Source organism: Tasmannia lanceolata, unplaced genomic scaffold, assembly GCF_043159265.1.
Source record: "Tasmannia lanceolata isolate RefF3 unplaced genomic scaffold, GAP_Taslan_0.1 ptg000037l, whole genome shotgun sequence".
Classification (NCBI taxonomy): domain Eukaryota; kingdom Viridiplantae; phylum Streptophyta; class Magnoliopsida; order Canellales; family Winteraceae; genus Tasmannia; species Tasmannia lanceolata.
Window position 1 is genome coordinate 23,076,043 of NW_027518714.1, and position 72,089 is coordinate 23,148,131.

Here is a 72,089-nt window from a genome sequence, read left to right on the forward strand (position 1 = left end):
AAATCGGTAACAGATACGGCAGTGACGTAAGAGCTGAGCTAGATGACCCGAGGAGCCGAAGTGAAGCAGCTATGTCCTGCGTAAGAGCAAACGAGGCCAGAAGACCAACCCGGAGTCGTACTCCGGACAGGCCCTTCGACACTCAAGTCAGTATGAGCAGGAGTGCAGAGCGAGTTTAAGAGTGGTGGGTGAGAAGTTATTACCCTCCGGTTTGAGCTATGAAAGCCCTTTTATAGACGGAAACCTGGGGTGGTTGGATTACCTACCCCAGGACAGGTGTCGGCCTGTTATATGTTTGGGGTTACCTACTCTGAGGTAATTACCATATTGCCCCTGTGCAGTAGTTAGGCTTGTGGTGGGCCATCCTGGGGCCACGTGTCGGCAGCTAATTGGCTGCTGTTTTTATACCCCATTAGTTGCCCCCCAGTTCTCCAAGTCATTGTAATGATTTGGGGAAGTGTGATGAGTTAGATTCCTGATCGGGGGGAGTCTGTCCGGCGAAGCCGTTTGTCCGGCTTGCGGAACTAGTCCGGAAATTTTGTCTGTCCGGCCTGGGAATCAGTCCGGAGATTTTGTTTGCCCGGCCTGCAAATCAGTCCGGCAATTCTGTCTGTCCGGCCTGGAAATCAGTCCGGAGATTTTGTTTGTCCGGCCTGGGAATCAGTCCGGAAATTCTGTTTGTCCGGCCAGGAAATCAGTCCGGAGATTTTGTCTATCCGGTCTGGGAATCAGTCCGGAGATTTTGTCTGTCCGGCCTGGGAATCAGTCCGGAAATTCTGTTTGTCCGGCCTGGAAATCAGTCCGGAGATTTTGTCTGTCTGGCCTGGGAATCAGTCTGGAAATTCTGTCTGTCCGGCTTGGAAATCGGTCCGAAGACTTTGTCTCTCCGGCCTGGGAATCAGTCCGGAGATTTTGTCTGTCCGGCCTGAAAATCAGTCCGGAGATTTTGTCTGTCCTGCCTGGGAATCAGTCCGAAAATTCTGTCTGTCCGGCCTGAAAATCAGTCGTGAGATTCTGTCTCTCCGGCTTGGGAATCAGTCCGGAGATTTTGTCTGTCCGGCCTAGGAATCAGTCCGGAAATTTTGTCAGTCCGGCTTGGGCTGGATAGATTTTTGTCGCATAGCGAATGCGCCATATTCTGTCGTTTAGCGATAGCACCATATTCTGTCTGGCTTGGGCCGGAATGATTTTTGTCACGTAGCGTATTCTGTCCGGCTTAGGCCGGACAGATTTTTGTCGTTTAGCGATTTGCGTCATATTCTGTCCGGGTTGGGCCAGACTGATTTTTGTCGTGTAGCGAATGCGCCATATCCTGTCCGGCTTGGGCCAGACTGATTTTTGTCGCGTAGCGAATGCGCCATATTCTGGCCGGCTTGAGCCGGACTGATTTTTGTCGTCTAGCGAATGCGCCATATTCTGACCGGCTTGGGCCGGACAGATTTTTGTCGCGTAGCGGATGCGTCATATCCTGTCCGGCGGCTTAGGCCGGACAAATCTTTTTTTACGGGCACAATCGCTTGAGTTAATCTGTACATGAGCACCTTACGGATGTCCCTTAGCCCCTTGGAGATACGCACGTATTTGCTCACGCCCTTGCCTTGAAGTGTGTGTCCGTCATTAATGAAAGACACGTGGCACCATAAAGGGCCCTCGAAGTGTGTGCCTTCCATAAATGCGAACCGCCTTAAGCCAAGGCCTATAAAAAGAGGTTTTCACCCTTCATTTCTTACTTTTATCTTTTCACTTTCGCCTTCTCCTTTCTGCTTTTTTGCTCTGCCTCTTCGGCTCGTGTAACTTGAGGTTGTGATCGTCCGCGGATTTAGGAGCTCTTCTCTGTTCGGTCTGGTAATTTTCTTGAGCGCGTCTTTTATTCATTTCTTTTCCTGCGTTAATGTCCTGTAGTAACTCTAGCTCTGAGTCCGGTTCGGAGTCCTGTTCAGGGGAGTCCTCTTCCAGTAGCTCAGGGTCTAGTTCGTCAGGGAGGACCCAAAATAATCCGACCAGGACTCCCGGGCCAAATATGGCAAGTCCCGATGTTAGTGTAGAAATCGTAGATAGTGAGGACGGGGTGATTTTGGATCTGAACACCACCTTGCTTCCAACGGATAGTTATCTCCGAGCAGAGGCGAGTGTTGGTAGTGATGCCGCCGAGGCGTCCACAACATTCCTCCCGGGCCAGGCCGTTGAGGTCGTAGCTAGGGCCCGGATGGACCCCAATCCCCAGTACAACATCCAGGCTCTTTACGATGAGATCCTTGATGAGTCCAGGCTGGGAGACATTAGGGATAGGTACATTATTCCCCCAAGGTTTGGGCTGAGGGCGGCGATAGAGGGAGATAGGGCTTGCAACGAGAGCTCCGACGTCTGTATATACGATGAGTCGTTAAGGGCCGGGCTCAGGTTTCCTCTGCACCCATTCTTCGCCGCGGTCCTTCAATATTACGGGCTGGCTCCGGCTCAGGTTGCGTCGAACTCCTGGAGGACGCTGATCGGGTTCATGTACCTCGTCCAGGGCCAGCTTCAAAGGAATTTGTCTGTGCCGTTATTTCGTGCGTGTGCGCACTTGAAGAGGCATAAGGGCGGGGGTTGGATCTACATTAGCCAGCGTCCGGAGGTGAAAATGATCACTGTCATTCCCTCTTCCATACACTTATGGAAGAATAGGTTCTTCTACGTCGAGGACAGGGAGTCCACCGAGCCCTGGCCAGTTCCTCTAAAGTGGGACATCCCAGATACAATTGCGATGAGCCGCAAGCCGCTCTTTGAGGGCGAGGATATGAGAACGTTCGCCCTAGTCCGTGAGGAGCTGGACCGTGAGGGCCTCATTCACTTTGCAGAATTCACTGGGGAAGCGGTTCTGGTCGGGCTTGGCCTTAGTACTGCGACCCCGGCACGTATGTGGCTAGTCCTGCTTTCAGACTCATTTTCCTCTTTTTTTGCTTCTGACTGGTTTTGTTCGTCTATGTTGTCTTTCAGAGATGCAGAAACAGTCAAAGATAGAGAAAGTGAGGCTGAGCCTTTGGAAGGGCCCAGCAGGGCCAGAAAAGGAAGGCCGCAGAGATTTCGAGCCCTGCTCCGCCCCGGGACACGCCGCCTCCCAAAAGCAAGACTACAGTGAAGCTGGTCGTCGCCTACGGCCGGGGAGCAGGGTCCTCCAAGTCGGGTGGAACATCCACTGGAGCCCTTCCTCCCCCGGTGAGGTCTGGGGATAACGTTTTTCGGCCCAATTGGGCCGTTCAGAAAAATGACTCCGGCCTTGGTGAGAGCAGGGTAGCAGCGGAGCTCCTCAGCAAGATTCTCCTAGGCAAGGACAAGCTCCAGGTTCTAAACGAACCTCTAGCTGTGGCGGACGAGGCCATATTTTCCTCCCTTTACCAGGTAAGATGACCCGTGTGTCTGCTTGTTTTGTCTTTTGTTTTGCTTCATCGTGCTAACACTTGTTCGCCTGCAGATTGGATTGTACTACAACGATCTTCGGGAGAAGAGCAAGAAGTTCTCCGAGGCAATACTAAGTCCGAGGAGGAGAGCGGCCAGCTGATGAAGGAAGCAGAGGAGCTCCAAAGGTCCATCAGAGAGAGGGACGCGGAGAATCAGTGGCTCAAGGAGGAGTTGGCCGCCCAGAAGCAAAAGGCCGCCGAGGCCCTCAACGCACAGAGGGAAAGAGCCCGGGAGAGACAGATAGCGGCCATCGAAGCGGCCGTTGAGGAGGCTGTACAGAAGAAAGAGGACGAACTTATCAGTTTGTCCAGCGAATCCTATAAGTTGGGATTCTTTGATTGCCTTGATCAAGTCAAGGGGTCCAACCCTGCTGTGATCCTGACAGGCTTAGTTCTCCCTGACCCATTGGCGCCTGACGACGAGGAACCGGGCACCACCACTGCTGCAGAGGTCCCGGTGGCAGACCCATCACGGGGTGGTAGCCACGGGGTGTCTTGAGCCTTCCATCTTTCCTTTCTGGGTACTGTCCTCTGATTCTTTTTGTATTGGCCCTTAGAGGTCCTATTTTTGTAATGGCCCTTAGAGGCCCAACTTTTGTAATGGTCCTTCGAGGCCCAACTTTTGCATGAATAGAAATTGCATTTTGTCGTCTATTCTCTACTTGCCTGCCCCCTGCTAATACTGTTTGATTCTAGCACTGTGGGTCAAGAAATCTCTGGGCAGACGTTCGAGTTGAACTAACCAGCGAGTACCCAAGTTTTAGTGAACTGGGTTTCCAAGACGGTTTGGTTTTTCTGTCCGGGCCCGTTCCTGACCAGGAGTGCGCTCCCTTTCTTTGCGGAGACGAGCCGTGGCGAACCAAGCGGTGAGTACCCTAGTTTTAGTAAACTGGGTTTCCATGTAGCTTTGACTTTTGCTGTCCGGGCTTGTTCCGGACCAGGAGTGCGCTCCCGGTCTTTGCGGAGACGAGCCGTGGCGGACCAAGCAACAAGTTCCCTAGTTTTAGTGAACTAGGTTTCCAAGTGGCTTTGGTTTTTGCTGTCCGGGCTTGTTCCGGACCAGGAGTGTGCTCCCGGTCTTTGCGGAGACTAGCCGTGGCGAACCAAGCAGCGAGTACCCTAGTTTTAGTGAACTGGGTTTCCAAGTAGCTTTGGTTTTTGTTGTCTGGGCTTGTTCCGGACCAGAAGTGCGCTCCCGGTCATTGCGGAGACGAGCCGTGGCAGACCAAGCAGCGAGTACCCTAGTTTTAGTGAACTGGGTTTCCAAATAGCTTTGGTTTTTGCTGTCCGGGCTTGTTCCGGACCAGGAGTGCGCTCCCGGTCTTTGCAGAAACGAGCCGTGGTGAACTAAGCAGCGAGTACCCTAGTTTTAGTGAACTGGGTTTCCAAGTGGCTTTGGTTTTTACTGTCCGGGCTTGTTCCGGACTAGGAGTGCGCTCCCGGTCTTTGCGGAGACGAGCCGTGGCGAACCAAGAAGCAGTACCCTAGTTTTAGTGAGCTGGGTTTCCAAGTGGCTTTGGTTTTTGCTGTCCGGGCTTGTTCCGGACCAGGAGTGCGCTCCCAGTCTTTGCGGATACGAGCCGTGGCGAACCAAGCAGCGAGTACCCTAGTTTTAGTGAACTGGGTTTCCAAGTTTTTTACTTTTTTGATGTCCGGGCTTGTTCCGGACCAGGACTGCGCTCCCGGTCTTTGTGGAGACGAGCCGTGGCGAACCAAGCAGCGAGTACTCTAGTTTTAGTGAACTGGGTTTCCAAGTAGCTTTGGCTTTTGCTGTCCGGACTTGTTCCTGACCAGGAGTGCGCTCCCGGTCTTTACGGAGATGAGCCGTGGCGGACCAAGCAGCGAGTACCCTAATTTTAGTGAACTGGGTTTCCAAGTAGTGTGAGGAGATTTGCAAAAGGGCTTCTATCATTCACATTCAATATATATTTACAAAGTCATTTTCACGCCGGGTGGTCTACTACTGATAGTATTTTCGGAGGTTCTTTGAGTTCCAAGCATGGGGTAATAGGTGCTCCTCCAGCGTCTGCAGCTTATAACTCCCCGGGCGAATCACCTCTTTTACTCGGTACGGGCCCTCCCAGGTCGGGGAGAGTTTTCCAACCTTCTTTAGTTGGGAGATGGCAGCTTTTCTTAGGACTAGATCCCCTGCTCGGAATTCTCTGGGGCGTATCTTCAAATCATGATAGTTGGACACTTTCTGCTTGTAGGCGGCGACCCTGATTCGGGATTCTTCCCGGGCTTCTTCCAACAAGTCGAGATTTGCACGGAGCCCATCTCCATTAAGTTGCTCATTGAAGTTGGTGACTCTAGGAAACGGGGCGCCCACATCGACGGGTATTACGGCCTCCGTCCCAAAGGACAAGTTGAATGGTGACTCCCCCGTTGATGTGCGCGGGGTGGTACGATACGCCCACAGGACATGATAAAGTTCATCTGCCCATCGGCCAGCCTTTTCGTCCAGCCTCTTTTTAATTCCCTGGAGCAGGATTCTGTTCGTTACTTCCGTCTGCCCATTCTTCTGAGGGTGCGCCACTGAAGTAAATCTCTACTCGATCTTCAAGTCAGAGCAGAATTTTTGAAAGTTCCGGCAGTCGAATTGTCTACCGTTGTCTGTTATCAAGACGCGTGGGATCCCGAATCTGCAAACAACCGACTTCCAAAAAACGTTATGCACGTTTTGCTCTGTGATCTGGGCTAGAGGTTTGGCCTCTACCCACTTGGTGAAATAGTCAATGGCCACCACTACAAACGCGAGTCTTCCGGAGGCCGGTGGAAAGGGGCCCAAGATGTCCATCCCCCATACTGCGAAGGGGAGTGGGCTGATGATTGGGGCCATAGACACAGCAGGTTGGTGGATGGTGGGGGAGAATTTCTGGCATCTCTCGCACCTTCTGACCAGATCCAGTGCGTCTTGCCTTAAGGTTGGCCAGTACAGGCCTCTCAGTAGCACTTTGATTGCCAGGGCCTTGCCCCCTAGGTGTTCTCCACAAATCCCTTTGTGCGTCTCTTGGAGGGCGTATGCAGCATTGCTGGGCCGGAGGCACTTTAGGTATGGGAGGGTGTACGACCTTTTGTAAAGGCACTCACCATCGAGGGAAAACCAGGCTGCTCTCTGTGTCACTTTGCGGGCTTCCTTCTTGGCTTCGGGAAGTTTTCCACTACGTAGGTATTCAATAATTTCGTCCATCCAGCAGGACTCGTGTTCCACCTGCCTTACTTCAGCGGCCTCATTTTCGATACTGGATTTCTGTAGAAACTCCATACATATACTCCCGAGAGTGGTGTATCCGGATGCGGCCAGCTTGGACAGCACATCCGCTTTTGTGTTTTTTGTTCTGGGGATTCTGATGACCTCAAAACTTTTGAACTTGCTAGATAACTGGCGGACCTTGGAGAGGTATTTGATCATACGCTCGTCGCGGGCCTCATAGACCCCTTGAATCTGATTTGCAACCAGCTGGGAGTCACAGTATGCTTTCAGCCTTTGGGCGCTGGTCTGGACTGCGAGATTCATTCCGGCGAGGAGGGCTTCATACTCAACCTCCTTGCTGGATGCGCGGAATCCAAACCTCAGGGCGTAATCTAAAGTGAAGTTGTCAGGCCCGGTGAGAATCAAACCGGCTCCACAGCCACCCTTGTTCGAAGATCCGTCCACGTACACTTCCCAGAGAGGTTTGGTGGTCGATGGATCCTGTTCTGCTGGTACGGGGACGATTTCTGTTTCAGTCCTATCTTCTGTTCGCTCTTCGGTTGTTGTTTCCTTCTCCACAGCCGGGGTTTGGGCAATTTCAAGTTCAATGCTCTGCTGGGGGATGGTGCTTCAGCCACGAAATCTGCCAGCACTTGAGCCTTGATTGCTGGTCTAGGTATGTACTGGATATCGAATTCGCTCAGCTCCACGGCCCATTTCACGAGTCGTCCTAAGGTGTCCGGCTTATGGAGAACTTGCTTGATCGGCTGATCGGTCAGGACCTTTATTGTGTGGGCTTGAAAATACGGTCTCAACTTCCTGGCCGCCATGATCAGGGCGTAGGCCAATTTCTCAACCCGCTGGTACCTGATCTCGGCATCATGCAGAACCTTGCTGACATAGTAGACCGATTTTTGTTGGCTGTGTTCTTCACGAACTAGGACGGCTGCTAGAGCCATGGGGCTCACGGACAGGTACAGGAGCAGCTCTTCCCCCGGTTCCGGCTTTGTCAACAGCGGTGGAGAGGACAAGTACTGCTTCAACTCTTCGAATGCGGTCTGGCATTCAGCTGTCCAAGGTGCAGTCTTGATTCCTTTAACGGTGTTGAAGAAAGGCAGGCACCTCTCTGCGGACTTTGAGATGAAGCGCCCCAGTGCGGCCACCATTCCTGTTAGCCGCTGCACTTCTTTGATGGTTTTCGGTGGAGTGTGCTCCACCATGGCCTTGATCTTCTCTAGATTGGCTTCTATCCCTCTTCGGCTTACCATAAACCCTAAGAACTTTCCCGAGTTGACGCCGAAAGTGCACTTGGTGGGGTTGAGCTTCATGCTGTGCTCTTGAAGGACTTGGAATGTTTCTCTTAGATCAGACACATGATCTTGTGCACTTTGGCTTTTGACCAGCATATCGTCGACATAGACTTCCATGTTACGGCCGATCTGATTCTGGAAGAGTTTGTTCACGAGCCTCTGATACGTGGCCCCGGTGTTTTTTAGGCCGAAGGGAATGACACGGTAACAGTACGTCCCCTGATCCGTTATAAAGGAAGTCTTTGGTATGTCTGACTCATACATTATGATCTGGTTGTATCCGGAAAAGGCGTCCATGAAGCTCAGTAATTCGTGACATGCGGTGGCGTCAATGAGTTGATCGATTTTTGGGAGCGGATAGCTGTCCTTGGGACAGGCTTTGTTCAGATCAGTGAAATCAACGCAGGTCCTCCACTTTCCATTTGTCTTTTTCACCAGGACTACGTTTGCCAACCAGTCCGGGTATTGGATTTCTCGAATGAAGTCAGCCCTTAAGGGCCTCTCCACTTCTTCTTTTATCGCCTGTCGCCTTTCGAGGGCGAAGTGTCTTCTTTTCTGTTTCACCGGCCTGCAGGCTGGGTCAACACCAAGTCTGTGCGTGTTGACCTCTGGGTCTATGCCGGGCATGTCAACGGGAGCCCATGCAAAGACGTCTGCATTGTCTTGAAGAAACTGGGTGAGGCTGTGGCGGGTGCTGCTGCTTAGAGATGAGCTGATCTGAACGACTTTCTCATTATCACCTTCGTACAAAGGGATGGAGATGAGGTCTTCGGCGGGCTGAGTCCCCTGGGCTTCATCCCTCAGATCGAGCAGCTCAATCGGCAGCGATTCAACCGCATTTTTGCCCTTGAGTGCCATTGCATAGCACTCCCTGGACTGTGGTTGGTCTCCCCGGACTTCTCCCACGCCGTTTGGCGTTCTGAACTTCATCTTCTGGTGATACGCTGAAGCGACGGCGCGGATCAAGTTCTGGCCTGGTCGTCCCAAGATATCGTTATAGACCGAAGTGGCCCTCACTACCAGGAAATTGACCATCGCGAAGGCCTGACAGGGCGACTCTCCGACGAGGACTGGGAGTTCAATCTGTCCTACCACTTTCACGACCTCCCCTGAGAAACTGAACAGATCAGAATTTGCCGGCCTCAAACGGTCATCTCCGATCATCATTCTCTCGAAAGCATGATAGTAAAGGATATCGGCTGAGCTCTCATTGTCGACAAGGATTTTCTTCAGCTCCCAGTTCGCAACGAGCATTGTCAGGACTAGGGCGTCGTCGTGTGGCAATATCAAGTTGTCGAGATCTGCATCTGAGAAGGAGATCTCATTCTCCGTCTTCATCTTTTTGCTGCAGGTGTGCACGGCGTTGACTCGGCGTGCATATGCTTTTCGAGCAGCAGATGATGTGCCCCCAGCGGCCGGTCTGCCCATAATTGTGCCGATGACTCACCTTGGCTGGGATCGGTGTGCCTCTGGTTGTGAACTGGATGGCACGAGAGATTGGTTCCTCGCAGGGGGCGGCTGTGACCGTCGAGGGCTCTGGCCCTGGGGGTTCTCCTCTCCGCGCTCTCTCATGTGGCCGTCACTTCGGACATACTTTTTCAAATAGCCCCGGCCAATCAGCAGCTCGATTTCTTCCTTGAGCTGCTAGCACTCGTCTGTGTCATGACCATGGTCCCTGTGGAACCGACAGTACTTCGACTTGTCTCTCTTATTTCCCTTGGAGATCATTCTGGTCGGCCACCTTACGAACTCTTCTCCTCTGATTGCAGCCAGTATGTGTCTCCGGGAGGTGTTGAGAGGAGTAAAGTTCTCTTCCCTCCTCTGGGGGGACTTCTCCCTTCTGGGGGCCTTATCTTCCCTACGTTGCTTGGTAGGGTTCTTGTCCTCAGAGGTTCTCCTCCGATTTGAATCAAGGGCTGCCAGCATTTCTTCTACAGCTATATATTCCTCAGCTCCGGCCATCAGATCTGCCAGTGAGTGTGGATTTTGGCGAGCCACTGACCGGCGAAAATCGTTGGATCTAGCGCCTGGGAGGAGCGAGTTCATGGCGGCTGAGGGATCCAAATTCGGCACTTGGAGTGCTTCCCTGTTGAAACGGCTGCCGAACACCTTCAGAGGTTTGTTGTCCTCCTGCCGCAAGGCCATCAAGGATGCTGTTGTTTTCCTTGGCCTGCGGTTGCTCATGAAATGGCGGACCTATTCGTCCCCAAAGTCCTCAAAGTTGCTGATGGAGTTCGGTTTGATCCTTGAGTACCAGTCACGGACCGCACCAGTAATTGTGGTCGGGAATGCTCTGCAGAGGACGCCATCGGACGCGCTGTGGAGGAGCATCATCGTTCTGAACGTTTCCAGATGGTCCACAGGGTCAGAGGTCCCGTCATATTGCGGGACGGTTGGCATTTTAAACCCCCTGGGCGCTGGGGCGCTCATAACATCATCGGTGAACGGCATTCTGCTAGAGAACGCCCGCGGGGCAGGCCGGCTCTGATCTTTTGCCAGCTCTTCTATGCGGTCGTCCATTTCCTCTATCCTTCTTAGCATCGGATCAGCTTTACGGTCTGGTCGGTCCAGCGACCTGTTTCTCTCCACTGACGAGCTCGCCGCAGAGCCGGACTGACTTTCTGGGCTCCTTCGACGAGGCCGAGATTTTTCTTGCGGTGCGTGGTCTTCATGGGCTCGGTGCTTCCGCGCAGAGCGGGACCGCGACCTCCGGCGGTGGTGAGGCTCTGTATGGGCATGCCTGGTTCTGGAGTGATGGACTCGCCTGGTGGAGTGGTGAGTCCGGTCTTCACCGTGGCGCGCTGACTCTCCCCTGTGGATATTCGACCTTTCCTGTACAGGTTGTGGAGCTTCTGGAGGATGTTGGGGAGGCGCTTGTAGTAGCTACTAGTATTGGCCAACAAGAGTCGTCATTTGTTGAAAGAGAGCTTGAACTTGATCCGGAGTGGGCGTCGGATTGAGGTGTTCCGAACGAGGTGGGCTCTGTTCTGCTGTAGCAGAAGTAGCCACCACCTGTGAGGCGATTCGCTCACTACGGATCCTGCGAGGTAGCACGGCTCGGGTAGTCCGTGCGGTTGGTACCCGACCATTCCTACGTCCTGCCATTTTGTAAGGGGATTTGAATAGCTTTTAGTTCGCGGTCCCATGGATGGCGCCAATCTGTTAGGTCTAAAATCGGTAACAGATACGGCAGTGACGTAAGAGCTGAGCTAGATGACCCGAGGAGCCTAAGTGAAGAAGCTATGTCTTGCGCAAGAGCAAACGAGGTCAGAAGACCAACCCGGAGTCATACTCCGGACAGGCCCTTCGACACTCAAGTCAGTATGAGCAGGAGTGCATAGCGAGTTTAAGAGTAGTGGGTGAGAAGTTATTACCCTCCGGTTTGAGCTATGAAAGCCCTTTTATAGAGGGAAACCTGGGGTGGTTGGATTACCTACCCCAGGACAGGTGTCGGCCTGTTATAGGTTTCGGGTTACCTACTCTGAGGTAATTACCATATTGCCCCTGTGCAGTAGTTGGGCTTGTGGAAGGCCATCCTGGGGCCACGTGTTGGCAGCTAATTGGCTGCTGTTTTTATACCCCATCAGTACCCATTATTTCCGTCGGCGCATTATTCCCCTCTCTATAACCATTATTTCCATCGGCGTACCCATTATTTCCGTCGGCGCATTATTCCCCTCTCTGTAACCATTACTTCCATCAGCGTACCCATTATTTCCGCCGGCGTACCCATTATTCCCCTCTCTGTAACCATTATTTCCATCGGCGTACCCTCACTGTAACAATTATTTTCATTGGCGTACCCATTATTTCCACCTGCGTACCCATTATTTTCCTCTCTGTAACCATTATTTCTATCGGCGTACCCATTATTTCCACCGGCGTACCCATTATGTACGTCAGCGTATCTTATTATTTCCGCCGGCGTACCCAATATCGCCGGAGGGAAAAGATTCTAAGCCAAAAGATAAGTGAGAAAAGATAACGTCTCCCGTTCTAAGCCAAAAGATAAGTGAGAAAAGATAACGTCTACCGTCCATCCGTCTCTAGTTATTTCCGACGGCCAAGATAGAAACGAACCCAAGGTTCTCCCGGTTCAAATACACATTTAAATGAACCAAAAGAAGCCTCGTGAATCGGGCCAATTTAAGAGACAGTAATGAAAAAGGAGGACTCTGTCGATGTCAGAAGGGTATCGGGGTCTTTTGACAACCCGATTTTGAAGTTTAGCCCTTTTTTGGTTCTTGTTTTAAAAAGTGCCCGTCATCCTTATTTTCACTAAACATCGGCACCCATTCCATACTTTTTCTCAAAACTTTAGTCTTTTTTAATGCAAATATCTCCCTTCCATTTCTTTTATAAAGTATTTTTTAATGGAGAATAGATTGGAGTCCTTTTCACTAAAGGTCGGCAACTAAGTATGAACTTGAAAAAGATACACGAAAAATGCCTATGGCGATTGACGCCAGCAAATCCCTAGTTATAGTCATCAAAAGGTATCATGTTTGCATCCCCCTTACTTTGATGGATACACCCGTCTATTGATTCCAATAACAAAAACTTAGTTACACACATGGTTTGAAATTTCAGTTTCGATACCGGTTTCAGACTCATGAAATTTTGAAATTTTGGCCAAAATCCGGTACAACAAATAAATGACTATTTTATTCAATATTAAATTTCGGCCAAAATTTCGGTGAATATTAAATTGATCTAAAAACAAAACAGGTATTTTGGGTTAAATTTCGGAAAAAACGAAATTTCACCCGAAATTCGGAAATTTCGACCAAAATAAAATACCATTTCGGATAATGTTGATTTCGGTGTCGGTCAATTCGGATTTCGGTCGAAATTTAAAACCATGGTTACACAAGCTTATACACCCCTTCTCAATGAAAGACATTTAAAGGAGAGAAAGGGGTGTATTTATCAATCGTCAGGATTCATAATATGAGAAGCATTAGGCTAACCACTTGTTGGGGTATCTTTCCAACCAATATTATTCGTTATAATTTTTTATTAGCTTGTAGTCTTGTACAACTTCATAAATAGGTTATAAATATGATTTATTTCAAGAATAACATTTGGACTACATTCATTTGATAATTGAGAAAACGGTTCCTACACATGTGTAGATAAGTTATCTACACACTAGCTTAAAATACAATGGGGGCCACATTATTTGGGTGATCGAAACCATTCATTTTTAAGGCCCTCACATAGATAGGGTGTCCACAAAAAATCAGATCCATAGGATCATCCTAACCATTTGAACTGTGGAGGCAAAAAATGGACTAATTTGTGAAGGTTTAAAGACATCCATTTTACCTCCACAAATCGTAGGGTTGGGATGATCCTATGGATCTGATTTTTTGTAGACACCCTATCTATATGAGGGCCTTTAAAATGGATGACTTGGATCACCCAAACAATGTGGGCCTCCACTGTATTTTAAGCTAGTGTGTAGAGAACTCTCTACACATATGTGTAGGAACCGTTTTCTCTTGATAATTTTAACCCACCATTAATTTTAATCATCTAATAAGATCAGATTGTGATCCAGGACCCATCCATATCATGTCTTGTATATTGACCTGGGTCCCACGATAATTGGATGATTCTAGACCGTTAATCAAGCAAGATAATAAAAGACATTCTTTAATGTGTGTTTAAGCGGTTGATGTTTTTTGGGTACCCACAGCTGACCACTGGGAGTCTGGGACCTTCGTTATTCCAAATAAGACCCATATTTAGGTCACTTAAATAAATCCTCGACTTCAGGAGACTCTCCCTCCTCAATTATTGCTGTGAGCTGATCGAAAATATCAAGTGATGCTCTGAATTTACCTTTTTAATCCTCCAGCCTTATCTTTGAGGAGACAAGCTCATCCACTCATTCTTCTGTTCTTCGTACACCCAGAAACTTTACTCTTTTTGAAGTCATTTCTTTTATAAAGATCATTTGAAAAAGCAACCTTAAGATCTTTCATCTCTCTCTCTCTCTCTCTCTCTCTCTCTCATTGCATTTGTTAACCAGGACAATCGGGTATGTTGTTTGAGTTCATATTGTATGTTGTTTGAATTCTTATTTCTGAATTTCAGTTTTGTATCTCACTTAATTATCCTTTTCATGTAATGAAGTGTTTGTGTGTTCTCACAATCATCTAATCTTGATCCTTTCAAGAGTAATGGATTCTTATTGTATATTTGTCTATTGTTCTAACCCAAGAACACCTGGGTGGTTTTTCCCATATAATGAGATTGAATTTAGTCTTTTCATCACCTATAGAAAACTAAGATAAATATAAAATTAGTGATTTTGTTTGGATTCATTTGAGGTAGCTTATTGAAAATAATTTCTTTTAAATTGATAACTCTATGTGGGCGCTGATACCTCCCCCCTCCCTTAACTGTTTCTGTGAGTATGCGGGAACTGGGCGAAAGTTTCCCAGTTGAAAATGAGTGGCCTTGGCCAAAGGTTAGCAATGCACGGTGAGCTTCAATGGAGCTTGCCTTTTAGGAGTTTTGCCTTTTGAAAATGGGTCTTTTTAAAAGGTAAGTTTGCAAAAGGCTCGCAGAGACTATATCCGCCCCTTTTGATCACCAGGAACACCCTCTGTCAGTGTGTGTGGCAATCAGCGGCATTGAATTCTTCTGACATAAGTACAACAGCCCCTCCTTAGTCATTGATACACTGATAGGGGGTGTTCCTGGTGATGAAAAGGGGCGGATATATCACTTCCTAGAGGAATTTATAAAGCATGTCTTACTCCTAGCTCTGGCTTTATTTAAAGTGAGTTTTGCATGGTGGCCATAGGACGGTGCAATGCTGGTCCACATGTGCGCGCAGAGCAAAAGCAGTTGGTTGATGATGCTAGAAGTGCATAGTGTTGCTTTTTGTGCATCGTCTAGGTGGTTTAAATTTTTCCGAGTTGATTTGGGCCATTGATAATAATCAGAGTCGATCCTTATCGATTAAAGTAATCATACGATAACATATGGTGTTCGGATGTGATCGATCACAGATGGTTGCAATATGGACCACGGGATCGTACCCAGATAAGTTTCTTCGATAATTGGCTGACCCGATGAGTGTCATCAGTCACTAAATGGTTCTCATCGGTTATCTGTCGCCCAGATGACAGTTATTGGCCGGGACTCGAGCAGGGGCGATATGGACCACAAGATCACGATCATACGTTTACCAATGATTAGGATCAACCATGACCACACGGCGATCGATAACGATCCAATAGTCAAATAACAACTAGATCATGATTGAACGGAAATGACCGTTATAGAGTGAACCGGGGTTTTTGATATGGCCAAAGGTTGTTATCTACAGTCAATGGACCATAGAGTTGCAATCGGATACAACATTCTAACAATAACATTGGAACCTACACTGATCAGGAGTCAATCTAAACCGTAGTCCACCTTAAGAACAAGTGTCGACTGTTGCACCCCAGCCCAGATGAGGGAAGGAACCGCGGCGGAGAGGGAAGGAGACACGGGCGTGTCAATCTCTATCCACCTCCCTGTGTGACCTTAGTTTCTTTTTTGTCGTTTTGGTATATGGCTCTACTTTTTCTTTTGTTTCGTTCTTTCCTGTTGGCTGACCCGAGGGGAAAAGACGGACATTTCCCCTTCTGAGTATATGCTATTTTGCATGGGAAAGTATGTGGCCTTAATATAACAGACATACCTTCAAGAGGCGTGCCAAGTCCCGTGAGAATGGGAGGCGCGTCTCTTTCTTTTCATTGTCGCCACCTAGGAAATAACAGGTCCTAGGTCCCGATATGACACTTTTTTTATCTGCATCAAGATTCTGAGCAAGGGGCCGGAAGAGGTTAGCAGGGCTGCAACTTGGGTCGGGTCGGGTTGGGTTTTTTTTTCCGGAAAACCCACGATTTCCAAACCCTGCCCTACCCATTACAATTCGTAGGTCAGGACGGGTTTCTTCACGTTGGCGCATTGTTTTATATTATCTTAACTTCAACTCACTGAGATTAAATGCAGAGAGAAACAAACTTAGTGGCATGGGATTACATAAAGGTATATATAGGTGTATGAGTGCTTAGATGCTTGCATTTAATCTTTTTTTATAAAAACACTGTGCTTATTAAGCAAGGACTAACTAGCAAGAAAATGCAAACATGCATCCGGTTTGCAGAGGATGGTAGTTCTATAATTTTTAACAATGTTTGAAACTCCACTTGTAATCGTACAACAAACCAAAGAGTAAACTTCATATAACCACATAAACAATTCATTTAAACATACAAAAATAATAGTGTTGATGTTAAAATCAATGATATTTACTAACGTGTGCATTACTCAATTTATCTATTTCGAGTTAGGTCGGGTTTTAGGTTGGTTTTTTAACCTGAAACCCTACCCTATCCGAAATTGAGTTGGGTTTTTCAACTTGAAACCCGACCCTACTCAAGACCCATGATTTAAGAACCCGACCCAAGGTATTTTCAGATTGGGTCAATGCGGGTCGGGTAAAACCCGACCCAAGTTGCACCCCCTAGGGGTTTGCACCGGCTCTGCTAGATCGGTGATCGGTCTTTACGGGAAAAATGAGAGCAGGATTCCAATGACTCTTGAAGGAAAAATGGATGCTAAAAAAGTACTGAAATCCGCTCCTTTTATTCCCACTAATGGAGAAAGTGAAGCAAGGAGTTGTTTCAGAGGGTGGTCTGCACAGGCCTCATCTTAGAAGGATGGATCTGGCTGGATCCGGGGCTCACTTTTCCTGGGATCCGGCTCACCCATTGCTCTAGGTGGCCCGATTCCTAATTGAGTGTCCTTGCTCGTAAGATGAGGTGCTCCTTTTCCTTTCCTTCTCATCACAATCCCCAAAAGTTGAATTGATGCGATATTTTGGGATTAACTTTTATTAGTTGAAAAATCGGCTTCTACTTCTACCAGGTTTTTTCGAAGAACCGTTCTTCCAAATACCCCAACGCCCTAGAGGTATTGAGGGTGAATGCCTTCGTGGGCAACTTGGAGTTCCGAGTGGAACTGACCGAAAGTGGTTGAACCTTACAGGAGGACTTTTTGTGTGAATGGGCTAGAAACCCTAGGGTGCGAATCCGATCTAACATTCTCTTTTTGATTAATGGTAGATCCAGAGCTGTTAGAGGGGTTTTCACCCCCAGGCAAGATTGCTATGCGCAGCGAAACATAAAATCACATAGATTAATTTTTTTTATCAATCTTGCCCGTTAACCTAGGATCCTAGGGTCTAGATGATCTAATGGCGATTTAAATAAATGCCTAGAGAAGAGATAATACCTTTACTTACTGCTGGATATGGTGTGATCCTCTGCTTGATCTACTCCCCGAACGGCTACGATCATTCTTAACACCGCTACCTGACAAGTTGGACCAATGGATTCCTTTTGATCGCACAAAGGTAAGGGTGCAAGTGGGGTTGGGTTCAACCCAGAAAAAAGTCGGGTCGGGTTGGGTTGAGTTCGAGTCGGGTTCGGTTTGAGGGGTTGGGCAACCCGTCCCAAGTGAAACCCGACCCTAGTGAAACCTGAACCCGACTCGAACTCAACCCGAACCGAGTGAAACCCGACATTTTTTATCATTGTTTTAGGAAGCTAAAAAACTAGGGTTGAACTCGGGTCGGGTCGGGTTCGGGTTGGAGAAAAGGGTTCCTCGGGTTGGGTCGGGTTGAACCTCATCGTGTTGGAACTCGGGTTGAGTACATGTTCCTCAGGTCAAGTTCGGGTCGGCCTCAACAAGACCCAACCCGACCTGAGTTGCACCCCTACACAAAGGGATGACGAACAACTTTTGTTCTTTAAAGATTTCTGATATAGATCAGAAACGAAGGGAAAAATGAAAAAACAATGGAGCTTTTTGGTGTTCTTTTAGTTTTACTCAAGATCTTGAAGTAGAGGATGAAAGAGATGAGAGAAATCAAGGGAGTAGTGAGAGAAATGAGTTGCACGAATTTTCTCAGGGGTAATGATGAAAAATTCGTGCACTATATGTATATATAGAATCTAGAGTTTTGGTTTTTAAAATCCCTACAAAAACCTCATTCATTTTTATCACTTTTACAAATTGGTTTAAAAAATGTCTAGATTCAATGAACCTAAAGTGGAGAGATATGTTGGACGAATTCTCCATGTGAGTTGAATGAATTTTGTCCTACAAAATCTCCACTTTGTTTTAGTTTAAATCAAAAACAAATTCCTATCTAATCTCCATCTCTCTTTATCTTTCTAACTTCCCTACTTTTTCTCAATCTAGATTGTATCTAACTTTTAATTTGAATTTCAAAAGTAAAATACAAAAGGTGGTGGACGAATTTGAGTGGGGACCACTCCCCTAAATAATCTGCCAAAAACATTTTGCACTAATTAACATCAAATTTTCAAATTTAAATAAAAGCTCTTTTGTTTACTTTATTTGAATTTTATAAGCTAAAGGAAGTGGACGAATTTTTAATGTGAATGGGTTGGTCGTGTAAGACCACCTCATCCCCTAAAAATTCTCCCATTTAAGAATTTTCATGATTCATTTATTTAAAATAAATAGAACTCTTTTTATTTATTACATCACATCAATACCTCTGATCCAATGGGATTTCAGCTCTATTTTAATTACTTGAATTTCCCCTAATACCCTTTAGTTAACACTTAACTAATTTGTTATTACTTTTATGTCCTTTACTGTCCCAAAAGACCATGTATATTTGTTCTCTGGTGTCCAATACAACGGATCCGATCCACCCCACAATCTAGTAAATGTGGTACCTTGATCCTAGAAGGATGTAAACGGGCCATACGAGTTATGAGAGCGATCGTTGCAGGAATCCGACGGTCGATCCTGCAGAACCCAAAGATGGCCCCCACCGCGATCTCGCTCCATAGTCAAACTACAATCGCATCAGATTAGTGGCCTCCGTCGAGACATAACCTTGAAGATGACCGTCAGATCACCATACTCCTAACCACATATAACGTGTAAGTCCTTTCTCCGATCTACATCTACTTAGTTGGGGTCCTACGGAGTGTGGACATCTACTACCCCCTGCTCCCACTCATAGTATACCTTCTAGTTAAGCAGTTTGGGCCCAGAAATGTATTTGCAAAATAATTTCAAAAGCGTACAAGTGTTTTTCGAAAATAATTTGATAAATCATTTATCAAATTTGTCTGGCCAAGCTATTTTATAGGCCTACTGTGCTGACTGAGACTGTAGATGTCATCCCCCATAATTTTGGCGTGGAGAATTCCATGTTGGTTATCCCTATTGAACTCAAGGGTTCGTCCTAAGATCCAGTACTACCCATTCCAAATAAGAATCACTGTAAGATAGACTAAAACCCTAGAATGGGCCCACAGACTAATATGACCCCTCCGGTCAAAGGACATGTAAATGGTCCTGTCTGGGTAGAACAACCTTACTAACTCCTATCCACGGGCTATTCTAATATGATCTTGTTCAGTGCGTGATCCAGTACTACCTATTCCAAATAAGAATCGCTGTAAGGTAGACTAAAACCCTAGAATGGGCCCACACACTAATATGACCCCTCCGGTCAAAGGACATGTAAAAGGTTCTGTCTGGGTAGAACAACCTTACTAAATCCTGTCCACAGGCTATTCTAATATTATCTTGTTCAATGCGTGATCCAATCATTGCACCCACACTTCTTGCTTAGGGTCCACTACCCAAGTGACTGAGAGAAGCCACCCACAACATGTGCTTGTAGGCAATACCGGTGTTGGTTGTATACAGGAAGAGATGTCCAATCTTGATCCCAACCAGGAACTTTTAAGGTCTGCAAAGAATCGGGATACCATATCTCCCTACACCCAAAGATCTGTGAATCTTTGAGCATGGTATTCCTACTTGACTACAGAGGGACGAATATGTGTCAAAATGTAAGCACATCACACACATTCGAATATAATACCCATTAAATGTCATGATATTTATTAATACATAAAAAATAGCATATACAAAATGTACTGGCTTTTAGGGCACTAAATCTAACCAGAGCTCCTTGAACAACATAAGGAAATACGAGTTAAAGTGGAAAATGTATACATGCAAGAAGCTAGTTGATTGAGTTGCACTCATGAGAGAATACAACCGTGGAAGAGGTCCTTGCCAGGACATAGATGGGGGCGAAAATCTTCCAATGTTGATTGCCTTGATCTCCTCAGGGTCTCTACTAGGGTTGGACGGAGTTAAGGTTGTGAGTGGTGGGGGTTGCATTGTGGGTATATAGTGAGGTTGTGTGTGATTGCAGGAGGGCGGGGTAGGCGACGATTCTTCGCTCTTCTAGATTTCCTAACTCTCTCAGTTTTTCTCTCTTCTAGATTTTCTAAGTTGGTCCTCCTTTTTCTCTCTCCGGTCTCTCTGGGTTTTTTCCACTCCCAGAGGTCCTCTCTCTCCTCTCCTTTCCCTAGGGGTATGTCCTTATTTATAGCCGAGTGAGAGGGGTAAAGTTCATAATTTTGGGGGCTACCGGTCGGACATCCCGTTTTTCTAGCGCGGGGGTTAGCTTTACTAATAACGATGGTAAACTAATTGCCGCCGGCAGTCTAGAAAAGTGAGGTTTTGTCGGTGCCGCCCATTGTCGGAGTGGTTCAGCTTAATTTCATCGTCCATTGGGCGGAGGATGTACAGACAATCTTAGTTGTTTCATGAGGTCTTAGCAGGTGAATTGTGATTGGTCCTAGGAGAGGCATCTGACCGGCTAGTAGGTAGCCACTTGGACGCCTTGGGTTGATATTGTTTGGTGGTTTGTGGAGGTTTTCGAGAATTTTATTTTTAGATTTTATGGGGTTAAGTTTCGAGGATGCTTTGGAAATCGAGGTGTATCTTCTTGGAAAGCTCTGGCTCATCATCAGAGTGCTAGAATGTGTGCCGTCGCGAATGCACAAAAGGATTTATCTACATGTGTCCCTCTTTGTCCGAGAATACGAGTATGCGGAGGACAAAGCTAGAATCATAGGATTTTTTGTGTGCGAACGGGCGCAATCGGAGTCCTTGGCAGTTCCTAGCCTGGTCTCATCGCAATTGACTCCTTGCTGAGTCGTCGTGCAGAAATCCCTCATCAACGGTAAACATTTAAAAGCTTGAAAGATCAAGAATGTTCAAGGAAGGGGATGGAATAGATGCTTCGATCTCGCCATACGACTTTGAGGGTCTATCTCTCTACTAGGGTTATGGATAGGTTATTTAGAAGCTTCCTTTTGTCTGCTAGAGATGTCAATGTTGGGGTAGTTTTCTACAATGCAGTGCAAAATAATGGTACGGTGTTGTGTGATGTGATGTTGCATGCTAGTGGTATGTGAATCTACTAGGGATGGTGTTGTAGTGGAGTGATAAGGGGGGTCTAACAGCTCTTGGAAACTTCACTTCTTGCTTTTGGACTTGGGAAGGTGATGGGTCCCATCGTAGTGCCATATTTTAATTTTTGTGTATTTTAGGTGTCTTTTAAGTCCTTTAAGTTCTAGTAGGGGTATTAAAGTCTTTTTACATCAAAATAACTTAAGTTCTTTGAGTTATTTATGTTTTAAATAGGCCCCACATGTGTATTACGGGATTTTTAAGTGGGAAGCAAGCAAGAGGGTAATTTTCTCTAAAAGTGTTGGTTTTTTCTTCAGGGTTTTAAAACTTTATAGTGCTCTTCTTTCTTCTTATATATTCGAAGAATGTTATGTTATGTTAGGTTGAATGAAAATATTTGAAGTTTCTTCTCTTTTGTGGATGTGATGTCTACTTGATGGGGACCGTCGTCGGGCCATATTTTAATTTTTAAGTGTGTTTTAAGTGTCTTTTAGGTCCTTTATGTTATGGTAGGGGTATTAGAGTCTTTTTACGTCAAAATAACTTAAGTTGTTTGAGTTATGTATGTTTAAATTGGCCCCACATGTGTATTATGGGATTTTTAAGTAGGAAGCAAGAGGGTATTTTGGTCCAAATTGTTAGCTTTTCATTTAGGGTTTAGAACTTTCTAGTTCTCTTCTTTCTTCTTATATATTGTAAGCATTAGGGCACTTTTGAAAAGAATGCTATGTTATTTATGATGAATGAAAAAGATTTGAAAGTTTCTTCTCTTTTGTGGATGTGATGTCTACTCCTTGCAAAGGTGTGATGCCTTGATCTTCCGTATGGTGCGATGCCTAGGAACCCCTTGGTGTGATGCCTTAGCTTTTGGTTGGTGAAATTCTGATCTTCCTTTCTATCTCTCGTTCATGTTTCTCCCCTCCCCCGCCTAAATCAGCCGTTTGTTAATCAATTTACATAGATCAACCCCAATCGGACCATCCAACAGTCTGATCAAGGCCAAACTTTGGGGTTTGTTACTTCTTATAGGTTGTTCTCACATATCCAAAAACTCGGAGTAATCTAATGTTTGGATCTGATCTCGAAACTAGATCTGGACCGTCGATTTACGAAAATTACAGATTCTATATTTTCACATAGATTTACGGTCGGACGGTCGAATTTGCGCTAAAATTGGATATATTCATTCCCATAATATCCCTTGCCACATATCCAAGAATCAAGTCAATCCAACAGTCGGATTGTTCCATACGACCCTTTTTCCGATCTGTTGTTAGACTTTTTGTAGAAAATTAGATCCCCCTAATTGCAATTATTCCTTCATCATTCTCCCACAGATCCGTCCTGCGTCAATTTTGGTATCAAAGCCAACTATCATTTCAGCGTTCGATCGTCTTACATCAATTTGGTATCAATGCTCAAGGTGGAAACATGTCATCTAGATGCACTGAAGATCAAATAGTTGAACTGTTGGAAGGCTTGAACGCCAAATTTGATGGGTTGCTATCCCTCTTGGATTGCGTGGGTCATATTTACCAAGGTTGTCATGCTCGTCCTCTAGCCAACTATCATTTCAACGTTCGATCGTCCTGCATCAATTTTGTATCAGTGCTCAAGGTGGAAACATGTCATCTAGATTCACTGAAGATCGAATAGTTGAATTTTTGGAAGGCTTGAACGCCAAATTTGACGGTTTGCTATCCCACTTGGATTGCGTGGGTCATATTTACCAAGGTTGTCATGCTCGTCCTCTAGCCATAGAGACTTCACATATTGCACAGAGTCAGGAGATCGTGTCGGAACAACCTTTGTTGGTACCTTCTTTGGAGAACACGAAATTAGAACGGAGAAGAGCCATAATCGTCGTACAAAGTTGGTTCCGACAGAAGTTAGTTCGTGAACATTATAAGAGAATCAAGAGAGCAACAACTATCATACAACACCCCTGAAAGAGGAAATTCGCTCGACATAGTCAAAAGGAGCTTCAGATTACACCAAAATAGTCTTTGATCGTAATGTTTGGACCCTTGCCAAATTTTTACTACTTGCTCGAGGATACAGAAGTAGAAGCCTACAGACTTAAGGAAGTAGAAGAACCAAGTTTCACTTTCCCTAAGCTGACACGTCATTAGGAACAAATCGAAAGCGCACATGGTTATTACACTACTTCAAACCATCGACATGATTGCCCAAAGCTACTTGTGTGTTGGAAGTACTTAGTTCATTTGAAAGGACAACCGTATGCGACACGTGCGAGGATTCCAGTTGAAGAACTTTTACTCATCACGCCAATCATTTTATTCGACGTGGTCGAAGCTTTTCAAGTAGGAGAGAATAATGGGGACCATCGTAGGGCTATATTTTAATTTTTAAGTGTGTTTTAGGTGTCTTTTAAGTCCTTTATGTTATAGTATGGGTATTAGAGTCTTTTTACATCAAAATTACTTAAATTCTTTGACTTATGTATGTTTTAAATAGGCCCCACTTGTGTATTACGGGATTTTTAAGTAGGAAGCAAGCGATAGGGTATTTTGGTCCAAAAAGTTTTTCTTTTAGGGTTTAGAACTTTCTAGTTCTCTTCTTTCTTCTTATATATTGGAAGCCTTAGGGAACTTTTGAAAAGAATGCTATGTTATGTTATGATGAATGAAAAAGATTTGAATGTTTCTTCTCTTTTGTGGATGTCATGTCTACTCCTTGCAAAGGTGCGATGCCTTGATCATCCCTATGGTGCGATGCCTAGGAACCCCTTAGTGTAATGCCTTGATTTATTTATTTTTTTGGAAGTTGACATATTTCATTAATACTCAGATAGCATTTGGGACCAGGAGTCCCAGCCTGCAATACAAAATATTAAGTTGCATTGGCACGGGCATACCCGAGACCAATTCAAAAATTAAGCAAAATAAGCCAAAGTAAAAGCATAAAATACCCCTTTCTGCTAATCAATAGCATGCCTTCTTTACAAACTTCCATAGCATTCTTTCAAAACTTTCATCTGTACCCTTATAAAACTGCAAACAATTCTGGTTACCCTAACAAGTACCTCTAAAACTATGGATAAACCGATTCTCCTGAAAATACCAAACTTGCATTCTAGACTCTAAAACTCTAGATCTAATCGTAAAATTCCAAGAAGATTTAGCAAAGCTAGAGTATCCACACAGGAAAGGCTAAGCGAAAGAACGAGTCTCTCAAGCAATGGCTACTGAAGATTGAGTGCTTCTAGATATCGACAGGGAATTCACAGTGCTATTTAAACGATAGCTATCTTGGATGATCATCAAGAGTATTTATCATCTAACAACTTACAACCCAAATCCTAAAACTTAAATGAAAACCACCAGACTAATTGAGAAAAATACCGCCTCCATCATGCACAAGATTGAGGAAGGAGTCGACCCTAAACACGAGATACTGAGGATTCTCAAGCCTAGGGGAATCAACTTCCCACCAAAGAAGACACTTTCAATGAAACAGCCCCAAAACACCTATCTTCTAATATAACCCATTCTTCAATTTTCTTCTTTCGTATATTTTTTCTTCGCCCTTCTCCTCTTTATCTGAAAAGTCTTTTTTTTTCCTTTTTACTTCCTCTATTTTTTTCCAACTATCGGGGCCTAAAGGCTTTTCATTTAGGGTTACTACCCTCGGCCCCCTTCTCTCCACCATCCTTCTCCTGATTGCCATAGACAGAAACAGATTCTTAATGGCTTCAAGATCATCATCAAAACCTATCCCAAAGACATCTCCTATAGCCAACAACTCGTCCATTTCCTCAGAAGGAAGAGCTTTACTTTCTTCTGACTCCAAAAGATCCACCGACCTTAAACCCTCTTCTTGATCTTCCACCTCCAACCCCATCCAAACCCGAACCTCCATACTAACTTCCCGGTCTAGGGAATCCCTTGACTACTGGGTTTCCTCTACTGAGATAGCCACCAATTTTTCCAGTCTCTCAATCTCCGCTGCCTTAACCTCCTCCCAACGCTGACGGCGGGCTCTTCGCTCCTCTTCCAGAGCTTCCTTAAAAAATGAAAGTTTATAGATTCCGACAAAAGCCTCCTTAGGGTCAGTCTTCCCTGAGACTTTTAGAAGACGATCCTTGTTAGCCATAGCGTCCCTCTTGAATTGTTTCCATTACCTCTTCCATATTCCCATGGAGATTTCCCTTGGTGCAGGACACTCTTCTGCCGCCATTTTTTCATCGAATTCCAGGTCTTTAAGGAACAGAAGATCGTCTACCTCAAAAGAAATCGCCTTCCTCTTCCTAGAGGAGGGACCAGGATCAGACAATATGATAGAGGAGAAAGGTTTATCAAAGTCCTTCCGGAGGAGGCTAAACTTGGAGGCTAAGTAACTCGAGTTTTCTTTCCTCCGGAAACCTAAGGGATTTCTTTTAGAGAGAGAGAGAGAGAGAGAGAGAGAGAGAGAGAGAGGCCCCCTTTCATGGTTAATAAATGATTTTCGAGACGCATGCCTCGCCCTTTCTGTCCTGCTTTTTCTCTCTGAATCGGTGTGCCTTTTCTAGAGGAGCTGACACGAAGCCCTCTGATATGACTGATGCTGTCATTCAAAACTCTTGAACTTCCCTTATTCTTTTTATTTCTAAAAAAGTGATTTTTTAATTTTTACCGCTTTTTCAATTGACACTGGTTGTAGATTGAGACAGTCAGAGATATCTTTTCTGAAATCTTTTCCGGAGCTGATACAAGATTTAGCTTTTAATGTCTGCTGATACGCCCCTTTCCCAAGATTTCCCTTTCAATCTTGAGTCTAACCTTTATGATTTATCTGAGGGTTTTTCCGCTCCCGAAGTAGAGGATAATTCAAATGTTGGGGCAGATCTGTCCAAAGGCTCTTTTACCATGGATATGACAGATTTACCCCAAGGGACTACTATGAAAGGCCCATCCGCAGGGGGTCAACCGCCGACGAAGGGTCAACAGAGGCTTCAAAGACAGGGGCCCAAAGGGGAGGAATCCCCCTTCGCCGAACGATCCTTAAAGGACATTAATGCCTCATTCACCATCTTAACTCCAACTGGATAGACAGTGGAATCTACCATAAGGTTTATAAAAGATGGTAGACAATTCCACATCGAAGTTAATACCTTAACAGATGCAAATTCTAGACAATGGTCATGACTACCAGACATCTGTGATTCCAAAACTTGCCCAAAATGCTGACTCAAAACCTCCGCCGTGGAGAGAGACCAGGCATGAAGTGGAATATTGAAGAACCTAAGCCTCACTATTTTTGCACCAGTATTTAGAGCAGAAGACCACGGTTGAAGGGAAACAAGATATCCTCCCAAAGCATCACCACCCTGCCGTAGAATGGATGTAGCGTGACTCTGAGACTCAAAACAGAAAAGCACCATTGAAGGGCTAATAGAAAATGGTTTGCTAAGAAGCGGAAGGGCCCATTGTCTCCTCACCCAAGTTCAAACTTCTTCAGCAGGGACTTGTTTCTCATAGTGCCTATCAAGCAGCTTTTTAGGGTCTGCTTCCTGTCATTAATCAAGTCGATTGGGATAGTGAATAAAGGGGTTTCTCATTCACTCTAAGAGTGAGATTCTCCTTGGGGGTTACCTCAGGAACCCATGTTTTAACCACCTCTTCCTTCTCGTTATTCTTCGACCCCAAACATCTTCTGCAGATACTACAAGAGCCAAAATTGTTGTAGTTACACTTCAAACACTTCCAGTCGCTTTCATTTTGGTTTGAAATGTTCCTCCTTTCCCAAGCAATACCATTTATGAACTCTAACCTCCTTGTCATCATGTCCAAGTCCTCCTGGCTTCCTATTGACCGAGGAAAAGATCTGGGGGGAACCATGATGATCTCCCTCTACTCCCCCTTTGGCTTATCAAGATCAATGATCTCCGGTAACAACTTTTAAAGATTCCTAGCGTATAGAAAGCTTCCTGAGCTGAATCAAAATCAAAACCAGCCTTGGTTTTGATTTGGGAGGGGGGAACCGTGATGCCTTGGTTTTGGTGAGATTCCGACCTTCCTTTTTATCTCTCGTTCATGTTTCTTTTTTCTGTCCACCCCTCCCAAATCAAAATTAGCCATTTCTTAATCAATTTATGTAAAGCAACCCCAATCGGACCATCCGACTGTCTGATCAAGGCCAAACTTTGGGGTTTGTTAATTCTTATAGGCTTTTCTCACATACAAAACCCGGAGTAATCCAACGTTTGGATCTGATCCCGTAATTAGATTTGCGCCGTCGATTTACAAAAATTACAGATTCTGTATTTTCACCCAGATTTACGATCGGATTTGCACCAAAATTGGTTATATTCATTCCCATAATATCCCCTACTACATATTCAAGAATCAAGTCAATCCAACGATCGAATTGTTCTGTACGACCCTGTTAGGAATTAACAACGCAGCAGAATAACGATGCAAAGATAAAACGAAATATCACACACAGAACACACAGATTTACGTGGTTCACCCAACCAGTTTGGTATGGGCTACGTCCACGGCAGAGCGACAAGCCAACGATTCCACTATTCTGAAGAATAGATTACAAAAACCCTCACACCTCTGTTAGGCGTCTCCTGATAACACATCCCTTTTATATAGCGTTCTAAGACGCGTTACAATAAAGAGAAAAAACCCTAATTCATGAAAGTACGGGACCGCCGCAGTCGAGGTAGAGTGTACAGTACTTTCCAGATTAGACTGAGATCAGGCTTCACCAATAACAGACCCTTTTTCCGATCTGCTGTTAGACTTTTTGCAGAAATTTAGATCCCCCTATTTCAATTATTCCTTCATCCTCCTCACACAGATCCGCCCTGTGTTAATTTTGGTATCAAAGCCAAATATCATTTAAATGTTCGGTCGTCATGCATCACTACTCCTTGCAAAGGTACGATGCCTTGATCTTCCCTATGGTGCGATGCGTAGGAATCCCTTGGTGCGATGTCTTGGATTTTTAGTTTGTGAGATTCCAACCCTTGTATCTATCTCTTTCATGTATTTTTTTTAGTTTTTTACCATAAACTACCTTCTCAAGAACCCAAAACCTCCATTAATCTCACCTTGCATTATTTTTTCACCAATCTGCCACCCGAATTCCCTAAAATATCCATTAAAAAAATTCTCAACCGTAGAAACATCATTCAAATCCACATCCTTATCCTACGTATCTCTCGTTCTGTCCCAAAACTCAGTTTACTCCCTCTGGTCAAAACTCGGATCGGGTTTGGGTTTGAAAAAGGCAACCCGATTTGATTTCAAGTTGGGTTCGGGTTGAAGAACGGAAAACCCGACCCGACCCGACCCGAAACCTGAAGCTTTCTTGCTTAGAAGGTTAAATTTTTTGAAAATGAGATCAAATGAAATGGGGCCATCTTTTTTCTTTCAAAAGTTACTTTTCAAATTTGTCTCGACAGCTATCAGTCAGTAGTACTCAGTACGTCAGGCCCATCACCATCAGACCTCTTTTCTTCTATTATTGTATTACTTTTACATTTCTTACTATACCAACTATTTTACACTTATATTGTAAACCGCCTCAGCCATTTTCCTTCTTCCTTTTTGCTTGAACTCGGTAACACTAACCCACTCATCCCACATGCTTTGTTGTTGGTACCTCACCACAACAAAGTCACCTTCCTCACCACAACGCTCTCATTTTCACCATCATTTTCCACACAATGAAACTGCTAATTTCAAGGAGCATCTCATCAAGCCCATCTTCCCTGAGAAGATGATGTTCCACCTCAACTCATCAGGCCAATAATCATTTGATGGGCACGATTTTGCTATCACCCACGATTCTCAGGTGGAAGAAGCACCTAGATACCTTCTTTTCTAGTTTTATTTTTTTGCTTTTTTTATTTCTATTTGTCTTCTACAACTCGGGTTGGGTTCAGAAATTTTTAATTCGGGTTGGGTTAGGTTGACACTTTCGGGTTGAGACTCGGGTCAGGTCGGGTTCGGGTTGGCCTCAACCCGACCCAACCCGACCCGAGTTGCACCCCTAGTTATGTTGTAGCAACGGTTAATGGGCAACGGGAAAAAGTCATCGCTATAGGCCCTTTTTCTTGTAGTGTCAGTAGAATATTTCTTCATGCATTAAATGTGATGGGCGCTATGATAGTGTTGAAATTTTCACAAACCGGTGAGAGAAGGCTCCTTATCTTCATTAGTGGTTTTAGGTGTAGGTCATTCCATAATAGGTCTTACCTTCTCATCTATATGGGTCCCTTTAGTGCCTACCAGATAGAAAACAATAGAAGGCTGTTTCATAAAATTACACTTCTTACCTAACTTGTTTCCTTTGAGGGCAATAAGTACCTTTCTTATGCTACCAACATGCTCTTCTTCACTACAATTGTATAGTAGTATAATTTCAAAATAGAATTGACCAAGATAAGGCTTGAGAACTTGGTTCATTAGTACTCATCAAAAAAAAAAAAAACTTGGTTCATTTGCTGAAGGTGCTTGGTGCGTTTGTGAGCCCAAATGACATTACTGGACCCTCATATAATAGACCCTCCTTGGTCATAAAGGCTTTTATCCATTCGTCACTTGATCTGATCCTAATCCGGTGATACCCTCTTCTTAAATCTAATCTGGAAAACATTGTCAACCATTCTAGTATATCCAACATATCATTCGGCAGTGATATAGGAAATCTATACTTCAAAAAATAATTTTATTAATGGCCCTACTATCAAACACATGCTCTAATTTCCATATTTCTTATTGTCGTCTATGTTGGCACGACACACAAGCTCATACTTTCCCTAACTAGTCCCTTATGAACCAATTCTTCTACTTAACCTTGTAATAATTTGTTCTTCTCTGGACTCATATGACTACGAACAATTAGGCAAACTAGTGCCCAGAATAAGGTCAATATTGTGTTGAATATCACATATAGAGGCATTCCATTTGGGAGTTCATTGGGAATAATTTCGATCAACTCTTGTATCAATTTATTTAGCCTTTTTGGATTACCAATAGGCCTCACAAGTCACAACATCACCCTTCACTATCAAGGCATATATCTCTCATATTTTTGTAGACTCTTTCACAAATCTATCAGAGCTAGGAGGGACCGCCCCACCACTATTAAAGTTCTAGGTTGATTCTTCCTTCTCATAGAGGCAATGATTATTTTTCCCATCTTTGAAAAAGATATAAACATTGTCTCTGCCCTTATGGGTACTCAACATCATACAACTAGGGCCGATCAAGTAATTGATAGGCTTTCCTATCGACCAAATCACACACAACTCTATCTTTAAAAAAAAATTACAATAGAAAATGAAATTTGATGCCTCTCAACAAACAATTTTAATTGACCTTTTTGATCCAACATATTTTGTATGGAAGGGTGTCTTCCATCTTCAACTATAGTTCGTACACCATTTCTATAGAGATAATATTCTCGCCATTGCTCTCATCAATAATCAAATTGCAAAATCTCTGATTCATTGTATACTTCTTTTAAAAGATGTTGTGTCACTATATGCCTCTTGATTAGGAGACTACATTAATCTCCTCACGACAAGGGACAACATTTGATCTTCATAGGCCAACATTTCTTCACTACCTTCTTGGGGGACTTCTTATTCTTTCCCTTCAATTTTGAGATTCCCGTTTCCTGCCCCTTCTAAACTAGTTACAAAGTTAGATACTTGACACTGGGGACATTGATTGAATTTTTGTTTAGGCTGGCCATGGTTGAATGTATTTACCAAATAGCCCAATCCTTTTTTTAGTAGGACCTGCATAAAAATATGCCATTGAAGTCGGTAAAGCTATCAATAACACTTGAGCAGATGGGGTGGAGAATACAGGATTTATGTTCCCATCCCTAGTAGTGATCATTTTGGAGCGGATGGAATGGAGAATATGAGTTCTGGTTCCCATTCCTAATAGTGATCATTTTATCTTATTCACTGTCGAAAACTCGGCTCATGGATAGGGGTGGTCAGGATCACCCTCAAATAAGACCCCTCCATTGGCTGTGAATCATGTGCCATGCTGATTCAATAGTAGTCGACCCCCTACTGCCGAGTTCCTACTCGAAGCTGATCTAGTTTCGCATCTACTCTTGGTTCTTACTTGACACCTCGTTAAGGGTCTAAACGAGTTGTGTCCATATTCTATCATGGATGGCCATGGGCAATCCACCTGTGAATCTTGCTACTTGCTATGATTCTGTCTCTGTCAAATCATTACATGGGGATAAGCAATGAAACACATTCACATAATCCTTCTCAAATAGGCATCCTTGACTTCAATTCTGATATTGTTGGAATAACACTTGATCATAATCTATTTACACGAATCATGCTCGCAGCAACCGCTTCATTCTTTGCCAAATTTGAATTGGTTCCTTCATCTGCCATGTCTGTAAAAGTTGGAATTGTTTACACTAGGCCGAAGTCCCACTTTTAAGCTTTTATGCCACTAACTTCACCTCTTTGCCTTCGCAAACCTCCATATAATACAAAAATATAACTACCTCAATAAGCCAATCGGGAAGCCTTTGATTGAAATTGACAATTGAAGTCTAGAAGATCATTTTTGATTGGTTTTTTTTATCATGTCTCGCTCTTCAACCTCTTTATTGTTGGATTCACTTACACTGTGTGGAGGTCCATGATTTAGTATGTATAGTGAATCACAAACATGTTGACCGCAAGCTCCTTCACCGATCATGTCTGGTTCGTTCTCACAGATCTGATTGCACTCTAAGGTGTCTATCAATTAAGAAATCACTACTTGCATCTCCTGCATTGATCTTTGAATTGTTCCAGTGAAAAGCCTTGAATGCCATCACTATCATATCGTCATTCCTGGCGAATTGTTTTAGCCCATTCCGTTGTTATCAGCCATCGGAAAGGGGGTAATCTATGGTCACACCCTGACGCATGAATGAAACTATAGAAAGGAGGGAGAAGATGTACCTTTGATCAAATCCTTGAATCCATAGGAGATCTAGAGAATAAACTTCTCTAAAATGAAACTTCTATAGATAATAATCAAAAGTCTCACATTGAGTCTTAAATGGTCCTAAAGACTCCAAACAAAACTCGCTTTCCTATAAGCTGTACTTATTAAAAACATTAAATTTTATAAAATAGTAAAAAATATTATACTTATTAAACTCATTACCCTTAATTAGGAGAATTATAATCTAGTAGAACTCTCAATACGATAGACGGCTAAAAATGAGCAAGATAAAAACACATTATAAATAGTAGATTTTGATATCAAACTGAAATTTGACCCTCTAAATGGCCTCTTCTTGAGATGCTTCGGAACAGCCTATGAACTTTAGTTGATTGGCTTTCCTGTAGGTATGATGATCCTTTTTTCAACAATGTACATTAATACCGATTCCTATAACTGTAGCCAACCGTAGCCAATATCAGTTGCCCTTTTGGCCCATTTTTTCTATTCCAGGTGCCCAAGGTAATCATCTATGATACGTTCTACATTAGTAATCCACTTGAGTCGTCCGTTTGTTTTTTGCCTTATGAAATTATCTACATAACTTTTCTTCCCAATCGAGATATTAAATATTTTGTATGAAGTTTCTACGTTCAATTCAATCACAGTAAATTATGATCTGATTTGGATGGAAATCATCCATTAACCCTCAACATACATTCACTAATAGAAATATTCATGTCTTCCCAATTCTCTGTCTTTTAGGAGCAGGGATTTTTATTGTATACCTTTTATCTTTTATCACGAGCATATGAGTGTTGTTTTTGCCCATATACGAAGATTGAACTAGTCATTTCTAATGAATAAAATATTATAAATTAAAAGAAGGGAAATGATTTTAGCAGTCCAATGTTTTGATATGTCGAGCAAGATACTTGTCTTTTAGTGTTCAAAGGGCTGTCAAAAAGTTATTTACAGTTCCCAAAAAGCTCTGACAATGCCAATTAAAAATAAAAAGACAAGGTACCCTTGCGACATATCAAAACAGCAGAGTGCTAAAATCATTTCCCTAAAAGAATTGATCTTTTTATTTGGATTCCTTTGAGGTGGATTATATATGATATGTCTATTCATAAGATTGGATGCACACTTTTATTTGCCTCTCATTCTTTTCTTATTTTGTAGTCAATATGGAGTCCCTTGCGGCACCGGTATTTGAAATTGCGAAGTGGTTAGGTTATCCTATTATCCGATGCATTAGCTACATCAAAAATCTTGAAAAGAATTTAAAAAATCTCAATGAAAAAGCAAGCGTTCTGTATAGTAGAAGGGAAGACATCAAAGGCAAGATAAGTAAGCATGGAAGCAGAGGGACTGCTTCGAATGAATGTGAAATTTGGCTTGAAAAGGTGGAAGGGCTACAAAGTAAGGTGAATGAGATAGAGAAAGAATACAAAGAGGAGAAAGATTGTTTGATGGGATGGTGTCCGGATGTTTCATTGCGGTTGAAGCTTGGCAAACGTGTTGATGATTCCAATATTTTGATCAAAGATCTCTTGGAGGAATCTGCGTCTTGGGTCGTTGGGGTGGTCGTTGATGCACCGACAAATATAGCTGAACCCATACCTGCACCAACAATAGAAAAGAATACATCAACTGATCGCACTCTACAAAAAATATTGGGATGCATCAAAGACATTAAAAAAAAAAGATTGGAATTTTGGGAATGGGTGGAGTTGGAAAGACGACGGTGATGAAAAGTCTGAACAACTCAGCAGAAATAACCCAGTTGTTTGAAATTGTCATATGGGTAACCGTCTCAAAAGATGGGAGCTTTCTAAATGTGCAGAATGAAATTGCAAAACGATTGTCATTGAATTTAGGAAGTGATGAATCAAATGACAATATGGCAACAAGAATATATCAGAAATTGGAAAGACAGAAGTTCATTCTTCTTTTGGATGACATGTGGGAGAAAATAGAGTTGGACAATGTTGGAATCCCTCACATAAACCTAGAGAACGGTTCCAAAATAGTGCTGACGACTAGACGCCTACAAGTTTGTAAGTCGATGGATACTGATGTGGAGATAAGGGTAGATATCTTATCTGAAGAGGAAGTGTGGAAACTTTTCCAAACCAAAGTGGGGGACGTTGTTGAAAATCCAAGCATACAATCCTTAGCAAAGGATGTGATTAAGGAGTGCCATGGTCTGCCACTTTCAATCATCGTGGTGGGAGGGAGCTTGAGGAAGGAGGCTAATGTCCATGTGTGGAAAAATGCATTGAATGAGTTACGCTCGCCAACTATATGTGAGATCGAAGATATGGAAGAACAAGTGTTTAAGCGCTTGAAATTCAGTTTCGACAGGTTGAAGAATGACAATACAAAGAATTGCTTTTTGTACGGGGCACTGTATCCGGAAGACCGTGAGATACCAATAGATAAATTAATTGAGTATTGGAGGGGGGAAGGTTTTATCAATGGTGCAGGTGCATATGATAAGGGACATGCTATAGTAAAACATCTCATAGATGCATCTCTTTTTGAAAGTGCCGAGACAGACTCTGTCAAGATGCATGATGTTATAAGGGATCTAGCATTACGAATCACTTCTCCAACTGGAGAAGGGTGTAGATTCTTAGTGAGAGCCGGTGTTAGGATAAGCGAACCCCCAAGGGAAAAGGAATGGGAAAACGTGGAGAGGATCTCCTTGATGCATAATGGATTAAAAAGTCTTCCCCAGTCACCATATTGCCTCAAGCTCTTGACATTGTTGCTTCAACAGAACAGAACATTAACAAAAATTCCTGCATCATTCTTTGATCACATGGCAAACCTTCGAGTTTTGGACCTAAGTCACACCAGCATAGAGTCGCTACCAGAATCCATTTGCAATTTACTCAGCCTTCGGCTTCTGCATGTGTCTTGTCACGAACTCAGAGTAAGAATATCGAGGCTCTCTCTATTAGAAGACTTGCGTATCAAGGTAGATCCATATGATGGGAGGTGGGATGAGAGCTTTGCAAATTGTATGACAGAGGAGATATGCAGCTTGAGGGAACTAACTCATCTCGGATTCTGCTACTTCCCAAATGTGGAGTGCCTTGAACAATTTGTCCAAGGCAGCCTTTCGTGGAAAGAGAAACATATTAAAACATTTCAAATTGTGGTTGGTTTCTGTGATCCAGACTTCTGGCTCTATACTAAAGGAGGTCGAGCTTTGGCACTTGGTGGTATTGTCACAACCCATGCGAATGCGATCGTTGAAGTACTAAGTCGTGCTGATGCATTAAAGTTAATCGGTCATGGTGGAGTTAGAGACCTCTTGGAAATCGGCGTGGAAAACATGAATGAATTGAAAACGTGTGAAATCGAAAGGTGCCAAGAAATGGTGACTGCAATGGATTGGAACTGGCTACAAGAAGAGACTACTGCTTTACCAAACTTAGAGCTTCTACGTCTTCATTGTCTACCTAATTTGCAGAGCCTTTGGGAGGGGTTGATGCCACCTGGAACCCTCTCTAGCCTTACGAAATTGATATTGTATGGTTGTCCTAATTTGAGGAAGCTTTTCCCCTGGCGCCGTATTAATTTTGAAGAACTCCCTAACTTACAAGAGCTGCTGGTCTGGAAGTGCGATGAATTGGAGGAGATAATTGTAAATGAAGAGGAGAAGGTCGACCAACTCCAACATGATGATGACGACGATGATGCTCTACCATCACTGCTCCCGAAGTTGAGATTCTTACATCTTAAAAGCCTACCTCAATTGGGTAGTATTTGCAAAGGGGTCTCCTTGGCTTTTCCTGCACTTGAACTGATATATGTTGATAGCTGTCCGAATATAAAGAGGCTTCCCGTGGGGATAAAAAAGGCACCCAATCTAAGGACAATTTATGGCGAGAGCAAATGGTGGAAAGCATTGGAGTGGGAAAACGATGCCATCAAACAACAACTCCAACCTTTCTTCCATTTTTCGGACTTGGATTTTTTTTTTGTTAACTCTCAATCTCGGTGTTTTTTGCTCGAAGAAATGTGTTCAGATGGGCTTCTTAGATTCTAGGTTTTTTTTTTCCTGCTTTTGTGGCTTGATGGATATGTTGAATTTCCTGTATTTAATATATAAGTTTGTGTGTTGATGGTTTTTTTTTTCTTTCTGAATCTTAGTCCTTTCATTAGTCATTCTGTATTCCTCAACTATTCTGTTTTCAGAGAATATAATGTGCGCTTTGTTAATTGAGGAGATTTGATTTTTTTTTTAAACTCTCAATCTCGGTGCCAGTTGGGCATTTCATTTTCTAATTTGTTGTAACAAAAATTAGAAAATGAAATGATCAATCGAGACCGAGATTGAGAGAGACATGGTTGAGAACAAACATTTGGCGAATCGTATACAAATCTCAATGTAGCATCCAAATCCCTAGAGACTACCAACATGTGTAAAATTGCATGTCTTGCGACATGACATCACTTGGATTTACATATGAAATATCCCCAAAAAGAAGAGATTTCTATGTAAACCTCTCTCTCCTGGTTAACTTGCATCCAAACAGAATAAAGCACATGGCATTATATGGCTTTACCGGGGTTTTAATTGAATCAAAATTCCAGCCGCCCTCCATAAACATTACTTCCGTAAAGAATGCCTAAGCATCCAAACAGAGCCCTGAAATTGGACTGTTATATTCATCTTCAACAACTCCTTAAACTTACAAGAGTTGAATGTTTCAAGATGTGGAGGATCGGAGGAGATAATTGTAAATGAAGTTGAGAAAGTTGAGATTTTTAGAACGTGTACACTTAACTAAAGTGGGGAGTACTTGCAAAGAGATCTCCTTGGCTTTTCGTTCCCTTGAAATGATTGACGTTTATAGGTGCCCGAATCTAAAGAGGCTTTCCTTGGGGATCCAAAGGAGGCCCAATCTAAGGTATGTTCAAGATGAGAGAGAATGGTGGGAATCATTGGAGTGGGAAAATGATGCCATCAAACAACAACTTCAACCATTCTTCGCTGCACATATTGAATACTGAAGTACATCCAAATTCCGGTATATCTCTCCCAATATTAATTTTTTCAGTTCAAGAGATGTATATTATTTGAGGATGCAGTTTGGTGATGAGTAACCAATGGAGGCGTCCTTTCATCTGATTTTTGTAAGGGAGCCCTATAGACTTCCTCATATTATTTATTAATGGAAAAGACTTCCAAAATGGGATTTCGTTTAGAAAATAAAGATGACAGTGGAATTGATGGATGGTTTGGTCTATTCCTCATATTTTATTGGTCAGATGAGTTCTGCAAAAAAAACAAAGCACGGCCTGCATTACTGGATGAAAAAAAATATTCGTTTGTTGGCCCCGGAATATATAGGTAGTGTGTTAAAAATCTCCTCATGGATGATTCTAATCTTCGATTTATAGATGTTTTCAGGCTGTGGCTTCCATTTACAACCTATCTATGCTGAGCCCAACAGACTAATCACCTAGATCACCCAATATCGTGGGCTCAACTTGACTACCACATTAGGCCTAGCTGCACTTATATGCAAGGTTTCGGGTTCCCATATCATTTTCCTAAAAATGCATTAAGAGCGACAACCAAAGTTAAAAACCTATAGGGAGCATTTATCATCAACCTACAGTTAAGTTAGACGCAACTGATATTAAAAGGAGAGTTTTGACCATATAAAATCTCTGTTTTAGTAGGATGCCAACTTAATATCAATGGCTTACGCCCATGTTGAGTACTTATGCCAACTTTTGAAAGTTTCTGGTAAAGAATCCTTAAGGCATGTTTGGATCTATTCATTTTTTTTTCTCATAAAAAACTTTCTCGTTAATTTTAGTTTTCCATGGTTTGGCTCTCTCATTTAATTGGGATTTTAATTTTCGTATATAAAATAGGATCAATTACCAATGGGGGACAAAAATTAGGTGGAATTATCAACAGGACCCATGCTTTTCAGAAATTATCAACGAGGGACAAAAGAGGTCTTGTCATTAAAAGCCGGACAAAAATGCCCTTTTCTTAAGCAACACGTTTTGCTTTTCCACTTTTCCCTCTTCTCTCTTCTTTCCCTCTTTTTTTTTTTACTTTTCATTTTCAACTTTGTTTTTTTTACCTTACCAGTCATCTTCTTCATCATTTAGCCACCATTGGAGGTGGGAAAATTCAAAAATTTGAAACGTGAGTTCATTCCCATCTATCTCTCAATATCTAGGTTTTGTTTTTCATTTGTTTTAGGGTTTTGCATTTCTCCTTCTCCCTTTCAATAGAGGATGAGGAATGCAAGGTTTCGGGTTCCCATATCATTTTCCTAAAAATGCATTAAGAGGGACAACCAAAGTTAAAAACCTATAGGGAGCATTTATCATCAACCTAAAGTTAAGTTAGACGCAACTGATATTAAAAGGAGAGTTTTGACCATATAAAATCTCTGTTTTAGTAGGATGCCAACTTAATATCAATGGCTTACGCCATGTTGAGTACTTATGCCAACTTTTGAAAGTTTCTGGTAAAGAATCCTTAAGGCATGTTTGGATCTATTCATTTTGTTTTCTCATAAAAAACTTTCTCGTTAATTTTAGTTTTCCATGGTTTGGCTCTCTCATTTAATTGGGATTTTAATTTTCGTATATAAAATAGGATCAATTACCAATGGGGGACAAAAAATAGGTGGAATTATCAACAGGACCCATGCTTTTCAGAAATTATCAACGAGGAACAAAAGAGGTCTTGTCATTAAAAGCCGGACAAAAATGCCCTTTTCTTAAGCAACACGTTTTGCTTCTTTTCCCTCTTCTCTCTTCTTTCCCTCTTTTTTTTTTTTACTTTTCATTTTCAACTTTGTTTTTTTTACCTTACCAGTCATCTTCTTCATCATTTAGCCACCATTGGAGGTGGGAAAATTCGAAAATTTGAAACGTGAGTTCATTCCCATCTATCTCTCAATATCTAGGTTTTGTTTTTCATTTGTTTTAGGGTTTTGCATTTCTCCTTCTCCCTTTCAATAGAGGATGAGGAATGCAAGGTTTCGGGTTCCCATATCATTTTCCTAAAAATGCATTAAGAGGGAATGAACTCACGTTTCAAATTTTTCTTATACAACCACTTGTCTTTCAAAAAAGTGAGTGAAGCCATCCATGCATTATCTCCAGAACTCACCCTAAAAAAAAGAAGCTTAAACCCTAAACAAGATAAATCAGAAACAGAGGAATGAAAAATAGGGCAAAACCCTACAAAAAGAAAAAGAAAAACAAAACCTAAATACAAAGAGATAGATGGTAAGAACTCAACATTCAAGTTTTCAAGATTTGCCAACAACAATGGTGGTTGAACAAGGAGGATGATGACTGGTAGGGTAAAAAATAAAAAAGGTGATAATGGAAAAGTAAAAGAAGAGGGAAGAAGGAAAAACCAAGGTCAAAACGTGTTGTAAATGCCAAAGGGCATTTTCGTCCAGCTTTTACTGACAAGACCTCTTTTGTCCCCCATTGATAATTTTTGAAAAGCATGGGTCCTGTTGATAATTTTGCCTAATGTTTGTCCCCCATTGGTAATTGGTCCTATAAAATATTCTTCAATAAATGGGGAAAGAAAAACAAAAAAAACCTCCAAATAGCCTTATTTAATGAGGAATGATAAACTGAAAGGCATCCTTCCAAAAAACCATCTACACGGGCGCCGACAAAAAGAAAAACTAACATAAAAAAGGATAATTAACTTCTTTAATGTATCAGTGGGGTTTGTCAAACACCATCTTTCTAGGTGATCTTAATTTTTTTCTTTCCTAGTTATTGATGATTTTCACCATCTTTTTTTCTGAAAGCCACTTGATTTGGTGGGGATAAACACAGTGAATGTGAACCAAATAGAAAACGAATTCCAAAAAATTGATAAATGTCAACCAAAAAGTGAAAAAAAATATATTTAAAATTTTTAAAAAAAATAAAATTCCAAGAGATTATTACTTTCCATAATTTTCTTTTCCCTAGATCCAAACATGCCTTAAAGAAGTCTTTGATCTAACAATTATATGATTATGTGTATGTCTGTAAGCTAGGTGGGGTAGGGAAAGCCTTTTGCCTACCGATTTGTAATTCCGTAGGGATAGGCCACCTTTCTCTACGGAACAATCCATAGGGACATGATTGGACTTTCCCTATGGAAGTTAATAAATACTGTAGAGAAAATGTACTTTTCCCTACGAAAATTGAAATTAGTCCGTGTGGACCCCGATCCGAGGACGAGTGCGGCGAGGGACGCGAGGTCCCCACAGCAATCCTCAAAGATCTCCACAATGTGAAGGAGAGCTCTGCCAAGGAACTCTCGAAACTGATGCCACTCTCATAGCATAGCATGAGTGGCGATATAAAAAGAAAGAGATATGTCTTGATCCGGAGCCGGGGCTCGAAACCGAGACATACCTAAAATAAACTCAGAGTCGCCATCCATGGACAAGCCATGGAACCAAAACAAATGCTCTGTTTGCAATGGATAACCAGAGATACAAAAGGTCCGTGCCTGGTGACGAATGGAGAAGGTCCGAAGAGTGCCCCCAATTCGCCCGAGTGCTAACACTTGGTCTCTTATGCCATTTATTATTAACCTCGAAGAGTTTTGGGCAAAAATCATTTGAAATGGGAACAAAATATCTCCGGGAATACGTCTACCTAATCATGCATCACCAGGGGATAAAATAATAAACACACACAAAATAAGATAAAAGATGTGTCACCTAATAACAGCTAGGTTATGAGTGACATGCCTAAAGGGTGTCTAAGTTCTGATGTGCAAACACATGCAAGCTATAGCTAAAGGTATAGGATCAGCACAAGAAGGTAAGAGAACACATCAAAACATATAATAACAACACAATAAATCCTAAGACTCTAAAACATTAGCCCGAGTCCTCGGATGGTCTGGTATTCATCCAAAGAAGCCTACGTATCCCCGCCTCCACGAGAATCAAGGCAACGTAGTTCTCCGCACCTATTCTAGACTAGGATGCCTAAGACACCTAGACCTCTATCTTAGACTCGATCTAAAAGACCGGACTAGTTCTTAAAGCTTCTTGCGCGATTATTTAAATTCCAAATGGATTGTAGATTTTAGGACACCCTATATGTCCTAACTAAATGCAGGTTAGCCCTAAGCTAATGCAGGTAGTTCCTACAACCTATGAGTAACTAGGCTGTGTGTCCTAAGGAAAACAATTGGATCACTAACGCATCCTAGACCTAGTCATCAGTCGGCGATGTGAATCGCCAACTGACCGGACGGAGGCGCTCCTATAACTCTAGGACAAACCTCTAACTCTAAAACAAACACAAACAAGCACACAACAAATCCAAGACAAACTCCTAACTCTAAAACTCTCTATCTAGGACAAACTCCTAACTCTAGAGGAAGATCTTGTTGAAAACAAGGTTTTGAAGAAAAAAGGGTTAAAGCATTTATTTACAAAGTTTGGCTGGACTTGGGATATAAATCCCAAGCTGCACTACGTACCTCGGAAGAGGATCAAGCCAACGTAGTTCGAAAACGAACTCTCTAACTACACTCAGAACATTTTAAAATAATTCAAATGTTTCGATATTTTTGGATTATAGGTTTCTGATGTTTTCACCCTTTTGGTCAAAGACCGGAGGGAAAATACAAAAACAACACGCTATGGCCAAATCCTAGGGCTAAAAGGGGAAACTAGGCTCTAATAATAACATTATAAGAGCAAATGAGTCAAAGACTCTCTAATAACACCGCAAAGGACAAGTGAGTCAAAGACTCTCTGAAAGAAAAGGAATATGAGTCAAAGACTCTAACAATACCAACTAAAAGGATAAATGAGTCAAGGACTCTCTAAAAGAAATGGAAACATGAGTCAAAGACTCCAATAACACCAACTAAAGGATAAATGAGTCAAAGACTCTCTAAAAGAAATGGAAACACCAGTCAAAGACTCCACTAACACCAACTAAAGAATAGACGAGTCAAAGACTCTCTAAAAGAGAATGAAACACGAGTCAAAGACTCCACTAATACCAACTAAAGGATAGATGAGTCAAAGACTCTCTAAGAGAAAAGGAAACACGAGTCAAAGACTCCACTAACACCAACTAAAGGATAAATGAGTCAAAGACTCTCTAAAGGAAATGGAAACACGAGTCAAAGACTCCACTAACACTAACTAAAGGATAGATGAGTCAAAGACTCTCTAAAAGAAAAGGAAACACGAGTCAAAGACTCCACTAACACCAACTAAAAGATAAATGAGTCAAAGACTCTCTAAAAGAAATGGAAACAGTTAAAGACTCTCTAAAAGAAATGGAAACACGAATTTGCACATTTGGCAGAGGTAAAACACCCAGCCGGGCCGGACAGCTACCTAGCCCTAGGGTGCAACAAATGTGCAACCCAATACCCATAAGGGTAGGGGTATGCTGCCAAGCCGAGTAGGGTGTTCTCCCAAAACCAAACAACGCACAGAGAGGAGGACTAACGAGAGAATGAGACCGGACGGGTCTCCCAAACACACACAAAGATGGGCTCCAAGTAACCTTATCATTGCCCTTGCAAGGGGTAAGCAAGGCTAAGACAACTAATTGAGAGGATTCTACAAATGAGGCCAAGCAGGCCTTCTAAAGGCTAATTACTTACAAAGCCAAGACAGATGACTCCCTAATAACATCAATAAAGATCAAATGAGTCAAAGACTCCCCCGATAACATCACCACACAAACGAATGATTTAAAGGCTCTCTAAATGAGGCAAGGCATGCCTCCTATGGGTACACCATTTATCAAAATCAAAGCAACCTCCCCGAGGTTAAGCTAAAAAAGAGGCTTGCCTCCAAAGGAGGATTGCTTAACGAGACAAAGTATATCTCTAAGCACAGGTTATAGTATCAAAAGAAATCTAACAGAAATCTAAAAGACTGTGCTAGTCTATCCAAAGAGAGGAAAATGCTACCATATAATCGCAAATTCCATTCCATTCTTATAAAAATAAATCAAGTGTGAAGTAAAGAAGAATTTTCAATTAAAAAATACACAACCTATAGCAATCATAAAATGATAAACAACATTAATTAGTCCAGATCAGCCGCTGGATAGCCTAATAAAGCAAAAAAATAATATCAAACACTTCTATGTCCAACCACAAACACCACCTCAATATGAGGATGAAATCAGATGATGCTAAAGTAATCATCTGATATCATAATACACATGATAATATTTCTAATCCCGCCTTGAGATCAGACAGTACTCATGTCGATAATATCGAATAAAGTAGTCATCTGATCTCCTTCTTCCCTAAACAATTTAAAATAGAAAGGAATGAGTATAATAAGCTTTGAGATAATCTCACCTGAACACCATTTATTACCATCTTCAAACCCTAACTCAAAGCTTAGTACACGAGAAGAATATTAAAATTTTTAATAGATTATACAAATGCATGCAATGATATTTCTGAGTTTTATAAATTTTGGTGCATAACAGGGGGCATCAACTTGTGCAGATTCAAGTGCAAAAACGGTGAGCCACAAAACACAAAGACGGGCTCCAAGTAACCTTATCATTGCCCAGAGAAGGGTTCTTTTAAAAAAAATGGTTAAAAGAAATCCAAAAGGTTGGGTAGGCCTACTAAACAAAAGAGGGGAGCGCTACTTGGATTGAGCGAGTCCCCTAAATATGGGCTTGGGCTATCGCCTTCATCGCCCTTGTCTTGCAATGACAAGGAAATCTAACGTCTAAAACTACCTATAAGAGGTTATCATAAATTGGCTGATTATATGTCTCAAAACAGGAGCATAGTGAGTGTCCATATGCTAGAGTTATCAGTAACAAAATCATCCAGCACGATGATCGGAATATAAGAAGAGTACAAATGAAACCAAAGAAAAGGATAACCTGAGCATTATAAAAATAGAAGATCTGTTCCACTCCCTTACAAGATATACAACACTGGTTGCAATCACAGCATAACAAATCGAAAACCTCCTTTCCCCCTTGAATATGTACATTCCCTAATCAAAGATTAGACTAATATGGGCTTTGAGGCTCATAACCCACTCCTGCGCTCTTCTCCTTGCCAATGATGTAAATTCCCCGTAGTTGAGACTCTACAATCAGAAACTGAGATAAGAACAACCAAATTCCAAAATAGAACCCTGTACCCACCCCCTTCAAACCGGAACAGGGAAGAAATGCAAACTATGTTTTTTTTTCTTTGCTCTCCCAGTCCAAGGGTGGAGATACAACAACAAGGTGCAACATATGCCTTACAGCTCCCACTATTTTCTTCGACTTGTAGACTTTCCAAGTTAAATACAAAAAAAACATGAAAGAAATGAAGCTGGAACCAAACCAATCCAATGAGGCAAAATCCAAACCATGCGTCAAAAGAGAAATTTACAATCTACGGACCACGCAAATTAAACAAGGAATTGAATTGAGAGATGAAGAAGAAGAAAAAAAGACAATGAAAATTACCTTTCTTGCGACCTCTCCTCTATGCTAACCTAAGATTTTTGGCCTAAGAGGTTAAGCTCCTACTTCTTCTCTTTAGCTTCGAACAAACAAGTCCAAAGCTGAAAACCTTGCCGGAATAGTTGACGATTGCCGGAGATCGGGAAGAGGTCGTCAAACGGGGTTTGCAGGGATGGTGAGCGAATGAGGGTTTGATGGTGGAAATGCAAATCTCAAAGAGGGTAAATGAGAAAGGGTCGAATGTGATGGAATTTGTTGGAATTGGGATTACAGAGAGTTGAGATGGGAATGGGTTTAAGGGGTAGTGATGAGGGTGGAGGTGAATCTGATAGAAGAAGGTTTCAATGGTGGTTAGGTAATGGCTGAAAATTGGGGGTATGGGGTGGTCGGATTTAATGGTGGCTGAGAATGGGGGTTTGACGGAGGTGGCCGGATTCCGGTGATGGCCACCGGAGAAGAAGAAGGAATGGTGGTGATGACTGGAGAAGGGAAACCCCAAACCCTCTCTTTCTCGCTCTCCCTCTCTCTCTCTCTCTCTCTCTCTCTCTCTCTCTGCTACCCCCTCTCAAGAAGATTTTCAACGAAAAATCCCTCTATTCTCCTCACTGGTTTTGTTCTCTCTTTTTTTTAGAAAATGGGTTTTAAATGAGAAGGGGTTTGGGAGGTGAAATGGAAAGTCTGTTGAGGGTTTTGATTTGGGTTTGGATCGGGATTCGATGATGGGAAGAGGAGATGGAGGGTATGGTGGTGGTGGGTTGGAGGTTAGCAAAGTCTTGCCGGAATCCATGGAGGCTTACCGGAGAAAATGGGTTTTGGCCGCGGATTTGATGGAGACGGTGGTTGCTAGGGGTGGAGATGATGGAGATGGTGAAGATAGGGACGGTGGAAGTGGTGGTGGTGCCGATGATGGTGGTGGAAGGGTAATCGGCCGGCGGCTCCCTCTCCTCTGTCTCTGGAAAAATGAGGCTGCAGAAAAATCCCTTTTTCTCTTCAAACCCTAGTCGATGGGTTTTTAAAGAGAAAGAGGATGATAAATTCGTGCCCCCCCTCTTTGATTCAGGACAAACCTCTATTTAGTATAAATATGACTACTTTTTTCACTCAACAGGGGAGTGTCCTGGGGAGAAAACAATGATGATCAAAAGGGAAATGATGAATTCATACCCTACCCCTATTCTTGCTCTAGACAGCCATATATAATGCATTTTCAACAACTCCTTTAGGCTAGCAGGGGGGTCTAAGCAGAAAAAAGGGGTAAAGATTCCTTTGTCTTTGCACAATCCTAGCTCTCTTATTTAATCCAATGGTTCTTAGAGATTGCTTGTAGAGAAAGCAATAGAAATTTCCAAGAATGCCCTCTTGTACATGGGAAATGACATATTTCACCCCTCCCCCTTCTGAACTTGCACCACGACACTGTCTCAGCTCGTTTGCTAGGCAAACGTGCACGGATCTTGACGAAATTTCACAGGGATCTTGGTGGGACCCTAAACTAGCCCAGGGTAGAATTTGGGCTTCCAATTTAATGATTTGATGGGGTTGCTCAAACAGGGAGGGATTAGGGTACGGTCAAAATGGGGTGTCTACAGATGCCCCTCTTTGGCAAAGTGTGCTTGTCACACGAATGGCAAAGTTGAACAGACAACACATTTTGATCGACCCGAAAAGAAAGCTAAGCAAATTTTTGGATTTTGGGTTCTAAAAAAAAAAGTACTCACAAAGGCACACAACAAAGTAACCCTACGAGAATCAAAAACTACAAGCAGAAGGGAGAAGACCTCTCACCGACCCTTAACTCGGCAATCACGACATCTCAATGAGATGGCCTCTCTCTAATACTCACGACTCAACCATCTAAAACAAATACGCAAGGGCTCTATTAAAGCAAACACAAACACACTCTTTTTAACAACAAAGCTTTAAGAAAACTAACACAATGAAATTACCTCAGAGAATGTAAATCATTATCCATGCAAATGTAAATCAATCACTCGAAAAATATCAAATCGATCACTCAAAGAGTTTATAACACTCAGAGAGCTTCAGACACACACATAAACCTTTATACTCAAAGAGCTTCAACTACCCGAAGAGTCTGTAACACTCGAAGGGTCTCAACTACTCAAAGAGTCTCAAAAGCACACAAAAAACCTTTATACTCAAAGAGCCTCAACCACCCGAAGAGTCTGTAACACTCAAAGGGTCTCAACTACTCAAAGAGTCTCAAATACACAAAAAACCATTTATACTCGAAAGAGTCTCAAACACATGCAAAAACCTTTATACTCGAAAGAGTCTCAACTACATAGAGAAACATTTATACTCAAAGAGCCTCAACTACCCGAAGAGTCTGTAACACTCAAAGGGTCTCAACTACTCAAAGAGTCTCAAATACACAAAAAACCATTTATACTCGAAAGAGTCTCAACTACATGCAAAAACCTTTATACTCGAAAGAGTCTCAACTACATAGAGAAACATTTATACTCAAAGAGCCTCAACTACCCGAAGAGTCTGTAACACTCAAAGGGTCTCAACTACTCAAAGAGTCTCAAATACACAAAAAACCATTTATACTCGAAAGAGTCTCAACTACATAGAGAAACCTTTATACTCAGAGCCTCAACTACCCGAAGAGTCTGTAACACTCAAAGGGTCTCAACTACTCAAAGAGTCTCAAATACACAAAAAACCATTTATACTCAAAGAGTCTCAACTACCCGAAGAGTCTGTGACACTCAAAGGGTCTCAACTACTCAAAGAGTCTCAAACACACAAAAAGCTTTATACTCAAAGAGCCTCAACTACCCGAAGAGTCTGTAACACTCAAACGGTCTCAACTACTCAAAGAGTCTCAACTCAACACAAAAACATTTATACTCAAAGAGTCTCAACTACCCGAAGAGTCTGTAACACTCAAACGGTCTCAACTACTCAAAGAGTCTCAAATCAACACAAAAACATATATACTCAAAGAGTCTCAACTACCCGAAGAGTCTGTAACACTCAAAGGGTCTTAACTACTCAAAGAGTCTCAAATCAACACAAACACATTTATACTCAAAGAGTCTCAACTACCCGAAGAGTCTGTAACACTCAAAGGATCTCAACTACTCAAAGAGTCAAATACACAAAAAACCATTTATACTCAAAGAGTCTCAACTACCCGAAGAGTCTGTAACACTCAAAGGATCTCAACTACTCAAAGAGTCTCAAATCAACACAAACACATTTATACTCAAAGAGTCTCAACTACCCGAAGAGTCTGTAACACTCAAAGGATCTCAACTACTCAAAGAGTCTCAAATCAACACAAACACATTTATACTCAAAGAGTCTCAACTACCCAAAGAGTCTGTAACACTCAAAGGATCTCAACTACTCAAAGAGTCAAATACACAAAAAACCATTTATACTCAAAGAGTCTCAACTACCCGAAGAGTCTGTAACACTCAAAGGATCTCAACTACTCAAAGAGTCTCAAATCAACACAGGAATTGCTAAATTATTGCATAAGACCCCAGATTTATATGCCCGTGATGTAACACGGTTCCATATAAATCTAGATTTGTATGCCCGTCATGCAACACGGATCCATACAAACCCCCTCGCAGATATGCCTGACTCCTAACTTGTTAGGTAGGGACACATTGCGAAGCGATGATTAAGCAGGTCACTACTTGACATTTCACTGCTAATCACCCCCGGTATTCAAATATTTGAGGAAACTACTTCTCTCTCAAACATTCAATACCAAGGCGAAATTACCTTTCACTAAGCAATAATTAAACAGGCCACTACATGGCACCTCACCAACTAGCAATCAAAAGATTTTTTTTTCTTAAAAAAAAAAAAATGCCCCTTGTTTGGGTTTAACAAAGAAAAATATTTTTTTAGGCCCAAAGGGCTTGCAAACATGATTGATGGGTTTATCGATCTTATATCGAGTTCATTGATAGCATAGCTATCTCCTGCCGAGAATAAATGGGAGTGCATGATCATTGCCGAAAACCAAACTCAAGTAACTTGAAAGAATTTTAGGGTTTGACTCTTTTAAACGAGGGAACTACATTCCACTGGGTTTGAAGATTGCAAGAGTGAATTCTAGACTCCGTTGGGGACTAGATTTTCTGAAACATTGACTCTTTCAAAGAATGAGTTCAATTGATGAATTTGATTCAAAAGAGCGTTCAAGCTTTTCTTGTTTCTATTCGCTGAAAATATTTATCTCAATCATCTTGTATTTAATATCTTTTATGACGCAAGTCATAAAAGATGCCCCTAGTATGATTACTTCCATGACAGGATTCATTGGAGAGCAAAGCCAGGATTGGCAAGAAAGTTTAAGCTTGCATGGGTTCTTTCTTTGGTATATGGGTAAAAGGATATCCACAATGGATGAGTCTGAGAGAAAAAATGTATACGGTTTTTTTTTTTCATTGCTCACTACTTGAGGCTTTGATGTCTCTGGCAAGTTTGAACAAAGTGCGTCTTGCCCTTTCCTTGATTTCCAGGCCAGGATCCGCTTTGAATTCTCTTTACATTTCAAAAGGTGTACTCTCGCTCTTCCAGTGCCAAACACTTCGGACGTTGAGAGAAAAAATGATCAAAATAAGAAAAATACTTCCAATGACTCAATCAAAGAAGACTCAAATTACTCAAGAGACTTGACTCACTTTTGATTCACCCTTAGATAAAATGTGTTATTTTATTATGGTAAGGGTAGCCACTCCTAGAGTACTCTCGAAAACCATGTCAAAAGGCTCTAGTTTCCTCCATCGGGACATCCGTCATGATTATTACCCCCTTTGGGTTGCTCAGTCTTAATGCCCCTAGTTTGAAAGGATATCAAAGTAAGTCTTGTCGACACTACTCGGATTTCAGGATCCTGCCCTCTGTAGAGGTTGTTTCTCCGTCTCCCTGATTTCTCTCTTCAAAAGAAGTCACAACTTATGCCTTCCAATTTTCGGTCTAAAAGACCACTTGTCTCAACTTTTGCTTGTTTCACCAGAAAGACTTTCTAGGAAGGCTTGGGATCAAAAGGGTGGGATATTTAAAGTTCAAACGATTTGGACCGAATCTGGTCTAGCCAGACTACCTACGTACCCCAAAAATGGAGGATCAGATCCGTGTAGTTCGCTTTGGTGTTTTTCAGAATGGTTTAGCATTTAGCTTCAAAATTTTGAAAGGGATTTTATCCCAAGGTTTGACCGCACCTGAATTAATCAGGTTGCCTACGTACCCCTGAAGAGTTAGGGATCAGGTCCGACGTAGTTCGGGTGCATAAAATGCCCCGGGTTTATAATGTGTTTGAAAAGAAATTGTTTAATTTTGCTTTTGGCCCAAAGGGTTTATAGAAGGATTCTTAAACGCTGGGATTTTGGCCATAAAAGTTCAGACGTCCAAGGATGGCCTCCCGATGTATTTGATGTACAAGCTCTTTTGCTTAAGGTTCAAAGACTTAGAATTTTTTTCGAGGAGTCTGACGGCATGTCAGGCAAAACTTCAATCGCTGTGCTCCACTCCCATCTCGAAGATCTTGAATTTATGCTCAAGGTTCCACAACTCCTTGTCTCTTCTTTTTTTTTTCACTCCTTCATTTCTTTTAAATGGTCTCTTTCTTTTGGACATTGAGAATGTCCTCATTCATGGAATATTCCATCTCAAAATCATAATGAAAATACACAGCCCAAATCTCTGTTTTTTTTTTTTAGGGCTTAAATTTATGATACAACTTCCCTGCCTGAAAGTCTTCTCTCAATATCTCATCAGCTCCACGGGATGTCTGATGCTCATCTCTTTAAAAAATTTCTCTTCAACTGGATGTCTAAAGACAATGAAGTCTTGCTTTGCTCAACGACAGGGCATTCCCCTGGTTTATCCTTATAGGATCAAGCAAGACTACCTCAACCCCTCTAAACAGGTTTATCAATTCTTTGCGCTCCTCGGGGGATAAAGTTTTGCCACTCCATCTTTCTCGAGTTTCGAATTTCGATACCACTATCAATGGCTTCAATTTCTTCTTCAAGTGGCTATGCTCGACGCTCTTCCTCTCATTTGACTATCTTTCAGATCTCGAGGTGAATTTCGTCTGAATTCTCATCCGAGAAGGGGAGTTGTTTAAACATTAGATCTAAGAGTGAATCATAAAACATTGAAGATACAGACTCAAATGCTTTATTGAATTGAAATACTTTGAAGTACATAGATGACTTTGAACCCGCCTCAGTAGGCTCTACATTGAATTTAATCAAAAAGCTAAACACTGACTCTGAACGAGAAAGACTGATTGACATGACACATTTTCTTTTCTTTTTTTAACATCAACATAACTGAACTTTTCCAACTTCGAGAGAAGAAAGTTGATGTACACTCAATGAAAGACAAATCTAAAGACACAGGACACTTCTTCAAAGGTAGTGAACTGGCACTGGAAGTTTATAGGTGATACACCTTTCTTCATGATAATGATAATTACAAAGTTCGATCCCGAAGTAAGAATCCCAGAAAAGGCAACTCCACAAGGTCTAGGTTAAATGGGGCAACAAAAGGCTTATGCTGACAATGTGGGTAAAGCAATAGACTGATGTATCGAATGAATTCAGAAATGGTCAATCTTTTGGAAGAAGGGCTTTTTGTTGAACACAGACTTTTGACTTAGAAGCAATCATACTATCTCAATAGTCATGGGATAACAATTCTAAACAAATAAAGATAAAAGTAATCTTGAACACATCAATGTGCATTTTATCTTTAAAGTCAAAGAGATACTGTCTATGAAGGTCAAGGAAAAAATAGACAATAATAATACGACCTACATCAACAGGGTCTCCAGGAATTCTCAATCCACTCCTTTAAGTCTTTTTGAGATATGGCTGCTCTCTTTTGAGGTACGAAAAACTTAAGAATGATAAACACCCCTAATCTAAATGAGTTTGGACCTCAACAACAATCATGCACTCGCGACTGATAGGCAAGATTTAGCTAATCCATCAATGATCATGATATAAGAAAGGTAAATCCATGACGGAAAATTATGAATCAATTATATGTACAAAAGATTAAAGAAAAAAGATTATGACCAAAGTCAAGAATCTGATGATAATCCACAAATGGATAAATAGGAATAAACAAAAGGATCACGATACAACAAACTCATGGTTTATCCCTGACGTTGGAGAATAGCAGTCATGCTGAAAATGCCACAGGTAAAATCCGGCAGCATAACAGCTATACAAGAAGGTCGAAGTAAGGTAAACTCATGGTTTAACTAACTCTAAAGGATAGCGGTCATGCTCAAAAAATATTCTGGATAAAATCCGACAGCATAACGACTAGACAAGAAAGTCAAGATAAGGTAAACTCATGGTTTTAACTAACTCTAAATGATAACGGTCATGCTCAAAATATTCTGGACAAAATCCGGCAGCATGACGACGCTAGAAAGGATTCCCACCACTCAACCAAAGGTAAGATAAGCTCGGAATATGGTTACCAAAGAAAGGTGACCAAATGAAGGACCGACCAAAGGTGAGAACATGACAACGGGTCAAATCCTATAAACAACAGATCAAAGGACAGATCATGGCCAAGGTAATGGCGAGCAAAAGCCACTGACTAGATCTAGATCTGAACAGAGAATGGATATAATCAATTGAAATGAATAAGGAACTAACTAAGAGAACCCTAATACACATAATCAGTATATATATATATATATATATATATATATATATATATATATATATATATATATATATACACATATATCCTAACCAGGGGCAGCAGCCCTAATTCTAATCTAGCGGAGTCAAGAAAGTCTCGACTCAAGACAGACTGATGAGTGTGCTAGGACCGTGTTGTAGCCATATAAAATGAGCTACCCTAGTCTACAAATGGGGCAAAGCTCCTAACTCTAGGCTCCACATGTGTGAGCAACACATGTTCGACCCTATATGAATGCAATATACTTATATAAACACGGGTACTTCCTAGTTGGGTTTCACTAGGTCAATAAGTATATACATAATATATAAAATAAAGTAGGGCTCCGGACTCAATCTATCAGGTAGTATGCGTATGAAACATACCTAATATGTATAACACAAGTACACCTAGTGTTATACATAGTATGCTTCATTGCTCATCGGCTGCTGTAAACACAAGTACACCTAGTGTTTACGGCTGCAGCACCGGCGCATAGCTTGGAAATAGATTCAACAGTACCATTAGGATGTAATAACATCCCAGTCAGGCACGCATTGAATCTATCCCGTGGAGCCAATAATGAAAAACAATGAAAGAAATAAAAAATATGACAATGCATGATGTGCAGTGTGTGAATCCCTTGTTTTAATTACGCACCTATCTGGTGCCCCTGGATTCTAACGATAGAGTTCCCATTTAAAATGATTTTAGCTCAAATTTCTCCAAAGTTAGTAAAAATGGCATTTTTATAGAGTTAGGCAATGTTTCAAGAAGTCCCCAGCAGAGTCGCCAGCTTGTGGACCCCGATCCGAGGACGAGTGCGGCGAGGGACGCGAGGTCCCCACAGCAATCCTCAAAGATCTCCACAATGTGAAGGAGAGCTCTGCCAAGAAACTCTCGAAACTGATGCCACTCTCACAGCATAGCATGAGTGGCGATATAAAAAGAAAGAGATATGTCTTGATCCGGAGCCGGGGCTCGAAACCGAGACATACCTAAAATAAACTCAGAGTCGCCATCCATGGACAAGCCATGGAACCAAAACAAATGCTCTGTTTGCAATGGATAACCAGAGATACAAAAGGTCCGTGCCTGGTGACGAATGGAGAAGGTCCGAAGAGCACCCCCAATTCGCCCGAGTGCGAACACTTGGTCTCTTATGCCATTTATTATTAACCTCGAAGAGTTTTGGGCAAAAATCATGTGAAATGGGAACAAAATATCCCCGGGAAGACGTCTACCTAATCATGCATGACCAGGGGATAAAATAATAAACACACACAAAATAAGATAAAAGATGTGTCACCTAATGACAGCTAGGTTATGAGTGACATGCCTAAAGGGTGTCTAAGTTCTGATGTGCAAATACATGCAAGCTATAGCTAAAGGTATAGGATCAGCACAAGAAGGTAAGAGAACACATCAAAACATATAATAACAACACAATAAATCCTAAGACTCTAAAACATTAGCCCGAGTCCTCGGATGGTCTGGTATTCATCCAAAGAAGCCTACGTATCCCCGCCTCCACGAGAATCAAGGCAACGTAGTTCTCCGCACCTATTCTAGACTAGGATGCCTAAGACACCTAGACCTCTATCTTAGACTCGATCTAAAAGACCGGACTAGTTCTTAAAGCTTCTTGCGCGATTATTTAAATTCCAAATGGATTGTAGATTTTAGGACACCCTATATGTCCTAACTAAATGCAGGTTAGCCATAAGCTAATGCAGGTAGTTCCTATAACCTATGAGTAACTAGGCTGTGTGTCCTAAGGAAAACAATGGGATCACTAACGCATCCTAGACCTAGTCATCAGTCGGCGATGTGAATCGCCAACTGACCGGACGGAGGCGCTCCTATAACTCTAGGACAAACCCCTAACTCTAAAACAAACACAAACAAGCACACAACAAATCCAAGACAAACTCCTAACTCTAAAACTCTCTATCTAGGACAAACTCCTAACTCTAGAGGAAGATCTTGTTGAAAACAAGGTTTTGAAGAAAAAAGGGTTAAAGCATTTATTTACAAAGCTTGGCTGGACTTGGGATATAAATCCCAAGCTGCACTACGTACCTCGGAAGAGGATCAAGCCAACGTAGTTCGAAAAACAAACTCTCTAACTACACTCAGAACATTTTAAAACAATTCAAATGTTTCGATATTTTTGGATTATAGGTTTCTGATGTTTTCACCTTTTTGGTCAAAGACCGGAGGGAAAATACAAAAACAACACGCTATGGCCAAATCCTAGGGCTAAAAGGGAAACTAGGCTCTAATAATACCATTATAAGAGCAAATGAGTCAAAGACTCTCTAATAACACCGCAAAGGACAAGTGAGTCAAAGACTCTCTGAAAGAAAAGGAATACGAGTCAAAGACTCTAACAATACCAACTAAAAGGATAAATGAGTCAAGGACTCTCTAAAAGAAATGGAAACATGAGTCAAAGACTCCAATAGCACCAACTAGAGGATAAATGAGTCAAAGACTCTCTAAAAGAAATGAAAACACGAGTCAAAGACTCCACTAACACCAACTAAAGAATAGACGAGTCAAAGACTCTCTAAAAGAGAATGAAACACGAGTCAAAGACTCCACTAATACCAACTAAAGGATAGATGAGTCAAAGACTCTCTAAGAGAAAAGGAAACACGAGTCAAAGACTCCACTAACACCAACTAAAGGATAAATGAGTCAAAGACTCTCTAAAAGAAATGGAAACAGTTAAAGACTCTCTAAAAGAAATGGAAACACGAATTTGCACATTTGGCAGCGGTAAAACACCCAGCCGGGCCGGACAGCTACCTAGCCCTAGGGTGCAACAAATGTGCAACCCAATACCCATAAGGATAGGGGTATGCTGCCAAGCCGAGTAGGGTGTTATCCCAAAACCAAACAACGCACAGAGAGGAGGACTAACGAGAGAATGAGACCGGGCGGGTCTCCCAAACACACACAAAGATGGGCTCCAAGTAACCTTATCATTGCCCTTGCAAGGGGTAAGCAAGGATAAGACAACTAATTGAGAGGATTCTACAAATGAGGCCAAGCAGGCCTTCTAAAGAGAAAGGGGATGATAAATTCGTGCCCCCCCTCTTTGATTCAGGACAAACCCCTATTTAGTATAAATATGACTACTTTTTTCACTCAACAGAGGAGTGTCCTGGGGAGAAAACAATGATGATCAAAAGGGAAATGATGAATTCATACCCTACCCCTATTCTTGCTCTAGACAGCCATATATAATGCATTTTCAACAACTCCTTTAGGCTAGCAGGGGGGTCTAAGCAGAAAAAAGGGGTAAAGATTCCTTTGTCTTTGCACAATCCTAGCTCTCTTATTTAATCCAATGGTTCTTAGAGATTGCTTGTAGAGAAAGCAATAGAAATTTCCAAGAATGCCCTCTTGTACATGGGAAATGACATATTTCACCCCTCCCCCTTCTGAACTTGCACCACGACACTATCTCAGCTCGTTTGCTAGGCAAACGTGCACGGATCTTGACGAAATTTCACAGGGATCTTGGTGGGACCCTAAACTAGCCCAGGGTAGAATTTGGGCTTCCAATTTAATGATTTGATGGGGTTACTCAAACAGGGAGGGATTAGGGTACGGTCAAAATGGGGTGTCTACAGTCCGTAAGGAAAATGTGCTTTTCTATACGGAATTTCGAAAAATCCATAGGGAAAATGTGCTTTTTCCTACATAATTTCGAAAAATCATTAGGTAAACAGTACTTTTGCCATCGAAATTTCAAAAACAAAAACAAAAAAAAAACCGTAAGGAAAAGGTGTTTTTTCCTACGAAATTTCCAAAAAATCCGTCTATAAAATCTACTTTTCCCTACAAAATTTCAAACAATTAGTTGGTAAAAGTTTATTTTCCCTACGGATTTTCAAAATAATCCATAGGGAAAAGTTGTTTTCCCCTACATAAATTCAAAATAAAATCTATAGGGATAGCCTTTTCAATTTTTTTAATCCATTAAATAATAATTTCCTGCGACCTAATGTACTTGTACATTCCACGAACAATCTATATATAACAACAAAAGTTTTGCAATTATAACATCCATTTTTCTACAACATCATATACAAATAAATAAAAAAATTAATTGAATATCTCTAAAATCACAATACATCATTAGCAAATGTCTTCAAATTGTTTCCTAAACAAAATACTGCATCTTTCAACATTCATCATTTAATGATTTACATATCATTCATCATCCCCTCGATCCTCATCCTCATCTGTGGTCTAACAATTTAACCTACAAACACAAAGAATGTATAAATTAATTATAAATCAACATGTGCATAAAAAATGCATATAAATTAAGTAAATTCATTTCAAGAATTTAACTTGCCGTTTAAAACTAGTTGTACACTTACAAATGCACGAGGCCAAGCAATGCTACTTCTTATGAGGATTGAATAGCCATTAGAATATACTTGGGGTGCCCCGCATTGTTAATGATCACGCCATCAGATAGTATGTATTCACCATCAAAATTCATGGTAGTCTCTCCATCAGAAAATCATGCAAGACAGCAAAATGAGCTTAAGTTCAAACATGCAAGTTTATGAAGAATTTATGATAGCTAAGGACCATCAAGAATGTGATACCAAAATGCTAAAAAAAGACAAGATAGTACGAATGGTCTTTAGAGTAGAATCAATGGCCGTTAATATGAAAGAAATGACAACAAAAAATTCTGATTTAACTATAGTATTGACATCTGTTAGATGCCATTAGGGCAATTCAGTCATTTCACTGTATATATATATATATATATATATATATATATATATATATATATATATATATATATATATATATATATATAACGGGAGAGGGGAGTGTTTTAATTTTTTGCACTCACCCTCTCACGCCCATCTCTCTCTCTCTCCATCTCTCTCTCTCTCTCTCTCTCTCTCTCTCTCTCTCTCTCTCCTCCACCATGTAGATTAACATGGTATCAAAGCTTCAGGTGGAGGAAGAATTTTTTTTTCTCTGTGAAGGCGAAGATACGATTGCTAACCCTAACCTAGCCATCCGAATCTCCAAACCCAAATCCCCAACCCATAACCACTACTACTAGAAGTGACTATAACCCTAACTGTACCCAAACCCAAATCCTCAAACCTATAACCACTACCACTAGAAGTAACCATATCAAATTCTAAAGAACCCTAAAAATATTTTGTGCATAACCCAAACCCAAATCCCCAACCCATAACCTCTACCACTAGAAGTGACCATAACCCTAACTGTACCCAAACCCAAATCCCCAAACCCATAACCACTACCACTAGAAGTGACCATATCAAATTCTCAAGCACCCTAAAAATATTGTGCGCATAACCAAAAAACAACCTTAGCCGCACCTTTCAAAACTTTCTTCTTTGATCCAACCCTTCGGATTCATGATCTAAACAGGTATTCTTCACTCTTTATCATCTCGTGGTTGGTTCCAGGCTATTGTTTGTTGATTCTCTCATATTAGTGATGTATGTTTGTGATGTTCTTGCCTCTTTCTATCCCGGAACCGTGTGTTACTGTGTGAGATGGCATCTGTGGGCGTTGTTGTGGGCGATCTGTTTGTGATTTGATGGTGATTGGTTGCTGCTGTAGATTTGTCATTGGATTGGATGATATCGATGGTGGTGGTGTTGTCGTGGTTGGTTGTTGGTGATTTTTTGTAATTAGTTGATGTGTTGGAGATTTTAATGACTTGCTTTTTTTCTATTGTGGTTGGTGGGTATTTTTTGTAGTGTTGTGGGTGTTGGAATATTCATAGAGGTGTTATTAGTATTTTTTGGTGCCTTCATTATGGAATCTGTGGAGCAATCTTCTCAGTCACCTGCCGACAAAAAGGTTGTTGAGATTCATTCTTCATCGTACAGTGGCCAGTCTAGTTATTCCCATGTCGAACCTCCCCTTCAGATGAATTCTATAAAGTTAGATGGGACTAATTATCCCCCGTGGAAGATGGCTATCTACACTTACTTACTTGGACGTCGAAAAATCAGTTTTTTAGAGCGCATGCCACCGGCTACTAGTGATTTGACTTATGATCAGTGGCATGAGGATAATGCTGTGATCCGTTCTTTTCTATGGGGTTGTATGGAACCCAATATTGCTACTTTTCTGATGTATCTTCAGTCGTCGAAAGAAATTTAGGAGCAGACGGCTACGATGTATTCTGGGGTGGATAATCTTACGAGTATATGTGATCATTTTTTCGAGTGGTTTAGCCTTCAGAGAGGCGACAAGCCGTTAGATAGCCACTACATGGACTATCTAGCACTTTGTTAGGAGCTTGATCTATTGATGCCGTTTACTACAGATCCTGTCGTACTTAAAAAATGTAAGAAGGAGTAACGTGTGGTTAGATTTCTTGCCTCATTGGGGCCTAACTATCTCCAACTCCGACAACAAATTGTCAGTTCCGGTTCTATTCCCACCCTTGCAGATGTATTTTCTAGGGTTCAACATATGAGAGTAGTTTAGCATAATGACCCTATGGTGGATGGGTCTACTCATGTGATGTATGCTGGGATTGATCGTGGTCGTGGTGGTGGCCGATTGAGGTGTGGTTGTGGCCGTGGCAGTAGCCGTGACTCCGGGGGAGGCCGCGATGGAGGAGGCTATGGTCATGGGTCCCATTATTGTACTCACTGTCGTATGGAGGGACATACAGTTGATTATTGCTATGATCTACATCCTGAGCTTCGTCGCTTCAGACTTGCAAGTGCTTCTGCTGCAGCTTCTGATAGTCCTTCCTCCTCTGCTGCTCCATCTGTGACTCCTGACACCATGGTAATCCCCCGTGTAGAATATGATGATCTGTTACGTCTCCGGGAAAAAGGGAAGCAGCCAACTGTGCACATAAAGGTAGACCCTCATGTTTTCTTTCTGGTACTTATTCTGGATCATAGCTCATTGATTCAGGAGCATCACATCATATGACTGGCAATCCTACAATTCTCTCTTCCTTCTAGTCATTTCCTTCTATGGGTCCTCGTACTGTTACTTTAGCAGATGGAACTACATCTCCTGTATCTGGGATGGGTGTAGTCTCCACCTCAATGGGTCTTCAATTGTCTTATGTTCTTTATGTCCCTTCTTTTCCTGTTAACTTGTTATCTGTTAGCCAATTAACAAAGTCGCGAAATTGTTCTGTTTTATTTTTTTCTTCCTATTGTGTTTTTTAGGACATGAAGACTAGGATGAGGATTAGCTTGGGCCGTGAGATTGATGGCCTTTATTACCTTGACCAAGCAGGAGCTAGTGTTGCACTTTGTACTTCAATTGATGCCTATCAGTGGCATTATCGTTTGGGACACCCACCAGCTGACATGCTTAGGAAAACCTCTTTTGTTTCAGATTATGTTCCGTCTTTTCATTGTGAGTCGTGTGAGTTGGGAAAACACCATCGTGTGTCTTTCCCTTCTCGAGTTAGTAGTCGAGTGTCTCGTCCTTTTCAACTTATACATTCTGATATTTGGGGTCCTTCTAGAACTACTTCAATAAATGGATTTAAATATTTTATCATATTTGTTGATGGATTTGATGATTTTCTTGCGTCTCGTTGTATCATTCATCAGTCGTCATGTGCATATACATCGCAACAGAATGGTGTTGCTGAAAGAAAATTTGGTATCTACTTGATATGATTTGGACCATTATGTTTCAGATGAAAGTTCCTAAGATTCATTGGGGAGATGCAGCTCTTACAGCATGCTACTTAGGGAATCGTCTTCCTTCATCTGTTTTATCTGGAAAAATACCGTTTTTAGTCTTATATCCTTTAGGAGATCCGTTTCCCTTACTGCCACGAATCTTTGGTTGTACATGCTTTGTTCAGAACTTCTCTCCTGGTCTCGACAAGTTGGAGCCTCGAGCAGAGAAGTGTATCTTTCTGGGTTACTCTCGTACCCAGAAGGGTTATAAGTGTTATAGTCCACGTCTTCGAAAGACATATGTCTCTGCAGATATCACATTTTTTGAAGACCAACCGTATTCGGCTGATTCTCCTCCTCCTTTATCAGTTAACGTACCCAGTGTGCCAGTTCTTATCGTGATGGGGCCTCATGTGCCCACTCTGCCTTCTCTACCTATACCTACAGTTGTTGTTGACCCTGCCCCGAGTCCTTTAGGGAAAAGTACTGAGTCTGAAGTGCAAACTTATTCTCAAGGACTTCGACTGGTTGTTCTTCCTACGAATGAAGCACCATCTCTACGCCTTGCTATGAATGAGGCACCCTCTCAGTCAACTAATCCTCCTCGGCGTCAGACTGTCCTCCTTCAGGTATTTGTTCTCTTCCTGCAGATTCACCCTTTGCTAGCCGTACTCAGTCTCATATTGTTGCACATCCCATTTCAAATTTTGTTTCTTATGAGCATCTTTTACCATCTTTTTGTTCGTTTGTTTCTAGCCTGTCTTTGATTACTTTGCCTAAGTCAGTTACAGATGCTCTAAATCATCCTAGTTGGCAGGTTGCTATGGACGCAAAAATGGCTGCACTTCAGTCGAATAAATCTTGGCGGTTGGTTCCTCTCCCTTCAGGAGCACGACCTGTTGGGTGTCGTTGGGTCTTTGCATCAAGTATCTTCCAAATGGGTCGGTAGAGCATCTCAAAGCTCGTCTTGTTGCTAAAGGGTATACTCAGACATTTGGTGTCGACTATCAGGAGACCTTTTCTCTCATCGCCAAAATTCCTTCAGTACAGGTATTGATCTCTCTAGAAGTTAATCGTGGCTGGCCTCTGTATCAGCTTGATGTGAAGAATGCCTTCCTCCACGGTGATCTTTCTGAGGAGGTTTATATGGAGCAACCTCCTGGGTATGTTGCTCAGGGGGAGATGTTCTCAGCAATATGCCGTCTTCAGAAGGCAATTTATGGTCTGAAGCAATCACCGAGGGCTTGGTTTGGAAGGTTCAGTATTGTGATTTTGCGTTTTGGATTGAAGCAGTGTGCTGTCGATCATTCTGTGTTCAGTCACAAGTCCGCATTTGGATATATCCTTCTGATCGTGTATGTCGATGACATTATAATTACAGAAGATGACATGTCTGGCATACAAAAATTGAAATCCTTTCTCCAAGGAGAATTTTCTACTAAAGATTTGGGTCAGCTCAGATATTTCCTTGGTATTGAGGTAGCACGCTCACGTCATGGTCTCTCTTTATCACAGAGAAAATATGTGTTAGATATTTTGGAGGAGACTGGATCAATGGGTGTGAAACCTGCAGGTTGTCCTATGGATCCAAATGTTAAATTTCTTCTTGATCAGGGGGAGTTGATGAATGATCCTGATCGTTACAGAAGACTGGTCGGTAAGCTAATTTATTTGACTGTCACCGGCCAGACATATCATTTACAGTGGGTATAGTTGGTCGCTTTATGAGTTCTCCACGTACTTCTCACCGAGCGGCTGTTATTCATATTATCAAATATTTGAAGGGTACTCCAGGCAAAGGCTTGTGCTTTAGAAAGTATGTACATGAAAAGGTAGAAGGATAGAGTGATGCAGATTGGGTAGGATCTCCTGCAGACAGAATATCAACTACTGAAAATTACACATTTGTAGGAGGCAATCTAGTGTCATGGAGAAGTAAAAGTAAGACGTCGTTTCCAAATCAAGTGCAGAGGCCGAGTATAGGGCTATGTCTTATACAAGTGGGGAGCTAATCTAGCTTCGCTCCTTCTTATCAGAAATTGGGTTCACATTGACATCTCCAGCTCCATTGTATTGTGATAATAGGGCTGCAATTCATATTGCAATGAATCCAGTATTTCACGAGTGGACCAAGCATATTGAAGTAGATTGTCACTTCATTCGTCAATCGATTCAAAGTGGTGAAATTTGCACAGTGTTCACTCGATCTACCAATCAGCTTGCAGATATGTTTACCAAACTGTTGGGATGTGCAAAACGAAAGGATTCTTGTAACAAGCTTGGAATGTAAGATATATACCTTCCAGCTTGAGGGGGAGTGTTAGATGCCATAAGGGAAATTCAGTCATTTCACTGTGTGTGTGTGTGTGTGTGTGTGTGTATATATATAACGGGAGAGGGGAGTGTTTTAATTTTTTGCACTCTCCCTCTAACGTCCATCTCTCTCTCTCCATCTCTCTGTCTCATGCTCTCTCATTCTCTCACGCATCTCTCTCTCCATCTCTCTCTCCTCCACCATGTAGATTAAAAATCAATTCTAAACAAACAGGCATGGGTCCCACATGGTGTTTACTCTTTCCTGCTTGGCTTTTATGTGGTGGTTTCTAGCAATTCCAGTTGTCCTTGTGGCCTTGCTGTTGCGCCAAAAATTGAGCCATTTTATGTAACCAGTTAAACTTATTGAGCGAAGAAAAAAGGGTGAGAATACAATAAAAGGGCACCGAAGAAAGGTGAGTTTGTAGTGACCATGGTTTTAAATTTCGACTGCGGATTTCGGTCAGTTTGTAGTGAGCATGGTTTTAAATTTCGACCGCGGATTTCGGTCAGCACCGAAACTGAAATGGCCAACAACCGAAATGGTAAACATGATTTCGTCTGAAATTTCATTTTTTAAATATTTCGTATGAAATTTAACGAAATTCAACCTAAAAATCTCTAATTTTTTAATTATATAGTATTTTCCCAAAATTTGGTATTAAAAAAAATATTGTTTTTAATGGTGTACCGGATTTCGCCGAAATTTTGAAGTCGATGAGGGCCGAAATGCATACCGAAACCGAAATTTAAAACCATCGTAGTGACACATGCATTGAGGTAAACCTAATGTATGGTTTAGTGAAGGCAGAATTAGAGGGTGAGGATAAGGAGGCATGACATGGGATAGAAATGGGGTTGCTGCTCAAATCAAGTTGAAATGTAGGTTGTGGATGAGACTTCAGTTTTACTTGTTTATCTAGTAATTTAGAATCAACAAGGAAATGATATTTTCACCCGTTTCCAAGCATTAACTCCATTTGTTTCTGTTTTTTTTTTTTAATGGGAAATGATTTCAGCATAGCTATGTTTTGATACAAGATGCTCATGTATCTTGTCTTTTAGCATTTAATTGTTAGTAAGTCCTTTTTGGTGACTGTAAAAACCCTTTTACAGCTCTTTAAATATTAAAGACAAGAAACATGAGCGTCTTGTATCAAAACATGTTTGTCTTGAAATCATTTCCCTTTTTTTATTTGAAAAAGAAGCGTGGGTTTCCGCCACCTTTTCTTTAGGTCCTGATCACTTGCCTTTTCGGCCAGGAAAATAATGGAAAATTCCGCTTTTTTCCCTAGAAATTGAGTTTGGCGCTGTTCTCTTGGTTTCACATGAAACCCAAAAATCAGACGTGGAAAGTCTTACTTTCCCGCAAAGGCTGGATTTCATTTCCGACCAAAGTTGCGAGATTTTGTTTCTTTATCAAAGGAAAGGAAAAAAAGTCAGGCTTCTTTTTTTCGACCCCACGCGAGGAAGAGAAAACCTAGGCCCAACCCTCGGAAGTTCGTCTTCTCCGGCAAGACTACTCTTCTCCGGCGAGACTACCCAAAGCAAGGTAACTCTCCTTCGCCTCTCTCCCATCTCTCTCTCAGTCTCTATCCTTTTTTTTTCATCATTTTTTTTCATTTCTGCAAATGGGGTTTCGGAAATGGGTCTCCATCTTCAGATTTTTACGGTTTCTCGTCAAATGGGTCTCCATCTTCTAATGGGGTTTCAAAAATGGGTCCCCATCTTTGGAAATGGGTTTGCAAAAAAGGGTTTCAGAAATGGGTTTGGAGAAATCGGTTTGATAAATGGGTTTCAGAAATGGGTTTGCAAAAAACTTCTTCGATCTTGTGAAATGGGTTGCAGAAACCCTGTTCGATCTTTTTATTGGGTTACAGAAAACCTCTCCTAACTTGCGTTTTTAGGGTTGCAAAACCCATTCTCATTTTTCGTATTTAGGGTTTCAAAAACTCTCTTTGATCTTCACATTGATCTTAAGTATGTGCTGGAACCCATTTTTTGGGGCTGCAAAAACCCTCTCTTTATTGATATTGATCTTCCATTTTTAGGGTTGCAAAGAAAATGGGTTTTTAGGTTTTGAAGCATGTCTTGATAAAAAGCTGGGTTTGCAAAAAAAAAAAAAAAGGTTTCGGATTTTGTGGTGTTTATTTTGGCTATGTTACAATAGGATTTGGATTTGATGGGGTTTCATATCTTCTTTGGCTTTCCTTTTTTTGGGGTTTTTCGAGTTTCCCCTTTTATCTATTGCATTTGGGTTTGAGATCTTGGGGTTTTGGAAGTTTTTTTTTTTTTTTTGGGTTTTTTCTTGCAATTGGGGTTTTTGGAGTATATTTTTGGTGGTTGAATGAATTATTGATGGTTGTGGCTGTATATTTTGGACTATATTCTTGGCAAGTGAACAGGCACAAGAAACCTTTTCTCTGGATTTTTCAGGTTTTCCTGCACAAGTGAACAGCCGCAGGATTCCTTTTCCAACACAGTTTCTTTTCGTTTCCTTTCCTTTTGGATTTCATCTACGGTTTTTTCTTTCCTAAGATTTTCAATACTTCTCAAGATTTAGGGAAAAAAAAAGTAAATGAATGGTGTCTTTAGTAATAGTCCAGCTCTATTCCGCCATAAATTAAGCGAAAACCACAGAATTGTCAGTTCGTTTTTTCTGTCGTTGTGCACAGCAAGGCCTCTGTCGATCGCCGCCGCCCAATGGGTTCTTTTATTTGGTCGTTTAGCAGCCCACAATTGCAATTTAACGGCCCATAGTTGTTAGTTATTGATTGATTTTTCATTGTCTTTTTTCTTGAAAGCCATTTGATTTGGTGGGGATAAACATGATGAACGTGAACCAAATAGAAAAAAGAATTGTAAGCCCAATATCTCAACCCTTGGCAATCCTCTAATCTTGTTTGATGATTCCAAACACAAGTTGATTCATCATTTTTTACTAATGAATTTTGTGTTTAAGTTAAAAATACAATTCAATCAAGGATCAAAGTCAAGGATGAAGCATGGATCAAGGTTTGCACAAATCATGAAGATCAAGTGAGCCAAAGGAAAGAAGAGGAGATTCATGATGAAGACAGAGACTCGAAGAAGAAGATCAAAATTTAGGATTTGAAGTCAAAGTCTTGAGTTTAGAATGTATAAATCTAATACTTAAAAAAACCCACTAACAACTACTTAAGGGTATACTAAAAAAGGTCCCAAATATGATTAACAAACAAGGGAAATCAAGTAGACCCAAAGCCAAAGTACAAAAGTGAGCTTAAATATGAAAAAACATCAAATTGGCACTTGATAATTGGTCTAGATAAACATCAAATTCTCTTATTTGTAGAGCACAAGAACTTCAAAATCCGATGAGAAACGAGGGATATATGAATTTTCCAAAATGACTGCGCAAAACTGGAAAAATCCTGAAATTGTCTTGTGGCTAATCAGGCTGGCTAGTAGACTGGCATGGCCTACTTCCAGTGGCAAATTGTTTTTTTTTAAAAAGGCATAACGGCTATGATTTGGCCGACACTCCGAATTTATTGCCGACTCACGTGTCCTGCCGTGTCGGACACGACACGCGTGTCCACATGTGTCGACACTCCTTTGGACACTCTTACTTGTATTGCTAAACTTAATGTGGGTGTGTGGACATGTTTTTGTACCGTGTCAAGTGTGACATTCTATTTTTTTATTGAATATTGTGTTTACCTCATTTAGACAACTCGTATCCATGTCGAAACTAGACACATGAATCCATATCCACAAATCATTATTACATATACTTTCTATTTTAGCCGTGTCCCCGTTTCTAAAGTTTGGTGGTTTGCCGTGTCCGACGCTCCGTGTCCGTGTCCGTGTCCGTGTCCACAAATCATAGCATAATGGCTAGTTTGAAACTTGCCTTGGGGGAGCCCTAAAATGTCTGGTTTTGGGCAGTTTGTGTGTAAAAGGGGTTCTCTAACCCCTTTAGAATGGAAAAATGCACTCCAAAAGACATTTTTATCACTAATATGAGTGATTAACACCCTTGTGCTTCAATTTGGATTTCTTGAAGGGTTTAGATCCTAGGCTTCAAATTGTACATTCTTTCAAGAGAGAAACTTGTTGTGAGCTAAGTGTTATATTTGCCTTGTGAGAGGCCATTGTATTTTTAATTTTCTTTGATTGTATTTGGTTAGTGCTAGGAGACACGGAGCCATCTTCGTGGGCGAGTGTTCAGAGATATAATAAAGCCTTCTCTGTGGTGGGATCTTCACCAAGGTTAAGAAGATCGTTTGTAATGGTGGGATCATCACTAAAGTTAAAAGGATCGACTTAGTGAAAGCCATCACGCTTGTTGGTGGGAATGGAGTAGGTCTTGAATTTAAGACTGAACCACTACAAAACTTCGGTGCACATTTTCTTACTCTTTCTTACTTTACTTGCATCTTGATTTCATCTTCTTGCATTCATTGTTAAATGATCTTGCATTCATTGCTAGGGTTGCCATCTACCTGGCCCTCACATGGTCTTTTCAAGAAGTCGAAAAAATTGATGGATGCCAACCAAAAAGTGAAAAAAAAAAAATAAAAAATAAAAATAAAATATATATATATATATATATATATATATATATATATATATATATATAAGAAGAATCCGAAAAACATGCTTCTAAGTGAGTATTACTTTCCATGATTTTCTTTTCCCTAAATCCAAACATACCTTAAATAACTCTTTGATCTTACAATCATAAGATCAATTTATTCTAATGCAAACTGTTGCTCAAATGTTGTTTTTTACTCTCAATGTTCAACAAGAAATATACTTGTTATTCAATGTGAGGAGATTTATTTGCCAAAGGAGATCCAAAGCAAGGTGTATTAAGGAGACAGTTCCGATCAATCAAAGGTGGGATTGAGGGTGTGGAAGTGAGGTGTCACACTGTATTAAGGAGACAGTTCTGACTGGTCTGTTGTTGTGGACCCCGATCCGAGGACGGTGAGGGAACGGGTCCCTAACATCCTCAAAGATCTCCACAACGTGAAGGAGAGCTCTGCCAAGGAACTCTCGAACCTGTTGCCACCCTCACAGCATAGCATGAGTGGCGATATAAAAAGAAAGAGATACATCCTAATCCGGAGCCAGGGCTCGAAACCGAGATATATCTAAAAATAACTCAAAGTCGCCATCCATGGACACGCCATGGAACCAAAACAAATGCTCTGCTTGCAATGGATAACCAGAGATACAAAAGGTCCGTGCCTGGTGACGAATGGAGAAGGTCCGAAGAGCGCCCCCAATTCGCCCGAGTGCGAACACTTGGTCTCTTATGCCATTTATTATTAACCTCGAAGAGTTTTGGGCAAAAAACATGTGAAATGGGAACAATCCTCAGGAGTCGTCTATCTAAGCATGCATTTCCTGAGAATAGAAATAATAAGCACACAAAAAATAAATGAAAGAGGTGCCACCTAAATATTGCTAGGTTATGAGTGACATACCTAACTGGTGTCTAAGTTCTGGTGGACATACACATGCGAGCTACAGCTAAAGGTATAGGTCTGCACAAGAAAGTAAGAAAACACAACAAAATACACAATATAACAACACAACAAATCCTAAGACTCTAAACGATTTAGCCCGAGTCCTCGGATGGTCTGGTATTCATCCAAGAAGCCTACGTATCCCCGCCTCCACGAGAATCAAGGCAACGTAGTTCTTCGCACCTATTCTAAACTAGGATGCCTAAGACACCTAGACCTTTATCTTAGACTCGATCTAAAAGACCGGACTAGTTATTAAAGTTTCTTATACGATTATTTAAATTCCAGTGAATTGTGAATTTTAGGACGCCCTATATGCCCTAACTAAATGCAGATTAGCCCTAAGCTAATGCAGGTGGTTCCTACAACCTATGTGTAACTAGGCTGTGCTTCCTAAGGAAAACCATAGGATTGCTAACGCATCTTAGACCTAGTCATCAGTCGGCGATGTGAATCCCCAACTGACCGGACGGAGGCGCAACAGACTCCTAACTCTAACACAAACACAAACAAAACACACAACAATCAAACAACATACCAAGGATGAAACTCTTAACTCTAAAACAAACGCAAACAAGTACATAACAAATCAAAGACTAAAACTAAAGACAAACCCCTAACTCTAAAACTCTCCTTCTAGGATAAACTCCTAACTCTAAAGGAAGATCTTGTTGAAAACAAGGTTTTGAAATATTTTTGGTATTTTTAAAAGAGTTAAATGATTTATTTACAAAGTTTGGTTGGACCTGGGATAAGAATCCCAAGCTGCACTACGTACCTCGTGAAAGAGGATCAAGCCAACGTAGTTCGAACATCGAACTCTCCTAACTAAAACATAACACTCCAAATGATTTAAGGTATTTTTAATGTTTTTCAAATGTTTTTTATATTAAAGTTTTTTCAAATGTTTTTGAGTTTTAAATTTCTAATGCTTTTTGGATTTTAAAGCTTTTCCAATGCTCTAAACCTTTAAAGGTTTTCAATCTTAAAGGGAACACGCAAGTAATACCACAAACTAGGGCAAAGCCCTAAATCTAAAGGGGAAACCCCGAACAAGCAACTAGCGTCTCAAAGAGACGAACCACAACACGTAAAGAAGTGCCCCAAGAACAGAGAAAACGATCCAAGATCCCAAGCAAGCAAAGCTCTAACAAGACTGAGTTAGTCTCTAATCAAAGTGAAGAAAAAGGTTATCAAGTAAACTCAGATTTCCATTCAATTATTATAAAAATAAATCAAGTGTTAAGCAAAGAAGAATTTTCAATTAAAAAATACACAACCTATAGCAATCATAAAATGATAAACAACATAAATTAGTCCAGACCAGCCGCTGGATAGCCTAATAAAGCAAAAAACAATATCAAACACTTCTATGCCCAACCGCAAACACCACCCCAATATGAGGATGAAATCAGATGATGCTAAAGTAATCATCTGATATCATAATACACATGATAATATTTCTAATCCCACCTTGAAATCAGACACTACTCATGTCGATAATATCGAATAGAGTAGTCATCTGATCTCCTTCTTTTCTAAAACAATTTATTTAAATAAAATTTAAACAAATATGATAAGCTTCAAAATAATCTCACCTGAACAGTCCATTCATTATTGTCTTCAGAACCTAACTCAATGCTTAAGATAAGAAGAGTATTAGAAATATCAAAAGATTATGATAATTCCAATTAGTAAAAATTTCAGTGCATACAGGGGACATCAACTTGTGCAGATCCAAGTGCGAAGCGGTGAGCCACAAAACATAAAGACGGGCTCCAAGTAACCTTATCATTGCCCTCTTGATTTTTGAGCCAACATTAAAAGAAGACCAGGGAAGAAGGAAGAGAAATAAATAACCAAAGATTACTTAATGCTATCACACCAAGATCATGTTAATTAGCATTTTATCACCAATTTGACAAATCAGATGCTTAGCCTATACCATTTTTCAATCAAGAGGTGAAAACAACCAATCAATTCAACCGAGAAGCAACAATCTGGAATATAGTAAGATCAAACCTGTAAGAATATCAATCAGGAAATCAATTGAATCACCCTACTATATTCACGACCTGGGGCCAACTAACAAAATCAGAAGATTTGCCTTTTCCAGTTAATACAGCTAACTTGATTATCCATTCATCAAGGAAAATTAAGCATTAGATTGCACTCAAAAATGAAATTAACACTAAACCTGTAAATTAGTGCCATAATTCCGAGCAAAAAGGCAAACAACTGCCCAAATTTCCACAATACAAGTGGAGCAAAGAATATTACCTGAAGTCTCAAACAGGGATGAACAAGGCTCTGTATTTCAGACTCTTTCGCTGATATGGATCCCGATAACGACGGCCGATCGAATTCCGACAAGATTGCCGGAAGTTGCAGAGGATTTGGGATTGCCGGAGAGTACAGGGGACGATGAAATTTAGTGGCAGATTTGGGTAGGGTAGATGGTGGTTGTGATTGAGGCTGTGAAGGTGGCAGTAGATCAGATCTGAGTTGAGATGGCCGTGGTAGTCGGCAATGGAAGAGGGTTTCACAGATCTACACGAAAACGATGGTGACCATGGTGATAGAAGAAATCGAAGTAGGGATGACCATGGTGATAGAAAACGGGTTTGCAGAGATAGGGAATAGAGATGGAAGATGGTGATGCTCGGTCAGATTTGCAGAGATGGGTTTGGATTTAAGGAGAAAACGAAATGGGTTTGAGGGAAAATGAAATGGGTCTTGTGGTGGTTGAGATAGATAAGAAGAAGAAGAAGGTGGTCGGTTGAGGTGGTAATTCCTTCAATATCTTATTGATTAGTTTTGCTACATTATGCGTCGCCACCCTTCATGCGGGCCCTCAGGGATGCCAGAGGGAGAGGGGGCGCACATCATGGATGACCACAAGGCTGCGCTGTCAAAGGTGAAATGAGCGAAGGTACACAGGGAGCAGGCTTGGAAATGTAGTCGAGCACGGGGGCCGCATTGTGTGGCGTTAAGGTGCTAGTGTCGTGGTCACCCGCGGGCATGCATCTTTACCCATTTCTTACGATATCCGAGTTGGATTTGTTCCTTGATCTGATCTTTCACCTGTCTACAGCTTTCAGTGTCGTGTCCATAGCCGTTGTGGAACTAATGATATTTGCTTTTGTCCACCCTCTGCCCTATTAAGCGGAGCCAGATGGCCACTCGACGTGGTTTTCTTGGTCCATCTCCTACATAATGCTTTCTCTAGTGGTGGTCAATAGGGTGTAACTTTTTGGTCGGCCAGAGGCCTCACGCCTCTGGCGCAGGTGGATGCTATGATCAAGATGGATTGTTTTTACATTTCCTTGGTTGGTTAGGAGAAGATCTGGTCCCATTTCCTCCTGTGCGATCTTCCTAGTCGATGTGCTTATCGACTTGCTTGCAGAGACTGCTCTTTTAGTCAGGAATTGTCGGAGTAAGGACATTGACTCTAGTCCTTCAAAGGCATGCAAGGCAGTTTCCGGGGTTAGATCCTTTACATTTAGGGATCTGGCATTGTATCAAGTAACGTAGCTTTTCAAGGGTTTGCCCTTTTGCTGTCAGAGGGTAGCTAGAGAGGATAAGGTCAAACTCTGAGCTAGAGATGAAACGATCGACGAATAACACACCCAATTGTTGAAAAGAGCTGATGGAGTCGGGATGAGAGAGGCATACCAAGTGTACGCCACTTCGGGTAGCTTGGTTTCCCTTGTCATGCGTTTGCATGGTAGAGGCCATGATAATGTTAAATCGTCAAGAAAGGAGCAAACGAAGGGGGATGAGTGGACCGTCCACAGACTCCTCTAGCACCCAGTGTGTTAATCTTTAAGGCTAGTATCCAACCCTTTCACATTGTAAGTACAATATAGAGGCCCTACGGTGGGGACGACTCTGATGCTACTCAAATTCTGTCGAGCATACAAATGCTCCTGATACACTGGGTCCCGACTTCTATCTGGTCTGGATGGAAGGGAGGTTGCTCCAACCTGTGGCCTGCACTAACAAACTAAAGGAGTAAAGGTTAAGGACCACCCATAGTAGGAACTTCGGGGGAACCGTTTGACACTCAAGTCGGACATAAGCACCCGAATAAGAGCTAAACACAAAAGAGAGGGAGAGAGATAGGTGAGCGGGCGCTAAGCGGCCCAGGTGTAT

The 72,089-nt window shown here is 41.7% G+C and overlaps 1 protein-coding gene across 1 annotated transcript; it reads left to right on the forward strand.

Moving 5' to 3' along the window:
• Positions 1 to 13,941: 13,941 nt before the first annotated feature.
• Positions 13,942 to 36,356, forward strand: LOC143861764 (disease resistance protein RPS2-like). Its single transcript, XM_077372680.1, has 2 exons — positions 13,942 to 13,986; positions 33,395 to 36,356. The coding sequence occupies exon 2, from the start codon at positions 33,936 to 33,938 to the stop codon at positions 36,273 to 36,275; it is 2,340 nt and encodes a 779-aa protein (XP_077228795.1). The 5' UTR covers positions 13,942 to 13,986; positions 33,395 to 33,935; the 3' UTR covers positions 36,276 to 36,356.
• Positions 36,357 to 72,089: the final 35,733 nt, after the last annotated feature.

What these genes read in the sequence shown, in the direction of transcription:
- LOC143861764 (XM_077372680.1), top strand. Translation starts at nt 33,936, where the DNA reads ATGGGTGGAGTTGGAAAGACGACGGTGATGAAAAGTCTGAACAACTCA.